The sequence below is a fragment of the Magnolia sinica genome, chromosome 5 (genome assembly GCF_029962835.1).
Source record: "Magnolia sinica isolate HGM2019 chromosome 5, MsV1, whole genome shotgun sequence".
NCBI classification, from domain to species: Eukaryota; Viridiplantae; Streptophyta; class Magnoliopsida; order Magnoliales; family Magnoliaceae; genus Magnolia; species Magnolia sinica.
Window position 1 is genome coordinate 63,672,900 of NC_080577.1, and position 72,089 is coordinate 63,744,988.

The 72,089-nt window shown below is 40.7% G+C and overlaps 1 protein-coding gene, 1 long non-coding RNA gene, 1 other non-coding gene and 1 pseudogene across 3 annotated transcripts; 2 read left to right on the plus strand and 2 right to left on the minus strand.

Moving 5' to 3' along the window:
* Positions 1-13,595: 13,595 nt before the first annotated feature.
* Positions 13,596-21,466, plus strand: LOC131246092 (uncharacterized). Its single transcript, XR_009171156.1, has 3 exons — positions 13,596-14,758; positions 17,425-17,592; positions 21,333-21,466. It is a non-coding gene; the product is annotated as an uncharacterized LOC131246092 (long non-coding RNA).
* LOC131246090 (probable serine/threonine-protein kinase WNK3) lies at positions 18,017-28,751 on the minus strand. The gene is made up of 8 exons (XM_058245958.1): positions 28,401-28,751; positions 22,876-22,913; positions 22,509-22,736; positions 21,539-21,762; positions 21,307-21,464; positions 20,223-20,412; positions 19,980-20,123; positions 18,017-19,869 (listed from the first exon to the last, which is right to left on the minus strand). Exons 1-8 carry the CDS (start codon positions 28,500-28,502, stop codon positions 18,650-18,652), a joined length of 2,304 nt encoding a protein of 767 aa, XP_058101941.1. The 5' UTR covers positions 28,503-28,751; the 3' UTR covers positions 18,017-18,649.
* Positions 28,752-40,299: 11,548 nt separating this feature from the next.
* LOC131247058 (uncharacterized) lies at positions 40,300-58,516 on the plus strand (annotated as a pseudogene).
* LOC131247632 (small nucleolar RNA R71) lies at positions 47,338-47,443 on the minus strand. Its single transcript, XR_009171908.1, has one exon. It is a non-coding gene; the product is annotated as a small nucleolar RNA R71 (small nucleolar RNA).
* Positions 58,517-72,089: the final 13,573 nt, after the last annotated feature.

Genomic DNA, 72,089 nt, shown 5'->3' on the forward strand with positions numbered 1-72,089 from the left:
AAATCTAAACTATTACAACATTCCCCACTGAGCTTTGAAATAAAATGATTACAACCATTCACATTCACATATGCATCCCACAAATGAATAATTAAAGATATGAAATATAAATCACACAACCACAAAACACAAGGGATTATAGTGGTTCACCTGTGTGTACACCAACTGTTAATAAACAGCCACATAGCTACTCCACTCCTAATATCCTCACACAGGGGATATCAGCGTTCACTATCAAAGAAAGGTTTTCCAGGTTCACCCAAAACCTTCACAATTGTGTCTTTCTCTGTGGGCTTACACAATTAAAAAAAACCCCTCTTCTGAGTTTTCCTGGCTCTTCTCAGATAACCAATACAATGAGATTTTTCTGGCAAATCTCAAAAGAAAACCAAATGAAAGTAAATTACATAAATGTAAAATACCTGACTTTCTCCTTTGTTGTAGCAGCCCAGAAGAACCAAGTCGGAGTAGAGATTTGAATGTCAAAGTTCAATGTCCAATACTCACTTTATAATGGTTCTAGGTTCTAATAGATTTTAAATTAAACCAAATGGGGCGTAGCTCTATTTGATTTTGATTCCAAGAAGACGAAATACGGCAATTCCTTTTTTCAAATAAGATTGGAATATAGGAACAAAATTAAATAAGAAAAGCTAAAGAAAGAGAATATTAAATATGCACACTTAGCTTTAAATGGAGCACAGACTTATTTCTCAGAAGGCCGAATTAAAGTAGCTTCAATTTTCTATTTTATTATGAGATTCGTGCTCTATTTATAGGTGAGTAAATCACATCTTCGACTGGTCTAAAGAACTCTATGACTGGTCGTAGAACCAACAGATATTTGAAAATTTGGGTGCGATAAGATCTGGCGGTTTCACGACTGGTCGTAGGTAGTCTACGACTTGTCGTAGGTCTCCTTCGACTGGTTGTAGGTTGCTCATGACTAGTTGAAGCTAGCCGAATTTCAATATTGTACTTTGAGTCGTAAGTCTACGACTGGTTGAAGAACCAGTTAACACTGTTCATACAACTAGTCGAACAGACCCTAAGACTAGTCAAAGCCTAACAAAAAATTTCTGAATTTTGCAACAAACTTACAACTGATTTAGGAAATTCTTAGAAAGGTCGAAGCAGTGCTAAGATTAGTCGAATAAGTTCCAGGACTAGTCTTAGAATAGCCTAAACTCACTTATATAAAACATATGAATTATGTATCCAGAATGACCTACTCTAAAGATCAACCTAAAGTCAGTCATACCTCAACAGTGAAGTAAGGACATTGAAAATAGGAGACGAGTGACCTTCGAAAGTAATAAAGCTTGAAGTCTTGATGCAGCTCGAACTTAAAAGCTTCTTGAGATCTTGAGGTTGAACTTGAAAGCTTCTTGAGATCTTGACTTGTGAACCGTGCTTGTCAATCAAATCTGATCTTGAGTACACTTTGGTCTTCACATATGCAAGCTTCATAATAGTGTCTTTGGCACCACAAATTTGACAACAAAAAGGGGCTATCAACTATAGCACTTACAATATGCCAATATGTTCTAGAGGGGGGTGAATAGGACTTTTAAAGAATTTTATAATAATTAAAAATTCTATCACTCTAATCCTAACAACAAGCATATATTAGGATTACTCAAGAGTAACTCTACTGGCTTCAAAGCCCGATAGAGGATCCAATCACAAACTATTTGAGAGATAAACAATATGCAGACTAGTTTATGATGGATATGACTGTGAATGTGTATGAGGTGTGATCTCAGATGATCAGATATGAAAGTATTTAAGGAAATCACATAAACAAATGAAAGATAAAAACAAGCTCAAACACAGTCATTTTTATAGTGGTTCGACTACTTGTCTACTCCACTCTCGGTAACCGCACTCAACCCTTGAGTGTACTGGATTTCACTAAGGAGGTTTCCCACAGTTCACACCGAACCCAAGGTTTTAAATTAGGTTCACCTTTAACCTTTACAATCTACACCTAGGCTGACTGTTTATGCTCTCGCGAGCAAGGGTCAACACATAGCACCCACTTTTAGGCACACTAGATAAGGATCTTCCAAAAGACCCTAGCTGTTTATGCTCTCCACAGAGCAAGGGTCAACACAATGCACCCACCACGTACTCTCCCGCTGGAGGCCTCCTACAAGATTTGCAAGGGGTGAGAAACACCTTAGACTCAATCTTACAAAGGAATGATCACAAGGGTCCTCTGAACTCTAATAACTTACAGATAAGCAGATGAGTCCCTTTCAGCACATTGCTGAAGATCTCCTCCTTTGATGAAGAGCTTCAGCTTCCTTGATCCGCAACTCGGAAGATGTACCAATACATGGCGATGGGTTGGGTCAAGGCTATGATGGAATCTTACTCTTCTAAATGTTTTCATATAAGGAAGATAGAGCGATTCCAATCTTCTATGCATTCAAGGTATCCCAGCTCAATGATTTGCCATTAAGATGGTAGTTGGAGGTTCCTTGAATGTGAAAGTTCATTCCCCAATCCATCCTATTGAATGTCAATGATGAGGGTGGATTGGAGGATGAACTTCCATGAGAGAAAGGGCTTTGGGTATATGATCTAAGGTTAAACACACAAAAGCACTCTCTTCTTTCTCTTACAGCAACTAAAGACAAGTTCTCTATATATAGGCAAAAAGTTTCAATGGATATAACATGGTCACATTTATGACAGAGTTCGATATCATTGAGAAGGGTTAATGTCATCAAGCGTATACTCTCGATTGCATCGACTGGCTGCTCGATGACACAAACTCAATGTCATATGCTTTTTAAACCTTTTCCTAGCTAGTTGAGGAAATCGAGACAGGTGTTGATATCATCGGATTTTGAACTCCGATAGTATCGATACGAAATTTGATTCGACATTTGAAAATGAGAGAGACTTGCTTTGAAATATTTCAGGTCAACAGATATGATCGAGGTACACTCAATATCATCGGAATTTAAATACCGATGATATCGAAGACATTGTCGATGCATCGATAAATACAAATGTTTTTCCAGTAAGCTTGCTGGACAGGTTATGTCCATTCTCGATGCCATCGATACAGCCTCGATATCATCGATATTTGAATATCGATTCTATCGAGTGACCCTCGATACAAGATAAAAACTACCTGAAAATATCTACTGGAAAACTGTGTCCAAGACCGATACCATCGAAGGCCTTTCGATATCATCGATATTTAAATTCTGAGGATATCGAGGGGTACTTTGATATATCAAAGGTCTTCATGATTTTCCTATAAAAAATAGGACATATAAACTCTGCTGATGATCTTATCGAGTCGACTTTGATAGAATCGAGATTCAAATATCGATGATATCGATACAGCTATCGATACATCGATAATTTCGTCCAGAAGTATATGTGGTTGTTGGACACTTTATGTCCTCATTCGATTTTATCGATTGAGCTTTCGAGGAAATCGATAACATTTATCGATAATATCGATCAATGTATCGATAAATTGACGGAGGTGGAAAATTTAGAGATTTTCTGAATTAAAAAAGTTTTCTAACCCAAAAACCCTATGATATTCTAATCAGTTTTAAGGGTTTTATTTACCTGGTGTTTTGAGACATAGGATGTGAGGCTTAGATTTACCTGTGGCGAGTTCGGGCGCACATTCGGTTGAAGCAGACAGTTGATTGATCTTCCTATAGAGCTTCTCTATCTAGTTGACTCAACACTCACACTAATTGACAAACCAGGGCACTTTCACAGAGCTGCTGTAGTGACATCACAAGCTCTGTGGGTCCCATCCGCCATCTGCACCATTCATTTTTATGGACGTTAGCTGGTGGGGCCAACCGTGATGCATGGGCTCCATCTGCACCATCAAGTGGGCCACGCCATGACATATGTGTTTTATCTATGTTACCCATTTAGCAGCAACATAGCTGTTATCATGCCATCATTAGCATATTCTGGGGGCTTGTGGTATGTATTACATCCACAGCCCATTTGTGTGGGACCCTCCTTGATGTATGTGTCGCATCCAAACCGTCCAACCCTTTAGCAAGCTCGTCTAACAACTTAAGACTAAAAATAAGATAGATCTAGGATCAGGTGGACCACATTATAAAAAATAGTGGGTTTGAACATCCACCATTAAAACCCTTGGGCTACCAAGTTTGGACCAATATGATATTTGTTTTTCCTCTAAATCCAGGTCTTTGTGACCTTATGAATAGGCTGGATGGGAAATAAAACCTATGGTGGGGCCCACTGGAATTTAATCGTGGAAATCATTATCACCACGGTTAAATATGGTATGGTCCAGTTGATCTTTTGATATGGTTCATTTTTTATATAATACTCTATATTGATCTCTAAAAATAGATGAATTGTGTTCGGCTGCATTTGAATTGGCCCATTCAACTCGGCCCATTCAACTTGACCCATTTGATTCCGTCCATTGATTCGGCCCATTTAATTAGGCTCGATGTGATGTACTTAGGGCCCATTTTATTAGGCCCGATGTGGTATATGAGGCTCATTATTGAGGCCCACCTTGATATATATGAGGCCCATGTGATGTGACCCATGTGATGTATTTGAGGCCCATGGGTCGAGGCCCAATGGGATGTATATAAGATCCATTGCATTATGTGATTCCACCATGGTTTATGTAATGATATTTATGACAGGCCATGCCTTGGGAGCAATGATGGTTTGACGTCCACATTGTAAGAATAATGTTGGTTAAATGTTCGCATTCTGACTCTCCCTAGGGCCCATTAATAGGCCCATACTTGTTGTGTGCAAGCCGTCTAAGCCCATCCTCGTTGTAAGGATAGTCCATCACCATATAGCATACTTAGTATAACTCCATGACTCATGCCCATACGCATCATATGTATGCTTGATATGAGTAGTGACTAATCATAGCATATGCCATTGGGCGGACTATTTATGTGACTCACTGATAGGAGTTACCCACATAAGCATGCGGTACACGCAAGATTGCTGCAGACTGGAGGGTGTGACTCATGCATCTTGGGTATGTGTGACATGATTATTGTACGCCCTAGCAACATCAGGGCCATGGCCTCCACAGGCACATCGTGAATGGCCAGATTGGACACCGAAAATGTTTGGTTCAAGCATCTGGGCACTTTGGATGCCCCTGGGTGAAAGTCCTTAAACCTCCGAGGCCAGGAGACGCCCCAACTTCTAAACCAAGTGGATATATGAGCGCCCGAGTGCCAAATACTAGTAGGCCGCGTCTCCCACTGTGTCGTGGTCGGTTGGAAGAGCGTGTGGCCTTATCCGCCCAAGTGAGGGGGCTATAAGCTAGGCTGAGTTTGACTAACTCGTAAATGAGTCCACTATTAACAAGCCGGGTAGGTATTGGCAGACTACTGGTCAGGCGGATATGTGGTCTCTTCCACTCGCTGGCTGTGCGACTAGGGAGGTGGCAGTCAGTGTGGAGTGTACTAGACCCCGGTGATGATCCCAGAGAGGAACCGTACTGATACGTGGACTTATTGAGCAGGAGTTGCATACTCATTCATTCATCCATTCACTATCCACTCGGGCTGGTGGTGCGCAACTATTTATTACGTGTACCTTCACAATGGCTAGATTTTGGTTGGGGCACGCGACTAACCTGAGATCAAGAGTTTACCACATTGTGTTTGACTATCTAAATTTAGCTATGGGACTGGTTTGGATAGAATTCCCTTGTGATGGAGCTCATAGCCTGCGATACTACGTACTATCATCCCGACTTCACTCTAGCTTGGTCATTTCATTCGCATCGCATATTGCATTTCATCCGCGACATGTGGCATTTTGCATTGCTATATTTCTGCACTTATATGGCTTAAACGAACTTGACAGGATCTGTATATTGCATTGCATCCAGTATATGATATTTGACTCATTATGATCTGCATTGTGTACTCTGATATTATATGACTTATGGACTTACTAATATATTTTCACTTACTCTGATATCGTATGATTCATGATCTTGTCAGTATTTCCGCTTATTCCGATGATGTATGATTTATGGGCTTTATTTTATACTTGGCACTTACCTTACACACACTTTCACCACCCTCTAAGCTTTCTATAAGCTTATGCATGATAGATGCGTGCAGGTGGCATTAGGTTGCAGCAGCGTTGAGCTTGGAGCATGCAGCGGTCTTCTGGAGCTTTGGATTTCGATATATGTATTTCCCTTTCAGCATTGTATTCAAAGTTTACATTAGTGGATATGTGATGATGATGTTGCCTTTGTGACTTGGTTAAACTTGTGGTTATGCTTATTATGAGACAAATGTACATTGGAAAATCCTCTTTGTAGGATCCCAGGATCGGAATTTGGCGTATGCGCGCTGGGAGCCGAGAATAGGGTAATACGGAGGTTGTCGGCACTGGATTCGGCGATTGAAAATTTTGTGAGCCCGATTTCTGGGTTTGGGGCGTGACAGGGTGGGGCCCAACACATGGACGACCTAGATCAGGTAGGCCACATACATCATTATCACATTAAAGAGAGAGAGAGAGAGAAAAGGTGAGAGAGAACAACATGAAAGGGGAGGGACCCCGCCACTAATGGGCCCTCCCTTATACAATGAATACATAATGTGGGCCCCACAACAAGTGGGCCCTTAGAAATCGAAATCAATAGTGGATCACCCACCTATCGACCTCCTTCTTTAGCTCCTTGGACTCCTATGCTCCTTGCCTTTAATTTTGATGGAGGTAGATGATGAATGAATAGTTAAGATGGGAGATGAGAGAGTGGGAAAGTGGGCCACACTTGGATTTGGGAGAGAGAGCTTGGATGTTGGAATTTGTTGCTCTTGGGGTTGGAGAGTATAGATAGAAATGAGAGAGAGAGAGAGAGAGAAATGTTGGATGAAAGGGATGGATGGAGTGGTTGTTGTAAGGGATGGTAATGGGAAGGTGTGGGTTGGGTTGAAATTTGGGTGAAAAAGGTATGGGTGGAGAGAGAGAGAGTTGACTTTGTGAATGGATAAGGGATGGGTTGCTTGTACTTGAGATATGATGTGTACTTGACTTGATTGATTGATGGGACATGTTGTAGAGATTCTCTTGAAATTCGCAATGCGCGGCGTTTCTTCGGAATGAACGCGGGCCCACATCTCCTGGCATGGATATCAAATCGGTGTGCGAGTCACGGCGTTGGAACTGCGGCAACGGCGCGGTCGCTAGGGTACAAGTTTCAAGTCGAGTTGACTCCGATATGCAGGACTCGGCTTAAGATCGTGTGCAAGAGTCAGATACGGGTCGAGGGTTGCTAGAATTCGACCGGAAGGACCGTGGAAGCCTACGGAATGGTACAGACTATGATACAGGCCTTACAACCAATGTCACAAATGTTAACCATTTAATTAATGGACTTTAGTATGGATGGTCAATATTGTTTACATAGAAATATGTCTAATGAATAATTTAATCCATTCATTTATTAGTGCCATCATAGATTGCTTATTAATTTAAAGAATCACTTATGTTAGGCAATCATAGCCATCAAATCCATGGATTGAAAACAAATGGCTATAAAATACAATGCCAAATCAAGGATAGATTGGATCATCATCCTTATTATTTTTACATGGTAGTCTAGCATGACGTGTAGTAAGTCATCGAAAGTATGTTCCACGATTAGGTTGGTTTTGGTTTGAGTTAATGTATGACATGTACATAATTTATGAGTGCTTACCTAGCTAGCTTCACAGCCTACTAGATTATCAAATAACTCCTTAATGGATATATAACAACTCTAACCATTTGATCTATGAGCACTTCATGTTCAACTAAACAAATCAATTGTCGTGATAATTTGTTATGCGTGAACTCATGTAGACAATGAACATGGTGTTCTCACAACACTCATAAGACTACGTCACTCAAACATTTAAAGGCCGATTTGGTTACCATCAAAGTTTTATTTGTATATAACTTTTTAGGCACACCAAAGTTCTAATTGTATATAATTTTTTTTAAAAGACACTTATCCACTTAATTGTTTACTAGTGATATTAGGTTCTAGACTGACAATATTTCATCCTTGTATTTTTGAGTTATACTTACATATGTATAGCATTGCAAAGAATGTTATTTTTCTGATAAAGGTTTAAAATTTGGATTTTAAAAATTGCTTTTTCACATATTTTGCTTGAGACTAGCAAAATGCTGGTTGGAAGTATGTTGAGTGTGAAATATTGTATATTTTTCCCTTATTATGCATTAGTTTCATAAGCATAAATGCGTTTAATTGATCAATTATATATGATTTCCTATGCGATGTGATATAAAGAACTAAAATGAAAAGAACGATTAAAAAGAAAATTTAATGGTCAAAGAATGACAAAGTAAAGATTTAAAGATTTGGAAGTGATTAATGAAGATTTCAAATGCCAAAGATCCAAGAAAATCAAGTACAAAAGAGAGAGAAAAGGTTAGAAAATTCACAAAGCACATCAATAGAAATAACAGACTGTTCAGTCCCACTCGAGGTTGGTTCAGTCTAACTGAATGTACACAGAGCAATCAAGCAAGAAACCATGATTTTCAAAGTTAATTCAGCTCGACATTTAGGTGCGACCGAATCCATGTTCGGTAGCACCAAAGAAGAGTTCAGTGTGACCTTAGGGAGACAGAGACTTCAGATGTATTTTTAAAAAATTCGATTGCAACCGAGATACTAATTCTGTGCGATCGAAGTGGTATTTAGTGCGATCGAAGTGGTATTTAGTGCAACCGAAGTGTAACAAAAGTGCATAAATTTGAAGTTAGTTTTAAGTCGATGCGATTTTTTTCCATTTAAAGAGGTGAATCTAGTCTTTCTAAAAATGAATTAGAGTAGAAGAGATAGAGCAAGAAGTTGTGGAGCTTCTACGGATACTTCCTTCTCTAATCATTCAATTCTTCTTTGATTTTTATATTTTTCTTTTGAGTTTTAGCTCAATCATATCTTTGATTGGCTAAATCTCTTAGCTAGGGCTAAGAGGTGAAGCTTATAGGTATTTTTAATGTCTTAGTTTACTTTCATTCGAGTTAATTGGTTATTGTTGAATGATTCATTGACATTTGGTTAGAATAAAGGTTTATTTCTATTTTACTTTGATCCATTGTTGACTACGGCCACATTTGATAGTTAGGAAAGCTAAGAGTAATTGCTTATCTATTTTGTAAGGGTTTAATCTGTAAAATCCATTGATATATCGTAGACTAAGAGCATGATAGATGTTTTGAATTATCTGTAATCAATACTTTGGTGTTTTAGTGGGAACCAATTCAATTGAAGTTCAAATCTATTTTAAGTTTATGAATGATGATTTAACCGCCCTATTATCAAGCTGGATAGAAATGAATTTCGATTCCAATTGGGTATATGATTGAATCAAGTGAATTAAATATTAAGGATGGCTATAAGTGGATCCTTAGTACTCTAGTACTTTATCTTTATTAATTTCCTTTTTAATTACATCATTACTTTTAAAATCAAATTTCACAAGTTAGTTTTAGCTCTAATTCTAAAGTGTTCCAAAAATTGCACAATTATAAGTCCTTGTGGGTACAATCTCGGTTTCTGAGTTATTACGACATCACAGCCCTGCACTTGGGATTGTTAAACCTTAGGTTCAATCATGGGGTAAGGTTTCCTGTAGATCAATCGAGTGATTCATTGACCATACGGCTGGACCCACTTGTGGATGAGTCCTATGACATCATCTCGGCTGAGCAGCCATTGCGGTCCTATCATGCTGTCTTGATTGAGGCATCGTTACAATTGTGCAGGGTATGGTCTTTACACCGCTTGATTAATGGTTGTTAGAGGAGTTAAGACTGAAGGCTGCCCCCGGGTATCTTAGCTCTCTAGTAGCTCTACTGAATGGCTAGGGCGACTAAAGGTTACCCCCCTTAGTATTTGACTCTCTGGAATCCTTATTAAATGGGTGGGCCGACTAGAGGTTATCCCCCTTGATTCTCAGCAAATACTAGTTAAATGACATTGGCTGGGCAGTTGGTTGTCCTCTAAGGTTGTCGACACCGACTGAAAATTACCCCCAGGGTACATAAGGGTTCTGGGAGTTGATGTGTTTCGACCGGTCATATGGTCAGCCGTTTCGACCAGTTCTCCTTACCACCAATGGTGGTGGTATAGGATGATCTTGGAATTCCATTCGGTTGGCTATTGTGGGGGTTATGTCGATCATTTTGCTTCTAGTTCCAATGGAGGAATGGGGAAAAATTGGTAATTCATATTCACTAAAAGTCTCTTAAAGAAACTATTGATTGACCTATCGAAGATCTCTACTTGTGTCCTAGTGCCCTCGACAATTTGTTGTAGGTATCCTTCCATCCAAAGGAAGTGCGTAGCAAACTCACAAGTGTTTAGGCATCCATGTCTACAAGCTTAAACCGACGAGGCTCGTCTTGTAGCTCTTCTGCAGTGTCAAGAATAGAACTAGCCATTTTTATTTAGACAACATCCTATTCTATTGAAAAATACTAAAGGTAGCTCACTGGGTCCTACCATGCATGCTAAAAAATATGTTTGTGCAATTCAATCAAATACACATGTTAACAAGAGCATGTATTTAGTTAATGTGTGTGATTAGGATAATGCAGGCATGCTAGAGTCATACTCAAAGTTTGATTAAACACCGATGGCCCCCATAATAAGATAAACCAATTAAGATAGAACTCATGGGATCGGCCGCCCTCTCAACCACCGATGGTTATAGTGATCAAGCGATTTTAGAAGGGTAGGGATTAGTTCTTCGGAATGATTTTTTTCTTTGCGTTCAGGACTTCTTTTTTCACTAATGGTTGCAAACCTTATATTTCTTAATAGAATCAAGATTGACAGATTTAAAACTAAAGGGGTTAAAAAACCAATTTTATTTATGTATATTTGATGCTCAGTACAATCGATGGACAAAGAAAATAAAGTAGAGAAATAGATGATATATAAACACCTACGATTGCCTATTGAAACAATAATTGAGGTGGATTGGTCAGTAGGATGTGACCATGGTGTGATCTTCCAAGTAAGGATTTAGTTGATTGGGATCCAACGATGGAAGGTCATAGATTTTATATTATTACATGTACTGCAGTGATGGCGTTGGACAATAGAGATCTAGGCTAACCTAAACCTCAGACGTTCTATAACATGGTTGGACAGAAGTGGAGGAACTAAAATCTAAGATAAAAGTAGCGTTGTATTGTGCAATAGATTGTGTTAAGCATGGGCCCGAAGCTCTTTGTCACATGCTCCTTTTTTAGCTTTGGGAGGCAGAAAAATCCTCACCAAGTTTTGTTGCTAATCCAGGATTCTTGATAATCATGGTGCACAATTGTTCTCTGATCATCCTGACTTGGCCTAAAAGATCTTTGGGGGTCAGAAACCATTTTCAGATCTCTTACTAGCATGATAATGGAGATTGTAGATCTTATAGGATCAGTCTCATTGGACCCATATTGATCACAGATCTATTGCTTCCCATTCGCTCTGATAATGATCGTTTCTTAAATCTTCGTAATCACTGCGAAAACACCGATCGTTTCTAGGAAGATCTCCCATTTTAGAAGGGTTGTAAGAGATAATATTGTTGAGCATATTTGAATTTGTAATAAGATCCTTGTCTTGGAAGGTCTTTTATAGTCTTTTTGTGCACACAGCCTTGGTCATACGTGCCACATGTATTAGGGTTATATGTCTTTTGTCGTTGCGTCTTATCTATAAACGTGTGTATGGTTCTGTAACACATGTACTTTTTAGTACTCGGGTGTTACCATTGTAGTTCAATTTAGCAAATTTGTGTGAAGGTATACACCTAACCTACGTTATTCGCCATCAATTGATAATTCAAAATCCGCCCATTCCAACTATTGATTCTTAGTATGTATAATCACGTTCTCTTAAAACTGAACCTTAAGTATCAATTTTGAGTCATAAATCACCAAATCCACCATTCATCGGGTCCAACCTGAAGGTCTACCACCTGATCATCACACTTAGACCATCGGACCACTAATTCAAACATAGATCTTCATCTGGACAAACCCTAAGAACCTTAAGATCGTTGGTAGAAATCTCCATTCTTAAATCAAGCGATCCAACTGTTGAATTATTTGAACCATCTGGATATCGAGAATTGGGAATTAGACATTCACTAGGAGTGGCCCACTTTTATGCTAAGTAATCCTAATCTTAAATTATGTAGCATGAAGAGGAGGTCCCACATCTTTAATATATGTATTTTTTTTTATTTTTTTTTACACATGCTCACGCTAGTGGAATTTCACCGCCTATGGATGCTCGAACCCTTGACCGGGTGTTGAAACTCCTGGGAGTCTACCACCCGAGCAAGAGTAAGGATCCATCTTAAATATATGTATGTGTAATAATAATACAATAAAATGATAAATGAATAATAATATACAGGTAACAATAATAATAATATTATTATTAAAATATTTAAATAGTATAAAATCAAAGGATGGACAACCCTAATTACTTTCAGAGAGGGACCCACAACATGATTAAAAATATATACATATGTAAAATAAAAATAAAATAATTTATCATAGAGTAACTTAAATTTACATTATTAAGATAGTAATATTTTATGTTGAGAAATTTGTAGTAGAAATGATCTTGAACATACATATGATCCCTTAGGGTCTTTTGACCGTCGATGTTCAGATTAGAATTAATCTAACCGTCGGATCGACAAAAATCAACACTTAAAGACCAAAATTCATTTGATGTGGGACCACCTAGGCTATTGGATCTGCCACATCATTGGTCTGGGGACCTAAATTGAGACAAGGAACTCATCGGTCAGTGTGGATTTTACAAAACATCACTGTGGGCCCCATACTCGTGGTGTGCCGGCACCAAGGGTGGCACACTCGTTGTGCACCGGACCAAAGTCCGGGTCTACAAGTCATTGACCCGTTTTTTTTTTTTTAAAAAAAAGGAGGAATTCCTTCCTCTTTCTCCCCTCTTTTTCTCGTCGTGCACAATTTTAAACGGACGGAGTCCGTTCTTTATCACGAGATGGCCCACCATCCGGGACTCCTCCAATGATCTGAACCGTCCATCGAGTCCGATTGGGGATTCTGAACAAAATCCTGAAACTTCTACATGTGGATGTATCCAAACATGTGAACAATCCTATCCACAAGCATTGTTGCGTGCGACGATGTGCCAAGAAGAGAAACTCCGTTTCGGACTGCCCTGCTGGCGATCCACTAGAAGCTGAATCCATGCATCTCAGCCCACCAATTCGAGTAATCTTAACCGTCCATTCTACGGGTTCCAACTTGGCGAGGAAAGTGTCACATTTGATCAAATCTGAGCTTTTCGTTGGCTCTCCTGATCGATCCTATATGTTGTAAATAACCCTACCAATGAATCTAGAAGCTCCATTCCTAACGGATTAGGGTTTCATGAGAACTCACCATGCGGCGCGAGAAAAAGTGCCCGACTCATCAGTTTTGGAAACCCACCGAGTGAAGCATCACGGCTGTCCAAAAGGTGGTCCCCACAAGGTTTTTATGACCCATCCAAACCATCTAAAGGCATTAAATCCAAATGTCGGCCACCCGATTCTTTTTTATCTTCTTCATTTGACCAAGCAACTCACTAGCTAATGTAGCAGCCCATTCGCTGATCAGAGCCACTCGTTTGGTGGGCCAGTAACCCAAAAAGCTATCCCTTGTTGCTGATCAGAGCCATGTAAACAGGGTTCTGGTAGCCGTTAATGATCAACCCATTTAGTTCGTTGTCGAATGTAACTAATCCCGCAATTAGTTGCATTTGAAAACTCTAGAATGATTTTAGGAGGGGCTATATAAGCTACATTTTAGGGAAGCTCATTCTTGAAATAGAAAGGAAAATCAGAAGGAGAGGGAGTGAGTTTTACGCCGCTGCTAGTGTCGCACTGGGTCAGGTCGACTCAGTTCGAGTCGAGCGCTGGGGATAAGTCCAGACTTCTTCTGGTCTGGAAGTGTGTGGAAAAGAGAAGAAAGAAGAAGATGAGTCAAGAAAGAAAGATCAGAAGTAAGAGAGGGCTCAAGATCGGGTTCGAGTTAGTGCCTCACCGAGTTGGGCCGGATCTTGGGTTGAGTTGATCATGGCTGGATTGAGTTCCGACTCAGTCTGGGTCTTCCCTGAGTAAAAGGAGAGAGTATTATGTGGGCTGTGATAAAGCTATTGGAAGCGATCAAGGTCGGGGAGTGACTCGCTGGTTCGAGTTGTTGCTAAGTCAAGAAGATTCTACTTAAGATTGAATCAGGTCAAGTTTTGGTCCAGAAACCTTGCTGGACAGAAGAGAAGAAGATGAAAGAATGGAAGAGGAATGGAGAAAGATAGAAGAGGGGAAGAGGATCATGTGGCCTTACCAAGTTGACTCAGAGACTCAGCAACTCACCACATCCATATTTGAGTTGGACTCCACTTTGGGGCGGTGTTGTTGGTCGAGTTAGTCCAGTAACATCTTGGGTTTGCTTGGGGACAGATTCTGGCAGATGCTCGAGTCAACACGGGTTGAGTTTAGTGGAGCTTAAATTGAGTCAACTCGGTAATAACTGAATCTGCCGTATGATGTGTTGTCCTGTCCAGCAAATCGGAGTCGGTCATGTTTAGTATCAGGGAAATATTGTTTTCCACTCACTATTTGAGCCTGGTTTCAAAGTTGAGTCGCCCAGTCAACAATCGAGTTTGGTGAGTTCTAATCTCAAGAATTTTAGAGTTGAATCTTTTTTTGGGTTGAGAAAAGCTGATACAAATCCTTATTTGAAGTATAGGAAATGTTGGTTTCCAAATATCTTCGTAATTGTGAAATATGTACTGAGTTGTATTGGAAACCAACTCAATAAAGGGAATCTATTTTCTCCCATTTCCCACACTCAAATCCACGCTTCATTAAGGAGCATGAGTGTCATTGCAATCCAAGCCGAGCTCTTGCAATTCTAATTTGAGAGGACTTGATCCTAAAGTGTGCATGCATATTCCAACAAACGTTGAAAAGCGGACCCGACTTGAGAAGTGAGGATTACCCTTTAAACTTTTCTATATCATGATATTTAGCTCAGTTCATTTTTTTAAAGATGAATACTTTGCACGTGTGACTACTTTCGATATTGTACGTTGTTTGTTTTATCACTTGTTGATCACTGGATGGCTTTTTCTTTTTTCTTTTTTTTTTTCTTTTTTTTTTTTTAAATTTATATTTTAAGGTTCTCGAACTAATGGTCATTTGTATAATGGATTAAATGAAATTATGTTGTGGGCTTACCATTTTGTGGATTATTTGTGCCTATGTGGCTTTTGGGATAATAATTTTTTATTGCATCCTTATATGCACTATTTACCCTAGCGGCTTTGATAGACCATTTTCATATAATCTTGCGATGATAAATTCTACTTGCTAAACTATAATTGGCCACTAGTTGAAGACATTATCATTAAACATCTTAGTTGTTGGAGTCTCATGAGCAGAAGATGGTGGTATGAGATATTATGCCCGACTTATTGGCCTATGGTAGGTGATGAGCTCCCATAGTGACATTTGAGGTTTCTTAAAATGGCTGTTTGCAATTGGAATAATAATGGTTAGGCTAATCGTGCATTTCATGGTATGCGTTGGTGGATATAACACACAAAATTTTCTCAAGGCATTATGGGTTGTACCGTAGAGTATTTTACCGAGTGGTCCTAAGTTATTATCGTGTGCATTCAACTACTATAGGTTATCCTTTTCGCATGGACTTTTCCGGGTGCCTAGTTCTCCTTGAGCGTATCGTAGAGCACTTTTCCAGGAGATTAGATTGCCTTGGGTGTCCTCATTGCATGGTCTTTTTCAGGTGGCTAATTCTCATTGGGCGTACCTTTGAGTACTCTTCCAGGTGGGTAGTTCTCCTTGTGCAACTTTTTGCCGGCTGGATGAGCATCCCCAGGTTTATGAGCATATGCATGCATTCATGCACTTAAAAAATATATATATCATTGTGAAATTCATTTAATGTATGCGATGAACTCTGTCTTATTACTATGATAGTCATTGTGAAATATTCATTATAGATTCTTTCTATCAACTATGCTTAATTATCGTAGTGTTTTGATCAATCTTAGGAGGTTATACCTCATTACGATAGCCATTGACACTATCAAAACATATTTAATGGGTGCTGAGATAGGTGGATGATGTATAGGTTTACTCTGGTGTGTGTTTTTGTGTGTGTGTGTGTGTGTGTGTGTGTGTGTGTGTGTGAAATTGGATTATATTTAAAGGATAACACTTGGGTTTTTGGAAAACGAGTAATATACTCGAGTTTTTAAGAACGTGGGTGTTATAGGTTCTGCACCACTTTTCTTTTGGCATATGACATATCTCTAAATGAAGTGGTGTAAAAGATATCCTTAAGCGCAAGTAACATTTCATCATTATTAAATGCGTAGTGCCAACACAGTGGCATCTCATTGATCCATATGGGTGTGCTAAAAATGGCAGTAAACAATAATATAGAAAATTTGAATAATAATCCCGATCATCTATCATGAAGGTCCCTCACTTGGTCGCGCATCACTCCCCTAAATTTTCTTTGACTGCGTGTCCCATGTTAAAGGCTTACCATATGCCCAATAGTCACACCATGCATAGTGGCTTATGAATAAGATATCTCAACTTATGCAATATTTATGATAATATTTTAAATTTATGAAGATCCGGACAAGATAGACCTTACAATGTAATTCTCATCATCAGTAACTAACAATAAAAGGACCTCGAAAGTCTTTCAACCAAATTCACTCAAATCATATTCATTCCATGTACATGCAAAAAATAAAAAAGAATCCTTTAGACTCAAAATGGCATACTTTCTTGATCAACTCCAAGAATAGTAGTAGTAATGCATGAATTGTTGATCACTTCAAGTGGCTGTTTGATTGGGAAAGGAAGAATGACGATGCCTATGGCAACCAATTGGTAAGCGCCGGGGACAATGCTTTAATAATCTGGATGCTAACCCATATGGAAGTCCTCAGCATAGTTAGGTAGATAAGAGGCCCAAAAAGCCTCAGACCAGACGGCTGTTTAGTTATTTTCTTCCAAAAGTACTGAGATGGTTGTGGGAAAAGATCCCTGACATTGGTCTACAACTTTTTAAAAAATTGAAAAATAAAAATTCTTGAGATTTCTTTCTATAAGTAATTAACCACACACACTGTGCTACGGAAACTGACTCGAAACATTTGCAAAGCCCATCGAAATGGGTAAAATGTTGTTTCCCTAGCCTTGGCTGGACAAAGTTGAACTTGGATGAATCTTCAATAGATTGTTTGCTAGTTATGCAGAAGAATTTCATGCTTTGTTTTTTGATTTACAGGTAGCCCAAGGAAGGCATCTGTACTCAATGGCTTGAAATCGAAAGTGAAATCACTCAAGGGAGACTGGTCCCAAGGCGAGAGGTGGTCCATCTTGTGTAGAGACGTCCTTGATGGGCCGAATGCATGATAATCTCTCATTCTAATGCAGTTGCTTGACTGCTTGGCAGGTATTAGACCTCCATCTCAACAGATTTGGATTCATTCCCTTCCACCTTTTTATTTTGAAAGATTTGTATAATGATGATTATGTGGAACAATATAATACAAGGTGAGACACACTAAGTTGGTCACCTGGTGTGAAAATGAGGGAAATCCACTCATCAAAATCAATAGACAGCCAACCGTATGACTCAACATAGTACAGGTGTGGTGCACCAATTATGTGGATTGATCCTATCTTCCTGCCAAGTCATCTTCATGGTTGTGTCCACATTTTGCAAGGATTGTATTTCCTACATATGTGACACAATGGCAGGAATGAGGCGAGTGAATGTGAAAGTTCACATATAGGTATTGTATGGGTTCATTTCTCTTTAAACTATTCAAAGACCATGGCCATATAATCCAGTGTAAAAAACTACCCAAAGTTAATAAAGGCAAAAATATTTCTATAGAAAATATTCCCAATATGACTCTCTTTAAGATACAAATTGCACAAAACAATAAAAATTACCTTAAAATCACTAGTGTTGTTAAATGATTCGCAATGAACATATATGTACAATATACATATGGATGGGACCACATCAAAACAAAAGATGCAAGGTTGCCAAAGCTCATTGAAAAATGGCTAGGCATTTGTTCGGGCCTGGACAAACTTATATAAAGCAAACTGCTGGTAGGGCTATAGTTGCAAGAAGCATGGAGAAAAGCGGCAAAAGATTCTGGTGTGGGAGTTGGGAAATGTTTGTTCAAAAATGCTAGCAGAATATGAACAACCAAGAAGCATGATTCAAAATGGAACCAGCACCTAGTTAGATGGATCATACCCACTGTGAGCTTAACTTAATTAGAAAGATTATTGAACTTAAAGAGTAGGACACTTCTGACCAGAGTCTGTTCTCTTCTGGCAGCATCACATGATCAATAATAAATCTATTACATGACACTGCAGAACCTCGAAAGTTACTGGGAGAGTCCAAGATGAATTCCTGCCATAGGATATCCATTCATGTTGCCGTGTTCGCCTGCATCTCTTAGGCTTCAGCACATGATATCCCAAAATCAAAGCATCACTTCTCCCAAAATTATAGCAATACCCTTATCGGAAGACTTAATATCCCCTTCAAAAAACTTTGATCCATGTACAGACGCCTGCTTCCAAACTTCACCAACAATGCGAAGAAATTTAGAGCTTCCTGCTGAGTTGTTGCTCTTATTTGGCCCAGCAGGTGCAATTAGAGTATCCTCCAGAGTTCTATCCACATGACTATCGCAGAAGTGAGATGGACAATCTTCTGGTGGTAAGACTAAGAGGGAACGGGGATCTGTAGAATATCCTGATTGCCAGTGCACCTTGTTGTGTGTCTTACAATCAATTACCTTCAAGTGACACATATTTAAAGTGTGACACTGAAGTTCTGGAGTCAGTCCCTCCATAACATCTGTCATGGCCATATCATGCTTTCCCTTCAACTCATCAACTTCTTTATGTTGCTCCAGCAACAGATCCTCCAATTTCCTAGCAATCATTTTGATATCCTCTATCTCATGCTCAGTAACTGCTTCATGGTTTTCGTGAAATGAAGATGCACCATGTCCAGTGTGCAGGTCCACAATGCCACCATTTTCACCACCATTCAACTGAAAATAAACATGAGAAGCAGCTTTGTTCTTTACTTGACGAACCTCTTCAGTGCATGTTGCATTTTCCTGTTCCAAACATGTTGAGGCATCATTATCCTCTGTGCTACTATGAGTCAACAAGCTAGGATCATTCTTCTGACTCTGGGAATCTATAATAGTTGGATTATCTCCTCTGTTCTCGTGATTGTCAGGAGAGTTTGTCCTTTCAAAAACTCCACTCAAGCAGCCATCGCTGATATATAGATCTACTTCAGATGACATATTTGATCTGCAGTGCATCAGTGGAGAGCCTTCATTGCCTTCGTTGGGGGAATCAAACTGATACATTCGACATGATGGAAGCTGTTCTAAGATGAAACCACCTGAAGGATGCTTCGAATCACTCATTAATGTGGAACATTCGTCTTTATCTTCAGATTCGCATTTGTCTGAAACTGACACCAAATCACCAGAACTATCTTCGAGAGCTTCTCCTGGTATCCATTCTGGAACATGAGCTTGTATTTCTGAGTCAATCCTTGTGGCAATGGTTGTTACATCATGATCTGTAAGGTCCAACTCTGCCACCATTTCACTAGCAACACTTATTGCTGTGTCCGCTTCAATATCAAATGGAAAATGGATATTGTGAATATGACCTATAAACCCACAAAAGCAATGGTGTCATAAAAGAAATGCAACTGAACATGACATGGGTTAGAAATGAAACTTAAATAAATTAGAATGACAAAAAGTAAAATGTGTGTACCAGTGGAATCTAGTATTCGGAGTTTTAAAAATACAGTGTTGACATCTTTTCTTTCACCTTCCACCATGAAGTCTCGACTTACGCAAGGCAGGGTATCATTAACCCTTAAGGTAGTTTTTGCATTGGAGCTATGACAACTATCATCTGCATATTTCGTGCTAGATTGTGAGGAACCAATTGAAAGCTTCTACTTTTCCAAATTATAAATAGGCATCTATGTTCTTAGGCTCTTTTAAAATTTACCTGAGTAATTCAGATCAGATTGACATTGCAGAGAACTGCCTAAATTCTCATTGACTCCATCCGATTGAAGAAAAGGATCCATTAGTAATTCTTTCGCAGTTAATCTCTCAGAGGCATTGACAATACATTTCTCTATGAATTCTCTTACTCCAGGATCCCTCACCTTCTGCAATGATGCAGGCTTGACACCCTGTTCAAAAGCAAGAAATGACATGGCAAGTAGAAACTCTACTATGTGATATTTGGCACCACTAGGTCTTAAGAAGGCGACTCATACTACCTCAATTTCATTATGAAATCTAGATTGGGGTAATTGTGTATTGATTATTTTTCCATTACCAAAGATATTTTGTAAAAAAAAAAAAAAGTATAAGATGCATTTACAGAGTGATCACGGTCCCAAACAAGAAGTTCTGCATTGGTAACAGTAGCTGTAACAGTCACCACCGTTACTAATATGGAGTAACGGCCGATACGCCCCCATATCAGTTGATTTTATTTTATTTTATTTATTTTTTTGCTTGAAAAATTCTTTTAAAAAAAATCCAGAAAATCCAGAAAAATGCAAGCATTCCAAATATGCATTCTTTTCTTCTTCTTCTTCCGTTTTTTTTTTTGAACATGTTTATGATAATATAATGGTCCACTCTTTGATGAGAATGCTATTCTAAAAATCCCCATGCTGTCCAGTTTACCCTAGGACCAGTCCAACAGATAACTAGTCCACTGTGAATCCACCAATCAACGTATATCTCAGTCCCGATCTGTCCATTAGACTGTCCCTACTCCAGCCTTAATCTGTCATTTTTTCACATGTAAAAAATAAAAATAAAAAAAAACAAAAAATCCATAAAAACTCTGCAATCAACTCAAACTGTCCCCAAAGTATAAACAATAAACACATAAATGGGACTTTGGGATTTTTTATGTTCACTTTGCACGAGGTTTGTACAGATTAGATGTGCAAAAAGATAAGATAGCATAAACAGAGACATAAAAAGGCATGGACACATAAATTTATAGCTAGAACTTGCAACAACAGGGAAACAGAAACAGGTCAGAAATTGAGATTAAGGAACCTTACTGATGTTACTTTCTTGTATATTTGAGCTGCATTGGCACATTCAACATATGGGTACTCCAAGGTCACAAGCTCCAACAAGCACATGCCAAAAGCATATATATCTACCAACTCATTGTATTCTTCCTCATAAAGCTCTGGTGCCATGAACTCCGGAGTCCCTACAATCACAATTATGAAGACATGAATTCCCAAAATCCTTTGACAGTTCAACAAAAAGATGGGAAATACTTGCCAATGACACTGTGAGCTGAATGAGCCTGGCGAAGAATGGCTGCTAATCCAAGGTCACCGATTTTCACTTCTCCATTGTTTCCATTAACAAATATGTTGTCACATTTCAAATCCCGATGCATAACCGGAGGGTCATGACTATGGAGATAAAGAAGGCCCTCCAAGATCTGCTTCGACCAATTCTTCAAAGCTCTCAAATGTACATGCATGTGTTTCTTTCGATACCTAGAAAGAATAATCACCAATCAAAAACATAAAGGTGCATTTGGATGCACTATCTAGTTGAATTGTAACTGTTTGTATGATTAAGTGATATAACTAAATTCTGAATTCGTTGGCGGGCATTCATGTCAAGGGTCCGGACTCGAAATTGAAATCATGTTAGAAGTTGAAGGGTGTGCAAATTCAATTTGAGCAATAGTGGGATACTTCCTTATTATGAATACTAGGAAACACCAGTAACTATTTTTTGTCATTTCCTCTTGATACAATGAGTGTTTTCAATTCAATTTTCTTATGAAACCAAACACGGCAAAGATATTTGAACAATAGCCAGACTTCAACTTGTGCTTGCCAAATGCTAATATTGTGGCAACTAATTATATTACATGCAGCATACATGCTCACCAATTTTGACCTTGAAAATCACGGCCCTTCCTTCATGATAGAACAATCACAAATGGCCATTGAATTTAGACTACCGAAGATTCCACTGTTAATCTTCGAATTGATCTACAAATTGAACATTAGGATTGTCTCATCAATAAGATTCTCAAGGTACGCTCCAGCCATAGTAGGGCCTACAATTTTGACAGTTTGCATCGATGTCCGTACATGCCGCATGTAACGTGGATGCACTGCTGCTTCAATACTCCATGAAAAGCATATATTGGCATCTAGTTCCTCCAAAAAAATGGACAAGAAAATAAATAAATAAATAAAAAACGTATAAGATGAAGAAGAGAACTCACTGACGCAATGTTCCCGATGTGAAAATCTCGGTGATGAAATTGATATTGCCATGCTTGGTGTCGACCCATGAGGCGTAAAACTTGATTATGTTCTTGTGTTTTAGAGTCTTGAGCAAATGGACTTCAGAATACAGACGGTCCAAGTCATCTGTACTCCTTATGACATCGGCTACTTTAATCTGATTCCATGCAACTTCTATGCCTTCCAATTCATCAAAAGCTCTATAGCTAAAAAATTGTTACCAGTGAAGGACACAGATTCCCAGTAATAACCACATGCATTCATAATTCTATATGGGCATATCTTCAATTTGAATCAAAAGAACAACATAATTAAGTAAGAATTACAAAAAGGTAGGAAGGATACACTGTTTTGAATGCGCCCTTTCCCAACACATCTAGATACTAAAGTAAAACAAGCAAAGCAAAAAGCATGCCATGAGACAGATATCTATACAGGTAATTAAGGAAAAGCTATTTAGATCAAGCATGTTGAGAGCTAATTAAAATCCATGCCAAGAGTGTGTACAGGAAGTTCAGGTTTTCAATTCGTACAATTGGGGACTAGTGTTAGTGGTCCAAACCATTTATGTTATGGGACTCATCATAGACATATGAGTTGGAACCGTTGTTCCAGATACCAGCAATATTATTAAGAATATTGCCGACAGTATCAATATCGCCACAGTAGCAATATATATACTTCACGAAAACTGAAAATTTCCTCGTATCACTGATACTATTGTGTGTATTGCCGATTTATCTGCGATATACTGACAACAAGATATTATATCGCCACGAGCCCAGTATATACAGTCCATGGTGTCAGCGATACTGATGATATTATTGCCGGTGAAGGGATATCTTCCAAAAAGACATTTTGGGATTTAAGGTAGATTTGTACTAGTTCTCTTCAATATTTGTGATTCAAAATGGGCCAAAAGTTTCAAGGTGAGAATTTTCAGAAAAGTCCTTTTTTTTTTCCCTCAAGATCGTAGTGCGGATTTGAACTTAAATCAATGTCTATGAATGATTTCCATGCATTTGCATGGATTTAGGTTGAAAATTTCAAGATTTGGGGGTGGAAATCGGGGAAAATTGGTAAATCCTATTTTCCTCCATTTTCTCCCCTAAAATTGGTAATTGAGAAGTAAATTTTCAATAATGGTTGAGTTGGCCAATCTATCCATTCACCCAAACTTTTCCATTTTTTGGCGAAGTTTTTAAATATATAAGATTACAAAAACACAATAAAAAATCTATTTTAATTGAAAAATAAATATGTTGTTTTCTAAAATATTTATCAGTTATTTATTTATTTATTTATTTAAATCTATGGATGGATCATGGATGTTGACAAGTGATGTGTTAAACTTTTAAAAAAAAATTACTTTTTCCATAATTTAAAATTTATGAAAAATAAAATAATCTTTAGACTGTCCACAAATCAAAAGTTATGATTGCTCAAACAGTTTGATCTTTAGATAGTGTTTAAGTGACAATTTGTTGTACAATATGGTCTGTTACATTTGAGTTAATACATGCCATGTGTACAATTTCTAAGTGCCATAAGCAGACAAAGTACCATATAAATGATGATAAAAAAATTTTTATTCTAATACGCGTCATGGATGCTACACAACCATTTGGAAATTACTTCAAACTTGTAAATGTGGCATACAAGTAGCTCAAATCCAACTGTCCAGATTATCTTTTGTAGCTTAAATGCATCGTAACCTTAAATAAAAAAATTTAAAAAAAAAAAAACGAAAAAAAGAAAAGAAAAAAAAAGGCTTATCTCATCATTTGACAATCAAATTGGTGGACATTTATTGGATGGTGAAGAATGAAATATCCAATAGTTCTATATCAACAAACAAGTGTCCACAAAAATCAAAGGTTAGGATTGTTCAAACAAACCGATTTTGCGATTGAGGCTTAGTAACAGTGGGTTCCACAAGTTAATTGGTATAGTTTTAGTTAATATATATGCCGCATGTATAATTTCTAAGTGCCGGTGTATTAAGCATCATACACAGCTTGAGTTGATATAACTCCCCTCTTTAATGGCAACACATGGGCAGAGCGTTTAAAGCTCTTTTATGTGAAATGTCAGAGAGAGAGAGAGAGAGAGAGAGGGAGAGCAGAGCAGAGCCGAGCCTCTTCAGGATCTTTCATTTGCAATATATCATTGATATTGCGATATATCATGCAGCACAAGGGCATTTTATAATTCCTCATGTTTATCATATCGGAGACGTGTTACGATAATATTAACCAATATTACCAACACCTCAACATTGGTTGTCACTAGAGTAGTATAGATCCAAGGGTCATTCTGTTGTCACGTCACCGCATATACCCATTCGACATATCACTGTCCATACCATGAGAATGGACTTAGGGCACACTCATCAGTCATCCCTACATTCCATCATCATCGTCATCATCATGGCCCATGAGTGTATCAACACTTGGCATAGGGATGATCGGAAAGGGGTTGTGTCCAAGATAGATACGGAAAAAGCATTTGATCATGTTGAGTAGGAATTCTTGGACTACATGTTGCATAGGTTGGCTTCAGAAAGAAATAGAGGGGATGGATTCAAGAATGTGTTCATGCAACGGATTTTTCCGTTTTGGTTTACAGGTCCCCTAAAGGTTATTTCAAGGCGACAAGGGCCTTAAATAGGGTGATCCTCTCTCTCCATTCCTATTGGTAGTTGTAGAAGCTCTCGGTCAAATGCTAGATAAAGGGCAAGAGGTTGGTCTTATCCACGGGTTTGATATGGAAAATGTGAGTATTCAAATGTCCCATCTTCAATTCACCAACGACACCATCCTATTTTGTGATGCAGATGAAGTGGTGGTGGAAAATACAGATAAGATTATTATATGCTTTAAAGTTGTTTCAAGGCTTAAAGTTAACTCAGTAAAAATGAGATTTTGGGAATTCAAATGACGAAATATGAGGTTGTTAGGTTTGTAAATGTTTTTGGTTGCGGAGCAGCTTCCTTTTCGTTAACATATCTCAACCTTAATGTCTGCATCGACAAGCCAGTTAAACACCTTTGGGAAAGGTTTTGCAAAGGGTTGAGAGGAAATTATCGAGATGGAAAAGTCGCCATCTATCTTTGGGTGAAAGTCTTACACTCGCGAAGGCTGCCCATTCAAATTTACTCATTTACTTCATGTCTCTTTTCTGTTGCCCAAAGTCGGCTTTGGATAGACTGATGACACTATGATGTGATTTTTTTTTTTGGAACGAAGTCGAGGACAACTACAATTTTCATTGTCTAAGGTCGGAAGAGGTTTGTAAACCTATGGCCTTAAGGGGGTGCAGGGTACAAAGATTTGGACGGGATGAATTTGGTCCTTCTTGGGAAATGGTTGTGGAGATTCTCTATAGAAGAAGGAAGCTTCAGAGAGAGTTTATTTCTATTAAATACGGGGCTCGGGAAGGGGGGATGGTGGATTAAGGATTCCTCCCACTACAGGATGTCCGCTTTATGGAGGGTGGTGTCTTTGGTGACGGTTGAGTTTAAAGAGGAGGTATCCTTCTTGTTGGGGAATGGTAATCGCATTCGGTTCTAGGAGGGTAGATGGAGTGTCAATTTGCCACTTCAACTCTTATTCCCGAGCCTAGTTCATCTTTCTCCAAATAGGAATATTACAGTAGCTTGTTGTTTTTCCATGACTGGAAACATTGCGGTTTGGGCCTCAACGTGCTAGAGGGATATCTCGAAGGATGAAGCGAACAACGTTGTCAAGCTATTAACCCATTCGAGGCTTCATCACCCTGTCCTAGGGAGAGGGACTCCATCTGTTGACAAATTGGGATGTTTCTTGGTTAGATCCTTTCACATAGCCCCTTGGCTTGTGGGATGAAAGAAGGTGCTTACTATTAATAACCTCCAAAAAGATCCATGGTGATCCCCAATGTTTGTGTATTGAAGATGTTGAATTGATTGACCACCTCTTCATTCATTGCACTTTTGCTAGGGAGGCGTGGGTCATCTTCCTAGGCCTCTTCAACACCGCTTGGGTGATGTCGGGATCTATAGAAGGCTTTCTATGGGCTTGGCACGGTGGTGTAGGAAAGGAAGACTAGGTGGTGTGGTGGCTAGTTCTAATGGTCGTGCTTTGGGTCATTTGAGGGGAAAGGAACAACTGCTCTTTTTTAATGATAAACAGGGCTCGGTTGATGAGGTAGCGAGGAGGGTCAAGATAGATGTGAAGGGTTGGGTGTCCGGATTGATTTCTATGGGCATTTGTAATCTAGATGCTTTGTTATGGTTGTAATTTTCTTTGTGCCAGATCTTGCACTAGCGGTTTTTAATAAAGTGATGTTATCTTTCACACACACAAAAAAAAAAAAAAAAAAGGGAACTCTTTAGGAAACCCATCAATGAAAATTTTGAAGGCCACTAGCAATCCATCAAAAATAAAAATAAAATAAAGAAAAAAATACCCAATGCCCATCATCAACTATTGATCCCACCTTCATTTCCAACCTTTTACCCAATCACCACCTTCATCATCAATTGCTGATAAGTCTTTCATCACCAGTTGACCATCAACCCAAAGCCATCACTAATATCACACATCTTACGTCAGCTTGCAAATCACCAAGTTTAGAAAACAATCTGCACATAGCTGCTCAGCAAATCCCCCCAACACCATCATCTGCATCTTACAGGCCAGCCACTACCCTCTCTTAAGTCTATAAATAATAAAAGCAATCTGAGTATTTTTCAAGCAATGAATAGATAATTTGCTTTTTAGCTTTGAGATTATCTCAGATAGTATGACAGCATATGCATTGAAGGCTAATATCTAGACCTTGCTGAGCCGCTTGTAGATTTTCAATTGATAGGACATTTGTTGATTTGTCAACGAGATGCTCTAAATCACGTAGCTTGATTATCCTCTCATTCAATGTTTTCATCTTCATAGTTGTAACGAATGTGCCCCTTCATCAAACTTGTTCAATGTTACCAATTTCGTCATTGCAACTTGTGTGTGTGTGTGTGTGTGTGTGTCATGGTTTTGACTCAAATAGGCTGCATCATAGGTGAAGTAGTAGTGTTATGCTCGGCAAGGTAGGGATAGGGACAACAACGAGTTTGAGAAACCTCATAACTCCATGTGGATCTAAATGCAGTGTATTTTTGGTTCTTTTTAGTGTTATATTGTTTGTGTTTGTCACGTGTATTGTATTAAATTTAAATAACACGAAATCCTTTATAATTTATTTTAACAGCACACAGTTTTGTCCTCGAAATGATGGAAAACCAGGCGTAGTTATTATTATTATTTTTTAAGTTCTAAGTGTGTAATATTGTGTCTTTTAACATCTATTGAAGTTACATAGTAAAATTCCACAAGATTATGTTTACCTCATGAAACATGATTGTGATGCATTACATAAAGATACATGCAACATTTCCCGATGATGCCTGCAATGCTTCCATATCGCAAGGGTTGTGATACATGGTGTGGTACCGACATATTAAACATTTTGGGTGGGTGGCAAATCAACCAGAAGTCTCTCAGATTGGAAGATCCTAGCAACAGGATATCTGCGTTGTTGCAGTTTGAATGTGAAACATTGCTGAATTATCTTTCTTGACTGTACATTTGATGGGTCATTTATATTCGGGAGATGGCCAATCCACGTTGTGGGCAGGCCCACAATATCAATGAATTTGATGGCCAATACCATGGCCCCACTTGTACAAAGCAAAAACAGGAATCAGCTGTAAAAAGTTTTGGGCATAGAATAAAACGTTTGGATCCAAAAATCTAAAAAGAATGAGAGATTGAAATTTAAATAATAATAATAATAATAATAATAAAAGAAATTGAAGAATAAGTAGAATGTATACTGACACGACCGTATCGATGAGAAGGATCAATCTCAGCAAATTCACGAAGGAAACCATCCGACTCGTCCAACTCATCCCATTCGGAAAAGGAATCTACAGGCGGCATTGCCTTTTCAGTATGAAGGAGGTGATTTACAATGCTGGGAAATTATAATAATCATTTATGGAGATTAGATTGAAGGATATGTTAATGAGAATTGATTTGAATATCTGATGATGATTCTCTGCGACAAATGAATATAATAGCATTTAGAGGGAGAAAGGTTTTCGAAATATGGTAATCAGGAATCTATTTATTTTTTCTTCTATTTTTAAAAGGAGGGTTGTTTTCTAAGAGGAGGAGAAAGGGAGAAGAACAGAGGGCAGATGAGAAGAACAAAAATAAAAATAAAAATAAAAATAGGAGGGGATCTAAAGTTCGACGTGAATTGCCTGCGCCTCGGACGCGGATTTCCTGCCAAAGTCGCTGGGATGCTAGGTGGGACCCACCGTGATGTTTGTGAGAAATCCACACCGTCCATCCGTTTTGAGAGTTCATTTTAAGACATGCGACCAAAACCTGAGTTGGATCCAAAACTCAACTGGACCGCACGAGAGGAAAAACCGTGGAATGAAGTGAAACCTTCCTGGGATCTACCTTAACATTTATATGCCATCCAAACCGTTTATGAGGTCATTCCCATTGGAATGAAGTGAAAAAACCAAGAACTTAGCCTGACATGAAACTTTGTGGACATACCAATGTTTCAAACGGTGGTCAGTGAATCCCTACTGTTTCGTCTCGTGCGGCCCACTTGAGTTTTGTATATACCTCTCTCTCTCTCTCTCTTTTTTTTTCTTTTTCGTTTTTTTTTTTTAAATTTTTTTATTTATTTATACCTGTAAAACATCATGATAGGCCTCCAGCCAACACAACCTTACCCGCAGGCGGAAGTCATGTGGGGCCAATGTCCTCGAGAAATCTAACTCAGTTTCACCATCTCATGTTATGACTTGAGCCCGAAAACGATGGATATCGAGAACTCAGTGGGCCACACAATAGGAGGCAGGGTGGAACCTGTTCATCCCCATTGTGGCAATCCTTGCTAAAGCTAATAAGGGCGAGTTTCGTGTGATATAGATAGATTTGCAAATTAAGGGTGAGTTTCGTGTGACATAGATAGATTTGCATGATGTATTATTTTTTTATTTTTTTATTTTTATACACACGCACACACACTTACCCTGGTGGAATTTCACCACCTTTGGATACTCGAACCCTTGACCGGGTGTCGAAACTCCCGAGAGTCTACCACCCGAGGAAGAGTAAGGATCCTTGCTTGGTGTATTTGGAGATAATTGGGATATAAGAAGAGAATTCTACTGTAATATAGTTGGATCTCATTGAGCAATGCCGTATCATTCAATAAGCGGTCGAGTGAATGGTAATTGTATAGTAAAGATTAGGGACAGATGGTTGGTGTAGAAGCAAAAAAGGGAACTGTCACAACATGGGAAGCATCCGAATAGCTAGCTTGAGACTATAAATAGAAAAAGAATTCAGTAGGAAGATAAGTCTTGTTCCAACCCAATTAAACCAAATTTATCTTTCAATTATCATTCCAATCATCCGTCATTTACATTCTATAGTATAATTGTAATGCCCTAGATTATGTAATCCGAGTTTAGTACTCATTTTCTGAAATTTTGAATGTTAACCCTTAAGGATATCCTTCATCTCACATTAAAATTTATTTTTTCCTAAGAATAAACATATTTGAATATAAATACCAAATGTATAAATGGTTGTCCAAAGGGCTTATACAAACCAATGACTTAAGACAAACAAATTTAAAAGAATATAGAATAACAAATATGAAAGACAATTAAAAATAAATAAATTTAAACTGTAAGATCAAATAGCTCATCATGCTCCACATCAATGTCAACTTGTGCATCATTTACGAATCCTGCACCAACTAAATATGATTTGATAGTGTCAATGGCTATCCCAGTGAGGGATACCCTTCAAGATTACCAATGCATCACAATAGTTAAGAGTAATATTCAAACAAACTCAGGAATATACACTATTCAATCTACACCTAATACGTGGAATACAAGAATATACAATTTACACTTCATAAGTAGAATATAAGGGGACATCACTTGAATTTTTATTTATTTTTTATTTTTTAAAAGAGAGAGATTAGCCTCATTTTACAAGTACAATTTAAGAAACTATAATATCAAAATTATAATTCACAACTCATGAATACAACACCAACTACACATCCAAAGCACGATTCAAAGTATAATATAAGAAAATACAATCCACTCCTAACAAATATAACACAATGCAAATGTAATATTGATTAGTATATGAATGTATGAATGCAATCAGCATGGGGATGCACATACAGTTAAACAAATGAATGAACCTTTTAAATAGTTGGCACAAACAATTAAAAAAAAATGAATGGACCTTTCAAATAGTTGACACATTCATGTAAGAGAATGGGTCTTTCAGACAGTCGACCCATTCAAAATATAAAGAGGGTCATCTGAACAGTAAACTGGTCTTTCAAACAGTCAACCAGGCACTCAATAATGCTCATGTGCCATGTATGCATGATTAATCCAACTGTTATTAGTCCAATTTACAAACATCACATCATAGAAGCTCAAAGGTCACTATGGGGGTTGTCACCCAGCATATGCCGACAACTCAGGTATAGTGTCTCATACCACCATCCTCGGCTTATGAGAATTTAACAAGTAAGATTTTAACACACTCAAATGATTATAAATAGTGTTGGTAAAATAAAGAATTCAAGGCATTACATTCATAAGAAACTCTACAACTAGTGGTCACTCATGATTCAACACGTAGACATTACCATCACAAGTCCAGATATAGTTCCTGTTGTTGCTCTGTTTTTGACTAGTTGTATGGGTGCAAGAGTGCCAGAATCGGATTTGTGGCTCAATTCAAACTGAACAACTATAACTCTAAGTGCCAAGATAGGCAGACACGTAGTGTATGACCGATACCTGATGAGATTGGTTACCTATTTAGCCACTCGCTCAATGTGTAAATAAGATCGGGCGATATTCAGAGGGTAGAGTTCATCCTCTGATGATAGGTTACACCTTTGCCTTCCATACGAAAAGACTTTTCAGTATAGATAAAAGAAAATGAGGAAGGGATTTTGATAGTCGGTCGTGAAGAACGGTTCTCGAATGGCCTATTGCAAAAGTGTAACCCTTCATCACTAATGATGGCCCAAGGCGTTCCGAACCAGGAAATGATATTTTCTTTTAAGAATTTAATGACCGTTCGATGATCATTGTTCCAGCACGGGATTGCTTCGACCCACTTAGTGACATAGTTTACTGCCAACACTATATAAATATTTCTAAAGAATTGGGGAAATGGTCCCATAAAATCAATGCCCTAGCAATCGAATGCTTCAATAATTAGAATGGGGTTCAAGACATCATATTTTGATGGGACAATCCTCCTAATTTCTGACAAAGCTCACAAGCTTTACAAAACTCATGAGTATCTTTGAACATTGTGGGCTAATAAAAGCCGCATTGCAGAATTTTGGCCGTGGTCTTTTTAGAAGAAAAGTGACCATCATGGGCCTGAGAGTGACAAAAGGAGATAACACTCTAATGTTCATTATCTGGCACACATCTCCTTAGAATTTAGTCTGGGCAATATTTAAACAGATAAGGATCATCCTAAAAGAACTTACGTTCCTCAACGAAGAATTTTTTTCTTATCTTACATAGTCCAATATGTCGGTGTGAAACCTGTGGCAAGATAATTCGCAATGTCAGCAAACCAAGGTAATTGTTAGAGTTTAAATAATTGTTCGTCAGGGAACATATCATTTATCGATGTCGGCTCGAGAGAATCGGGGAGATCGAGTCTCGAAAGATGGTCGGCCACTACGTTCTTTACTCCATTTTTGCCTCATATTTCCAAATCGAATTCTTGGAGTAGGAGGATTCATCTTATCAAACAGGGCTTGACATCCTTCTTGGAAAGAAGGTACTTCAGGGCCGCATGATCAATGTAAATGATGATCTTAGATCCAATCAAGTAGGACTTAAATTTGTCCAAAGCGAACACTACAACTAAGAGTTCCTTCTCCGTAGTAGAATAGTTCACTTGGGCAGCATTTAGAGTTCTACTTGCATAGTAAATTACATAAGGTTTCTTCTCTTTTCTTTGGCCTAACATCGCCCCAATAACATAGTCAGACGTATCACACATAATCTCAAAAGGGATGCTCCAATCGGGTGGCTGCATTATAAGCGCGGTTGTCAACATAGCCTTAAACTTAGTAAAAACTTCTTGGCATTGTTGAGTCCACTCGTATGGTGCATCCTTTTGAAGTAGATTACATAAAGGACGACAAAGATGGATAAAGTCCTTTATGAATCGTCTATAGAATCCGGCATGTCCTAAGAAGGATCGGACGTCATGTATTCTCTTGGGTGGAGGTAGGTTAGAGATAAGGTCAATTTTAGCCTTGTCTACCTTAATTCCCATGGACGAAATTATATGTCTATGCACTATTCCCTTAGGAACCATGAAATGACATTTCTCCTAATTTAGAACTAAGTTCTTCTCCTCACATTGCTTTAACACACGTCTAAGATTTTTCAAATACTCATTGAAGGATGGATCAAAAATAGAGAATTCGTCCATGAAGACCTCAAAATACTGCCCCACCATGTCAGAAAATATGCTCAACATGCATCACTGAAATGTGGCGGGGGCATTACATAGTCCGAATGGCATCCTTCGGTAAGCGAAGATGCTAAAGGGACATGTGAATGTTGTCTTCTCTTGATCTTCAAGGGATATCTCTATCTGATTGTAGTTTGAATATCCGTCAAGGAGGCAATAGTAAGAATGACCAGCTAGCCTTTCCAAAATTTGATTAATGAAGGGCAAAGGAAAGTGATCCTTCCCAGTAATGGTATTCAACTTCCTGTAGTCAATGAACATTCTCCAACCAGTAGTGACTCTAATTGGCACGAGTTTATTGTTGACATTGGTTATGATGGTGATTCCGGACTTCTTAGGAACCACCTGAGTTGGACTCACTCATTGACTATTGGATATAGGGTATATGATACCCACATCCAACAACTTAAGTACCTTAGCCTTAACTCTTCTTTCATATTTGTATTGAGTCCATGTTGTGGTTGTTGGGAGTTTTTCGCATTATCTTTAAGATGAATACGGTGAGTACAAATTAAATGGTTAATTCCCTTGAGGTCCGCAATCGACCATCCAAGGGCTTATTTATTCTCAATGAGAGTAGAAATAAGCATACTCTGTCACGCCCCAAACCCGGAAATCGGATTCATAGAAATCCCGATTGCCGAATCTGGTGCTGACAGCCTCCGTAGTACCCCATTCTCGGATCCTAGCGTTCACACGCCAGATTCCGATCCTGGGATCCTACAAGGAGGATTTTTTTTTTTTTTTTTTGCCAATATACATTTATCTCGTAATAAGCATAACCACAAGCATACCCAAATCATAAAGGCAACATCATCATCACATATCCACTAATATAATCATTTGAATACAATGCTGAAAGGGAAATACATATATCGAAATCAAAGCTCCAGAATACAACTGCACGCTCCAAGCTCAACGCTGCTGCAACCTAAAAACACCTGCACGCATCTATCGTGCATAAGCTTATAGAAAGCTTAGAGGGTGGTGTAAGTGTGTGCACAAGGTAAGTGCCAAGTATTCGGTACAATGCCATTATCATACAAACTGGAAGTACTGGTAATCCATAAACCGTACAATATCGGAATAAGCAAAGATACTAGCAAGATCATGAATTATCTGAGTAAACAGAAATACTCACAAGATCATAGATCATACGATAACAGAGTAAGCGGAAATATGAACAAGTCCATGAGCCAATCGATATATACGCAATATATAACAGCTACGCAAATGAGGAGTCATAAAGAGCCAAATATCAAATGTAGAGGATGCAATACAATATACATTTCTGATGAGTAACACAAATAGCATCAGTCGTACCTAGACCATATAACCATATAAATGCAATTGGGTATATAATTCCTTATGTGTTCACAAACACGTCAGCCATATCTAAACCATATAAATGTAGAAACACAGTAACCCAAGATGTCGTATGCCGCGGATGTAATGCAATATGCGGTGCGGATGGAATGACCATACTGGAGTGTGAAGTCGGGATGGTAGTACATAGTATCGCAGGCTATGGGGTCCATCACAAGAGACTTCTATCCAAACCAGTCCCATACCTAAATTTGGATAGTCGGACTCAATGTGGTAGACTCCAGAACTCAGGTTAGTCGCGCGCCCCAACCGAAATCTTGGCCATTGCGAAGGCACACGTATCAACTAGTTGCTTACCACCAACCCGAGTAGATAGTGAATGAATGAATGCATGAATGAGTATGCAACTCCCGCTCACTAAATCCACATATCGACGGTTCATCTCTGGGATCATCACCGGGTTTAGTACACTCCAAATGGCACCGCCGCTCTCCCACCCGCAACCCAAGTGAGCATAAGAAACCTCACTATCCGCCTTGCCAATAGTCGCCAATACCTATCCGCACGTCGATAGCGGACCCATTCACGAGCTGGTCAAACTCGGCCTAGTATTGCCCCCTACCCTCGGGCGGGTAAGGCCACACCCTCCCAACCGACCACGACACGGTGGGAGACGCGGCCTCCCGGTATTTGGCACTTGGGCGCTCATGTATCCACTCGGTCTCGACGTTGGGGCGTCTCCCGGCCACGGAGGTTTAGGGATTTTCACCCGGGACATCTATGGGCGCCGTATGCTAGAACCAAACATTTCCGGTGTCCTATTTGGCCATCCACGATATGCTGTGGAGGCTACGACCCGATGTCGCTAGGGCGTATAGTAATCATAATGCGAGATGCATGAGTCATACAATCCATCATGCATCGATCCGCACATACCGTGTGCTCATGTGAGATAACCTCCACCTATCGGGAGTCTCATAACAACATGGCTAATGATATATGCAATGATCAACCACCTCTCATAACAAACATGCGAGATGATGCGTATGGGCATCGTATCATGATGCTACATGTCACATACTCATAATGCGGTATCTACAACCAAACGATCGATAATCGACCTCGACCATGTGGACACTTAACCAACATTGCCCCCAAGGAATGGCCTACATAAGTCAAACATATAATGGGCACACGGCCTCACACAAAGGGCCTAATATACAATACAATGGGTCTTACTCAAAGGCCACATATACACAACAGTGGACCCCGCTCATGGGTCTAATACATATCACCAATGGGCCTTGCCCATAGGCCATGAATACATCACAATGGGCCTTGCCCATGGCCTCAAACAAGGACATGTGGGCCCTACACATGGGTCTTAAATGCAATTCATTAAATGGACCATGCGTCATAGGCTTAATACATATCACAATGGCCCTCAACTATGGGTCTCATGAATACATCACTGGGTCTCTGACAATGGCCATGGCAATCAATCGATACTGGAACGGCCTCGACAATCTGAATGCAATACAATCGACCTCAGCAATCATGGCTCGATACATATCAATGCCTCACATGGGTGATCGATAATCGTAGTCGGTCAAATCGGTCAGCAATCGGATCGATCGATAATCGAAATCGGCAAATCGGTCACGAAAATCGTAATCGGTTTCGACAATCGGGGTCGATCGATAATCATAATCGAAATCGGTCACGACAATCGAATCGATCGATAATCGAATCGGCAAATCAAACGCAATCGATCGATAATCAGAGTCGGCTAATCGGGATCGATCGATAATCGTAGTCGGCAAATCGGTCACGACAATTGAATCGATCGATAATCGAATCGGCAAATAGGGGAATCGGAGTCGGTAATCGGTTTCGACAATCGATCGATCGATAATCGTAGTCGGCAAATCGGTCACGACAATCGAATCGATCGATAATCGAATCGGCAAATCGGTGAAACGATCGATAATCATAATCGGTCTCGACAATCGAGGTCGATCGATAATCAGAGTCGGCAAATCAGTCAGGCAATCGGAGTCGGTAATCGGTTTCGACAATCGGGGTCGATCGATAATCAGAGTCGGCAAATCGGTCACGACAATCGGATCGATCGATAATCAGAATCAACAAATCGGTCACAGCAATCGGAGTCGGTAATCGGTTTCGACAATCGGGATCGATCGATAATCAGAGTCGGCAAATCGGTCACGACAATCGGATCGATCGATAATCAGAATCGGCAAATCGGTCACGGCAATCGGAGTCGGTAATCGGTTTCGACAATCGGGGTCGATCGATAATCAGAGTCGGCAAATCGGTCACGACAATCGGATCGATCGATAATCAGAATTGGCAAGAATAGGCCTAATAAGGCCAAAGGGAAGGTCACAATGAGGACATCTAACCATCATTGCCCATCAATGTGGACATTCAACCAACATTGCTCTCAAGGAGTGACCCACATAAGAGATTCATACACAACGTAACGGCCACACATACATCACATCGAGTCCTATTCATGGGCCTCTCATATGTCGCGTTAGGCTTCATACAAGGGCCTCAAACGAATCACAATGGCCATGCCCATGGGCTTTGAATACATCACAGCGGGCCTTGCCCATGAGCCTCGAATACATCGTAATGGGCCTCATTACGTGGGCCGCACCAATATGCCTCGTGGATATCAAATCGGGCCGCATCAATGGTCGGCATAGATGTACAATACATTCATCACGGCGAGCCGCACAAATGGACGGTGTAGATATACAGTACACGCATCAACGGTGGGCCTTTGGACGGTGCGAATATAGAGTACGTACACCAAGGTGGGCCCCATCACATGGGCCTAATATATAACAGGTGGACCCCACATATGCAGCGAATGGCCCCCACCAGATGGGCAGGGTGGGTACATACATTGCAGTAGAGCCCACGGTACCGTCCAAACATTTTCCACGTAAATCAGCACTGGCCAGACATTGCCCATGTAAAAATAGCACCTTCCATACATTGTCCAGCACCGTTCAAACACTCTGGATGGTGTGGATATGAAACATACATTGAGGTGGGGTCAACAGTACCGCCCAAACACTGTCCAGCACCGTCCAAGCATTCTGGACGGTGTGAATGAAACATATACAACACAGCGGGGGCTCCTTAGCACATCCAAGCATGTCCAGCATCGCCCAGATCGCCTGGACGGCGTGGATGATACAAATACATCACGGCTGGCCCCATATCATCAATGGATGGTACAGATGCAAATACCAACAAGGTGGGCCCTACCGTCAGCAAAATGGACGGACAGTTTAGATATGATAAACGCATCACTGTGGTACCCACTGTACAGATGAATGGTGGGGATAAAATACATAAATCACGGTGGGGTCCACACATCTAGTGGATGGACGGCGTGGCTGCACCGCACCCATATCATGGTGCGCCCCTTCCATAGAAAAACAGATGGACGGTGTGTGTATAACACATGTGTACTGAGGCATGGTCCACGTCCCACGTGTGGACATCACACACCAGGTGTGGTCCCACGTCCGTAATTGGATAGCACGGATGAGACACGTGCATCACGGTGGATTTCCACTGTCCGGATATCTGGACGGTGTGAATACAACCTATACATTGAGGTGGGGTCCACCTTCCTGGCCAATGGAGGGTGTGGAATATAGCACACGTACATCAAGTGGGTCACACCCCAGACGTGTCACACGTGTGGGATAGCCCCACGTGTCCAGAAATGAACGGGCGGGTACATACATAACACATACATCGTACTGGCCCCACAGCACTTGCTGTGATAATACGCCAACTGTATAGGTGGATTCCACCGTCGTCAAATGGACAGTGGATGAAACACATATCAGGGTGGAGTCTACCGTCCTGGTCAATGACGGCTGGATGAAGCCATACACCTTTGGCTACTGAAAGCTCTGCCCGTCCAGTTAAATGAATGGACGGTGTAGGAATAACATAGGCATCGTGGTGGGGTCCACACACATGGCCCACCAAATATATAACATATTATATTATAATATATGGATATATATAAACAAAAAGGGGGTCTCCAGAAAACTTGCTGACGTCTCAGCATCAGCAGCTGCAGCTGCGTGTGGTGCTCTAGCTAATCCACTCCCAGGCTGGTGGGTCCTACGTGCAGATGCAGCACGCCAAGATGGTGGGCCCCACATTGGATCAAGCTGCTATTTGTGTTTTCCTTTGTTCAGGGCTGCTGGACCATCCAACTGACCACTGGATGGTCTGGATCAAATATTAGGTGGGCCATGGGTCATCACAAGGGAGAGGGATAGAGAGAGAGAGAGAGACGTGATGGAAGGGAGGGACCCCGCCACTATGGGCCCTCCTTATATAATACATACATCAAGATGGGTCCCACATATGTGGGCCCTCAAATCATAAAATCAATAAATAAAAGCACCCACCTCGAGATCTCTTCTTCCTTCTTCCGCCAATGCATGATAGAGTCCCAAAGAAACAATTTCAATGGTGGAGATGATCATTGGATGGTGGAGATGGGAGATAGGGAGGTGGGCCACACTAGCTCTCTCATGGGAGCCATGGACGTGGGTTGCTCCATGGAGGGATTGCTTGGAATGGAGAGAAGTGAAAGAGAGAAATGATGTAAGGGAGTGATGGGAGAGAGGGATGGTGAGGTAATGGGAATTAATGAGTTTGACTTATGGGGAAAAGGGAAGGTAAGGTGGTATGGTAGGGTGATGTCACCCCTAGGGTGACATCATAGTAATTAATGTTTCTAGGGAAGTACAACAATAGGAATAGGTGGGTCCCACAATCAAGCGATCAACGGCCTAGATAATGCACGGGCCGGATCTTATAATCTGAGCATCGTATTGACGCACAAGACGCATCGTCGGAACCGCGGCGACGGCACGGTCAAAATGACATAGGTCTCATTTTGAGTCGGCTCAGGTTTACAAGATGTGACTCAAGAGCATGCGCCAATGTTATCTACTCGTCCCGGGTTGCCGAAACTCGACTAGAGGGAACCGTAGAAGTTTATGGAATGGTACAGGCTAGGTTACAGGTCTTACATACTCTCTTGTTCTTTCTCAAGGTGGGAAGAAATCACCACTGGTTATGTCTCATCTTAACCTAAGTAGACATATTTAAGATCAACGGGTAAAGGTTTTAAGTCAAGCTTCGGTGCTTTGAGCCTAGATGGTAGAGACACTACATCATCTTGGGGCGATTTCTCAAATTGTGGCCTTCACCAATTAACTTCAAGTACCGACCCAACATCAAGCATGACATCCATCTACCTAATCATGTCATCATCCAAATCAAGGGAGTGGGCCAAGCACGTCTCTAGAGGGTCAGAGTATAGAGTCAAAAGTGCTCTATCTTCCATGAGAGAATTAATATTGTTAATGTTTTGGGTATCGTCATCATCCTCTAGCTGTTTTCTCATGTTGAAAAAGATGTTGAGCTCCAATGTCATATTTTTGAAAGATAAATTTATAATTTCATTCCTACAATTAATGATGGCATTTGATGTAGTAAGGAATGGGCGACCAAGAATGGTGGGTATCTGAGTGCTCACATATATGATGGGTTGAGTATCCAGGACAATAAAATCTACTGGATAGTAGAATTTATCAACTTAAACCAACATATCCTCAATCATCCCTCTCAGTACACGAAACGATCGATTAGCAAGTTGTAACATGGTCCGGGTCGGTTTTAATTCACCTAAACCTAGTTGTTTATAAACCAAGAAAGGGATTAGATTTACACTCGCCCCCAAGTCAAGAAGTGCATGTTCAATCCTGTGATTCCCAATTACGCCGATAGTTGGGCTACCGGGATCCTTGTATTTTTGTGGCACATTTTGCTTGAGGATGACATTCACTTTTTCTGTCAAAAAGACTTTCTTTTGTATGTTTCACCGTCTTTTAGTAGTGAATAGATCTTTTAAAAATTTGACATATGAAGGGATTTGTTTAATGATATCTAGTAGAGGAATAATGACCTTCACTTTCTTAAGCACCTCTAGAATATCCTGAGAGTTAGTTAGAGGTTTTGGTGCAATCAACCGCTGAGGGAATGTCGCAATTGGCTTACACACTTATTCTAGTTCTTCCTCTTGTGGAGTAATGTTAGGTCTATCATTCTTATCTTCTTCCGGATCCTTAGACTTTTTAGCCCTCACCAGAATAGATTTATCAATTGTCTTTCCACTCCTAAGAGTGGTGATATATTTTGCTTGTTCCATTTGATTTGAAGAGCTTAAGACATTAATTTCACATTGCGATTTTAGATTGGGGAAGGGTTGAGCTGGAAGCGTTCCTTTCTTCCCACTCGTTAAGTGTGACTCAATCCTTTGAATGGACGATGCAAACATTTCTATTGTAGTTTTGAGATCCTAGATGCTTATACCATATTCTGGTTGAATAGCTCTTGGTTTTGCATGAATTTTTGAACTGTATCCTCTTAAGGTCTCTTTTGATTTAAGAATTACATAAGGGTCTCTTGTGGGTTAGCCGTTTGTCCATTCCTCCAACTGAAATTTGGATGGTTCCTCCCGCTGGAGTTGTATGTATTTGAGGTGGGTCCTCTGAAAGGTCTTTGGTAGTTGTTCATAGCATTTGATTTGTCATTCAATATTTCTTGAAAAGCAGAAATAGTAGTATAATTTTTGGTTGTTGATGAGTATCGAATATTGCATATCAGACCCAGTAATTTCCTGATTTTACATACATGATAATGTTTAATGCCAGATTTTACTCGTGTTTTTATTACAGGATAATGTTTAATACATGATAGGAGTGTGTATTGAAAGATGATGTTAAAAATATGGATTTAGCACTCCAAAATTACCAGAGCACGTGATAGATTCCAGAAAACCAATAGTGAAGATTTTACACGCCTGGGATTTGAGGGAAGCAAGCCAAAGGGGCCCGAAGGACGTCCAGAATGCAAGATCACATGGTTTCCACCATCCGATCAACTCGAAACTTCATACATGTGATGGGGGCCATAAATTAACCGTACATATTAAATTTCAGCCATTGAGGATCTCGGGAAGTGGTCCAACGGACAGATCAGCCCATTAATCTTCACTTTGGGGCCCACCTGATATTTGGAACTGCCTCAAACTTGGTTTTGGCGGTTGAAATTATATGAAGGAAAGGATGGACGGTGCAGATTTCCCACAAACATTACATTGGGCCCCACATGCTTGAGCACGTGCATAAAGTGCACGTGCGCTGGCGCTACACCGTACGGTTGAAGGGTCAGCGCAAGCGCTGACCCGAGGCGTCTTCGTCGAAAACGGCACAGCCGTTTCCAGCGTTAACGCTGCCGATGGCTGTCCTCAGTTGTGGGCCCCACACATTACCCAAATGCATGATCCGGGCCGTTCATCAGGTTTACATGAAGACCATTAGCATTGCCTAGGTGGCAAAAACTTCAAATGATAGCATAGATCAGTTTTTAAACCGTACAAACGCAGGATGGACGGCAAGACAGAAAGCCACGTGGGCTGTTCCGAATCCACCCCAAAACCAGTCAATTCCTACTGATTTTTCGAGCTGAAACCAATGGACGGCGTGGATTCCTGTGAAAAGTCCAATAATGGACCCAACCATCATCGTAGCGTCGGTTTGGCGTCCGCGAAACGCACGGATGCTGCCAGTTTTTGCGAAAATTAGTGGGCCCCACTCGTCAACCTTTCGGAAGATCTGATCCGTCCATCGTGTAGAGGGCTTCGAGAGCTTCAAAATCATGTTGATATTCCTCGCCCATGCGTACACACGTGTGCAGTACAGAGGCCAAAGTAGACTGCCCCGGGACGTTCAAAACTGAGTTTTTTGAGATTTCTTCTGTGGGCCGCGCTAATGGACCTTCAAAACCACCTATTCTTGACTGAAATTTCGTTCTGAATCCAATGGACGGGGTGGATTTTTTAGAAAATACCTTTGTGGGGCCCACCGATCACGGCTGCGAAAATTTGTACTCCAAGTCCTTCTACGACTCTGCCACCGACCCCAGCCATCCAGCAGCTATAAAAGGGGAGTTTTGGACGTGGGAAAGGCATTCAGAACCAGGGGATTCCAGATCTGGAGCAAGGGAGAGAAGAAAGAGAAGAAAGAGAAGAAAGAAGAGAGAGAGAGATTGTTTGGTTTGATGTTTTTTTATGAATTTTATTGTAACGACCTTGGAATTTCTGTGTTAATCTTTCCTTAAGTAGTTGTTTTGGAGTAATTAGTGCTTTACTCGATTGCTTGTGAAGTCCGCATCAATCACTTTAAATTGTATCTGCATAGCTCTAAACGTGTAGATTAGTGAGCGCTACGTTACTCTGAAATCTGGGATCCATCGCTAAATCCAGTTGTTCTGGGGAATTTTTGGAAGATCTGGATCGGATCTGGACCGCGCGTCGAAAGTCCGATAGCGATGATCTTAGGCTGTTGCGGTCACCGAGTTGGGCTTGATCTTCACCTCGAAAATCAAGTCGATCTGATGTTCTGGGTCGATTTGGTTGAGCTCGGAGTGAAGAGTGTGAGAACGGTTGGAATTTATTAAGCTTTTATTGAAATCAGTGGTGCTTGCGCGACGATTTTAAGCATTCTCAATCCGTTGGATTTCGACCCAATTTCACCCTCCGATCAGGATGTGGCCCATGCATATCCTAGTGCTTGTGGACATGATCGAGATTCGGTGACCGTTGAATTGAGTGTGGTCCGCCACGCTGATCTGAAGAGCCGGTCAGTATGAAAACTCAGCCTGACCTAGATCCATGGTCAAGGAGCTTAAGTCTGACCTTTCGTGGTTATAGGCCCACCAGAAGTGCTTCGTTGGATCGAGAAAGGTGTGCTTTGGTTATAACCTAAGTATACCTTGACCCTGGGTTTATTTCCATCATTTTAAGGCCTATATATAGTCCTTAAACCCTAGCTCTCATTTCCATACGAATTTTCTCTAACCCTAGCTTGGAAAGAGAGTGGAAAAGAGAGAGTTAGTGAGAGAGATTGGTTGGTGATTCATCTTGATTCTTCCTTGTTCTTCTTCACCTTTGAACCTTTACTTTGAATCGTTCCTCTGACGATTCTGAGTTCTTTTGGGGTAAGTTAACCTAACCCTAACCTGTGTTAGAGCTTAGATTAGACTTGGTGTTGTTGTATCTCATTTCTATCCTTATTTTAGGGTATTCTAGCGCCGTTGACGAAGACAACTCGTCTAAATCAGCTCGGCGGTTCTTTCTTCGCTTAAGGTGCGGACTTTAAGTGTATAGGTTATGGTTTTCAAGGCTTTCAATCCCAGTTAGTGGTTTATTCTTGTTATGGATGAGATTTCACATGTCAAATGTTATGTTTACATTGCTTTCCTGATATGCATGTGCTATATTGAGATTTGTGTATTCTAAGTGTATTTATAAAGTACCGTATACGTATAAAATACGCACTTGTGTTTGCCATGATTATTTGTCATGTATGTATGCTAGATGCATGTATGACAACTCCTTGGTAAAAGGAATTGTCTAAGTGCATGTATTCCAACATACGTCATGTATGTTGTTCCTTGTATGCTAAGTGTTTGTAGAAATGCATGAATGATCTAAGTGTAACTGATTACACTAATTGTGGGCGTTGAGAAGTGATTCTCAATACTCCTATTGATGCGCATGTTTTCCTTTATGCAGTTACCTTTCAAGTTATTTAAATTCAAGCATCTCCTATGCTTACATTTATGTTAAGTTGATATTCTTCAGATGCGTTTGTGCCATGATTTGAGTTATTGTTCCATTACTGTTTTACATTCCATATGAATATCTGTAGTAGTGTAGGATATTTGGGACTATGCCTTAGTCCAGGAGATCGGTAATTGACCCTATATTCGTGGTTGAGATTGCTTTCGCCACGTAGGACGTATTAGACGAACCCGAGCCGTATTAGAGTTGGCGGCAGTGGTTTGGCCACGCGGAGTGTTTGCGCACTCTATGTCGTTCAATTCAACGTGCGCTCGTGCTAGTCGAGTTCGTCAAGTAACCCGATTGTCCGATGTATGTTAACCATGTATGGACGCTACTGCTTGAATCTAGGGTACCGAACTTACCAGTGAAATCCTAATAACCATGGTACCTGATCCGCTAAGACTCATGAGCAGGACATGGTGGTATGGGACACCGTGGTCGAGCTGTCGGCCTACGCTGGGGTGAGGAGCCTCCCCATAGTGACCAGTAAGTAACTTAACTCGTGAGCCGATTATGGTGGTATGGGATACTATATTCGTGCTGTCGGCCTACATTGATTGGTGACGAGCCCTTTGTAGTGACCTCGAGCATACCTGGATACCGCAAGGAGGTGACGAGCCGATCTGTGGTAGTAAGGGCATGAAAGACGTGCATTGATTGGTGACGAGCCCTTTGCTACGACCTCAACTATATGATCGTATGAGATATCTAGGATTGACGACCCTAGTATGGATCACTGTTTGGATGGTGATATGAGGAAGGTATCTTAGCTTCCCAATCCTGTTGTGTGAAATGGACTAATAACAACTTGGTAATCATATCCATGCACCGCATTTGCATGTGCTTTGTAGATGTGGCGCACTTTGAGGCGATGTCATGCGTAACGTAAGATGAAGACGCTGAGGGTGTACGCGTGAGGGCACGCATCATACCGCATTCATACTTGCATTAATAAGAGTACTTAGGATTTATTTAATTGTCCCGCTTTATCATTACTGTTTGATTGAACTGATAACATGTTAACCAGTGCCTTATTGTTCCACTGAGTTGATCACTCACTCCCACGTTTCTGGGGCGGTGTTACACACCCACCAGACTCTGTCTTAGGCCCTGATGTTGCAGATGTGGATGCGACGTCTGAGGCAGAGCGGGAGCTGGATGACGACGAGGCTGCCTTCTCCTATATGCAGTTTTCAGACGGGTTCTAGCGAGCCTCGGTCTGATGCGTGGGATTTTCTGGGATATTTTTGGGGACTGAACTGATGTAATTTGATACTTATAATTTTGTTAAATAACACTTTTACACGATCTGGTTATATATGTAATTCAGGGATTACACTTGTACACATATTTTATTATAAGTCTTCCGCTTGCTTTATTCACTTATCCCTGAATCATATCTGTGTTTTGGCTTAATCTATTCCATGTTTTATGCACTAATACAGTCAACATACATTCATCATTAAATATGTTGCATAAGTGATGTTTTGGAACTCGGGAGCTGAGTTATGCTCGACCCCCGAATTTCAGGGCGTTACATTTATTTAATATTTTTTATGGATTTTATGGGTCACTAATCTCTCAGCTAGGGCTGAGATGAAGCCCCTAATTTGATTAGCTCTTGTATTGGTTGATTTACTTTGAATTTCAATTAATTTGTTTCTTTCTTTAAGTGGGCTTTATGGGTTTAAATTCTATACTTCTCCATCTATGAACTTGACCAAAGTATATATATGGATGTTGTTTGGATGCTTATTATAGGTGCTTGTGTCTGATCAAGAACAGGTTTCCTATAGAGGAAGAAACAGGATGCTTTAATGAATTGTACATCCCTTATGCCCGACCAAGGATATGGGATATGTCATTCATGGCATTGCTTAAAGGAATTAGACAGTCTGTATGCCCGATTAAGGACACAGATTGTGCTTTCTCTATTTAAGTGGTATCAATCTAGATCAAGGTGAATCAACAGACAAAACAAGGGTTAGGATAATTAGGGGTGGATTCGAAAGTCCTAGTGCTCTCTTTCTGATTGAATTTTCTTCCCTGTTCTTAGTTGTTTTGTTTCCTTAAAATTGTGCTTAGTAGTTCATTCCATTATCTGTTGGATTAGTTAAGGAGAGTCATAGATTTGAATTGTAACGACCAGTCCTCGTGGGAACGATCTCGTAATACGTACCGTATCTGCATCTGATTCGTATACTTGCGAGTTTAAATATCATTTAAATCGTGTTGATTTAAACAAAACATCAAGTTTTTGGCGCCGTTGCCTGGGACTGTTTCGTTCCAAATTGAATTTGGGATTCTCTCTTATCATAATTCATAGCTTAGGATTTTTTCTAACTTAGAGTTCTTTTCTTGATTTTAGAAACTAACCTATTTCCTGTTTTGTAGGATCCTGACATAAATTTCTAAGTTAGATTCTAACATAGATCTCCAAATTGGAAGTGAAGGAGGAGCTCCCTATTCTTCAGACATCAATCATCTCCTTTTCCGGGTTCTTTCTTCCCATTCTTATTTACATAGTTTTAACTTGTTTTAGAATCTCATAGTTCCTAGGTCTAGTTTTATTTCTCTTAGGTTGCTTCTTAGTTTAGTTTTCTTTCTTACATTGCAATAACATAGTTTATGCTAGGACGTAGATCTCTGAATATAGAACTAGCACCGTTTGATCTTGAGATTGAAAGAACAATTCGTGAAAGATTGAGAAATAATCCTGTTGAAATGGCGAATGAGACTGAAGTTAAAGCTCTCAAAGATTATTCAGCTCCTGTCCAATTTAATGCGCCTTCATGTATAGTGTTGCCAACCACTACGGCAGCACACTTTGAACTTAAACCTGGAGTCATACAATTGTTGCCATCCTTTTATGGATTGGACAAGAAGGACCCATATCATCATGTGAAAGAATTCTTAAACATTTGCTCCACCTTTAAGTTCTAAAACTTCTCAGACAATTCGATCCGCCTACGCCTGTTTCCTTTTTCTTTGAAGGATAAGGCGAAAGCATGGTTGAATTCTCTAGAAGTTGGATCTATCACTACATGGGACCAACTGTCTAAGAAGTTCTTAAACAAGTTCTTCCCCGTTCACAAAACCAATGCCCTCCGTAGAGAAATTACTAACTTCACACAAAAAGAGGGCGAGCACTTTCATGAATGTTGGGAAAGAGGAAGGACTTGCTTCTTAAATGTCCTCACCATGGTTTTGAGAAGTGGCAACAAGTTCAATACTTCTATGACGGTCTGACACCACAGAACCGTCGCATGGTTGATGCCACCAGTGGAGGGTCATTCATGACCAAAAGTGATGTCGAAGCGTGGAACTTCTTTGAAACCTTGTGCGAAAATTCACAGCAATGGGATTATTCAAATAGAGGTGACAGAAGTCCCCAACTACAAAAGAGAGGTGGTATATATGAGATAGGAGTCATGCCAGAGCTGAGCGCCAAGCTTGATAACCTGACAAAGAAAGTTGATGCTCTGGTATTAAATAATGGACCACCACAAACAGCTCAAGTCGAGGCATATGCCACATGTTCTAGTCCTGCCCATCCTATGCAGTCTTGTCCATCTGGTGCAGCACCCAGAACTTTTCTCTGAACAAGTTCATGCTATGAACACTTTTCAAAAATGGGAATGATCTTTACTCGAACACATACAACCCAGGGTGGGCTAGACATCCAAATTTCTCTTGGAAAAAAGGACCACAACAAGGAGGACCATCTGGAAATCCTCCCATGCAACCGCACCTCCAAGTTGGCAGTCAACAACCTCGACAGTTTCCACAATATCAACAACTGCCTACACAATCAAGGAAACCATCTCTTGAGGATACACTCCATCTTTTCATGCAGAGTTCTCTCCAATTCCAAAAAGACACCCAACAAACCTTACTGGCCAACCAGCAAAGCTTACATGCAAATGCACAATCCATTGCCAAGCTGGAAGTACAAATGGGTCAACTAGCTATCACATTGAGTGAGAGAGAGAAGGGCAAGTTCCCTAGCCAACCTGAGGCTAATCCAAAGGGACAGTATGAGATTGGCTCTAATTCCAACCAAGGGCAATATCATGAACAGGCCAAATCGATCACTACCCTTAGGTCAGGCAAGCAGATTGATAACAAAATAGAGATGCCTGGGGATGAATCAAATTCTAAAACAGAAGATCAAGATGAAGCAGAGAGCCATACCAATGCATCCAAAGTCCAAAAGCTCTCTGACTCTCCAAGAGCAACTAATGTGCCACCTTATGTGCCCAAAGCACCCTTTCCTCAACGTCTGGCACCAATAAAGAAAAGAAATAACTTTGATGAAATCTTGGATGTGTTTCAAAAAGTGCAAGTCAACATCCCGTTGCTTGACGCTATCAAGCAAGTCCCTGCTTACGCTAAGTTTCTTAAATATTTATGCACTCAAAAGCGTAAGCAGAATGTTCATAAGAAAGTCTTCCTTGCAGAGCAGCTCAGCTCCATGATTCAACATAACACCCCTCCTAAATTTAGGGATCCAGGAGCTCCCACCATTTCTTGCGGCATAGGAGATCATAAGATCGGGAAGGCATTACTTGATTTAGGGGCGAGTGTCAATTTGTTACCATATTCGGTTTATGAGCAGCTAGGACTTGGTGAGTTGAAACCGACTAAGGTAACATTACAACTAGCCGATAGATCTGTCAAGGTGCCCCGGGGTGTTATTGAAGATGTGTTAATCCAGGTTGATAAATTTTATTTTCCAGTGGATTTCATAGTTATAGATACTCAACCTGTCCAGAATCTTCATAGTCAGATCCCAGTCATTTTGGGTCGTCCATTTTTGGCCACATCTAATGCTATTATCAATTGCAGGAATGGAGTTATGAAATTGTCCTTTGGTAACATAAATATTAAACTCAATGTTTTTAATGCAGGACAATAATCCTCAGATTTGGATGACATATTTGAAGTGGACATGATCGAGAGCCTTGTGCAGGACTCCTTCTGTATATTTTTTGAAGATCCTCTTGAGACCTGCTTAGCACAATCGGGCATGGATTTTGACATTGATAGTCCCATCCATGAAGTCAATGCATTGCTCGACTCTACTCCTATATTGGAGACTGAAAAATGGAGAGCGAAAGTGGAACCTCTTCATCCCTCTGAGACTCTTCCTGACAGCACAGTTTGTAACTCTGAGAAGACAAAGGCGAGCAGGCTGCTTAATGTTCTTAGAGCATATAAGGCAGCAATTGAACGGAAGATAGAAAAAATCCAGGGAGTATGCCCCATTGTATGGATGGATCATGCTGTGGTAATATCGCATAACATGCAAATGAAGCGTGATCCTAACATAGAAGAAGTCGTTCGAGCAGAAGTCCTTAAATTATTTGACGACAGTGTCAGTTGTCTTATTTCAGATAGCACAGTTCATGGGAACTCACATCACTTGTCTGGGATCGGTTAATGAAAGTGTTGAGGTAATTTCTTTAGCGGACCCTGGTTATAAAGATTATTTCATTCATGGTCCGTTCTTGTCTGGCTGAAGACGTTAAACTTAGCGCTCATGGGAGGCAACCCAAATTTTCATTCCATTTCACTTTTCTCATTCATTAGTTCAATGTTTGTGGGTAACATTACTGCAAACCCTCACGAGACTACAACTCGTCCACTAGGGGTAACCTAGGGGTTTAAAGGCTTGTTGCATGCGCTAAATGCAATCGAGAGCACCTGCGAAAGTGGTATAGGTAGGATCTTCTTTTGTTTTTCTTTTTGTTATTTTTATTTATGTTGATTTCTCTCTTGTGCTAACTCGCTTTTACGTTGAAATTTTTCACAAATTTTGAGAAAGCTTCTTGATTCTCCATCCAGGTATTATCTTTTCATCACTCCTCTTTTATTCTCGTTGTCCCATGTGCATTGCTTGTTTATTTCTTTTACATTGAGGACAATGTAGATTTTAGGTTGGGGTGGGAGATTAGGGTACCTAATCAGTATTTTCTTAGTCTTGAGCAAAATTTGTGAAATTTTTAAAATTTTTTCTAAATTTCTATTGAATTCAAAGTGATTTTGAAGGATAGTTGTGATTTTAACATTATAAGATACATGATGTTGGTAACTAATGACTCTTGGATTCGGCCATCTGCTTGATTTCACAGTCAATTTTGAATTGTTAATCCATGATTAGACGTTGTAAACATTGATTGAGTCATGATTTCACATATCACATCTCGCTTGCACATTAAGTTTTGGTTCGATAACTGAATGATTAACTTGGTAAAAAGAAGAATTAAAAGGCTAAGTCACATAATCTTCACCATAGGTTTGCTCCCTATAGGTGTAGATTTGATTCTCCATAGTTGACTTATAAAAAAAATGAGGCGACGAGTTTTCACCATAGGTTTGCTCCCTGTAGGTGAGGATTTGATTCCCTTCCTTGGCGTACTGTTCATAAAGAAAATCAAAAAAAAAAATGAAGGCTGAAAGGTTGATCTAAAATGCTAGTGTTGGTTGTCAGGAATTCTGTTGTTAATTACCAATTTTAGCATGAAATTAATTATTGGAACTCTTAATGATTGTAAGCTGAGATTATACTATACACCTGTGGAACTCAATGTTTAGGAATGTTCTAATTAATGGATTAATATGTTGAACTTGATTATGAAGTTTACTGTGAGCTTGATTTCAGGAGAAAATTCTACTTACCATTCATGAATCTTAGAATTTTCACATCTCAGCTATCTGTTCACAAGTCACTTGAGTTTACAGGAATCGTCTTTTATTTCTAAAATTATTTTTCGCATGTTTTGCTCGGGACTAGCAAAATGCTGGTTGGGGGTTGTGATGAGTATCGAATATTGCATATCAGACCCCAATTATTACCTAATGATAATGTTTAATGCCAGATTTTACTCGTGTTTTTATTATAGGATGAAATCAGGAGTGTGTATTGAAAGATGTTGTTAAAAACATGGATTTAGCACTCCAAAATTACCAGAGCACGGGATAGATTCCAGAAAACCAATAGTGAAGATTTTACACGCCTGGGATTTGAGGAAAGCAAGCCAAAGGGGTCCGAAGGACGTCCAGAATGCAAGATCATATGGTTTCCACCATCAGATTAACTCGAAACTTCATACAAGTGATGGGGACCATAAATTAACCGTACATATTAAATTTCAGTCATTGAGGATCTCGGGAAGTGGTCCAACGGACAGATCAGCCCATTAATCTTCACTTTGGGGCCCACCTGATATTTGGAACTGCCTCAAACTTGGTTTTGGCGGTTGGAATTATATGAAGGAAAGGATGGACGGTGCAGATTTCCCACAAACATTACATTGGGCCCCACATGCGTGAGCACGTGCATAAAGTGCACGTGCGCTGGCGCTACACCGGACGGTTGAAGGGTCAGCGCAAGCGCTGACCCGAGGCGTCTTCGTTACCGACGGCTGTCCTCAATTGTGGGCCCCACACATTACCCAAATGCATGATCCAGGCCGTTCATCAGGGTTACATGAAGACCATTAGCATTGCCTAGGTGGCAAAAACTTCAAATGATAGCATAGATCGGTTTTTAACCGTACAAACGCAGGATGGACGGCAAGACAGAAAGCCACGTGGGCTGCACCGAATCCACCCCAAAACCAGTCAATTCCTACTGATTTTTCGGGCTGAAACCAATGGACGACGTGGATTCCTGTGAAAAGTTCAATAATGGACCCAACCATCATCGCAGCGTCGGTTTGGCGTCCGCGAAACGCAGGGACGCTGCCAGTTTTTGCGGAAATTAGTGGGCCCCACTCGTCAACCTTCCAGAAGATCTGATCCGTCCATCGTGTAGAGGGCTTCGAGAGCTTCAAAAGCATGTTGATATTCCTCGCCCATGCGTACACACATGTGCGGTACAGAGGCCAAAAGTAGACTGCCCTGGGACGTTCAAAACTGAGTTTTTTGAGATTTCTTCTGTGGGCCGCGCTAATGGACCTTCAAAACCACCCATTCTTGACTGAAATTTCGTTCTGAATCCAATGGACGGGGTGGATTTTCCAGAAAATACCTCTGTGGGGCCCACCGATCACGGCTGCGAGAATTTGTACTCCGAGTCCTTCTACGACTCTGCCACCGATCATCGGCTATAAAAGGGGAGTTTTGGACGTGGGAAAGACATTGAGAACCAGAGGAAATAACTTGGAGCAAGGAGAGAAGAAAGAGAAGAAAACAAGAAAGAAGAGAGAGAGAGATTGTTTGGTTTGACGTTTTTTATGAATTTTATTTAATATTTTTATGGATTTTATGGGTCACTAATCTCTCGGCTAGGGCTGAGATGAAGCCCTAATTTGATTAGCTCTTGTATTGGTTGATTTACTTTGAATTTCAATTAATTTGTTTCTTTCTTTAAGTGGGCTTTATGGGTTTAAATTCTATACTTCTCCATCTATGAACTTGACCAAAGTATATATATGGATGTTGTTTGGATGCTTATTATAGGTGCTTGTGTCTGATCAAGAACAAGTTTCCTATAGAGGAAGAAACAGGATGCTTTAATGAATTGTACATCCCTTATGCCCGACCAAGGATATGGGATATGTCATTCATGGCATTGCTTAAAGGAATTAGACAGTCTGTATGCCCGATTAAGGACACAGATTGTGCTTTCTCTATTTAAGTGGTATCAATCTAGATCAAGGTGAATCAACAGACAAAACAAGGGTTAGGATAATTAGGGGTGGATTCGAAAGTCCTAGTGCTCTCTTTCTAATTGAATTTTCTTCCCTGTTCTTAATTGTTTTGTTTCCCTAAAATTGTGCTTAGTAGTTCATTCCATTATCTGTTGGATTAGTTAAGGAGAGTCATAGATTTGAATTGTGACGACCAGTCCTCGTGGGAACGATTTCGTAATACGTACCGTATCTGCATCTGATTCGTATACTTGCGAGTTTAAATATCATTTAAATCGTGTTGGTTTAAACAAAACATCAGTTGTATGTATGTTACAAGCACAAATACCACAAACAACTTTTGCAGCTCTATCAGGTTTGATAGGTTCTTCCTTCTTAAGTTCCATGGCCTCGACTTTTCTTATGAGATCTGCCATATTGTCTTCCTCTTTTAAAATATAAATTCCTCCCCTTTCTTTTGATTGAGTAGGCTTAGAAGTGGTGGGTCTTGGGGAGGTGTCCCATGATTGCGCATTTTCTGCTAATTGATCAAGGTAATCTCATGCATCATCGGCCACCTTGTTCATGAATTCACCATTACACATTATCTCTATGAACTGACTCATTGGTAAAGATAATCTGTTATAGAAAAAGTTTATTGTGCACCATATTTCGTAGCCACAATGTGGACAGGAGTTCGTAAGATCCTTGAACCTTTCCCAGTATTAGAAGAATGTCTTTTCCTCTTTTCGGGCGAAGTTCATGATTGCCTTCCTTAAAATGTTAGTTTTATGAAGTGGGAAAAACTTTTTAAGAAATTCCCGGGTCATCTCGGCCCATATGCCGATGGATCTTGGCTTTAAGGAGTGCATCCACGTCTTAGCCTTCTCCTTCAGTGAGAAGGAAACAATTCGAGTCGCATTGTGTCTTCAGACACGTTTGGGAAGTGTAATGTGGCGACTATCTCATTAAACTCTTTGATGTGCAAGTATGAAATTTTAGATTCTAGTCCATGAAACTTAGGAAGGAGTTGAATTACCCCTGGTTTAACATCCATGTTTCCTGCATTCAATGGGAATATCATGCAAGAAGGTGTACTCACCCCCGTCGGTTGTAAATAATCTCATAGAGTACGAGGCGGGGGTGCATGATGCACCTCATTCCAATCTTCAACTTCTTCAACTCGATGTTGAGGTGCATTTACAGTCATAACTTTGATTAATTCAAAGGATCTCAAGTGGTGTCTAATCTGGTGATGGATAGGTAACCCTTCGACTAATCCTCCTTCACTTAAGAGACGAAAAGTGCTGTCACGAACCCACTTGGGCATGAAACATTTACAGCCTTCAAATTCTAAATAACTAAAACCTAAGAAAAAGAAAACTAAAATCTACAGCAAATAAGAAATCTAAAAATATAAGAGAGAGTTGGAGAGAAGTTACCCAATTAGAGTTACTATGTTAAGATCCTACAAAACAAAAATAATGTTAGTTTCTAAAAATTTTTTTAGAAAAATCCTAACCTAAAAGCATATCAGAAAAATTAACCATAATCTTAACCTAATTTTAATACTAATTAATCCCAGAAAAATGCAGCCGTAGTCCCTGGCAACGGCGCCAAAAACTTGTTCACTACCCCAAGTGCAAGGTCATGATGTAGTAATAACTCGGTGAGATCGAGGTCGAATGCACAAGGACTAAACTTGTACGTACTCTGAAAATAACTAGAAGTAGAACTAGAACAAAATTTAAACCTAAATCTGGAATAAAAGGAGAGTAATTGTCAATAATGTTGACTTAAACTATCAATTAAAAGGTGGGAACTAGAGTGCCAAGTATCCACTCGTAGCTATCAAGATACTACCTTACTTGATTCAAGAAACACAACTGGAATTGGACTCTTATCCTATCTAGAGGAAGATAAATTATTCAAGCACAATCTGAACTTTCATTGAGATAGTTCACTGTTCACAACCCCAATTGTAGGGTCGCGATGTAGTAATAACTCGGTGAGACCAAGGTCAAATCCACAGGGACTAAACTTGTGCATATTTTGAAAATAATTAGAAGTAAAACTAGAAGAAGATCTAAACCTAAATCTGAAATAAAAGAGAGTAATTGTGAATTATGTTGATTAAAAAACTATCAATTGAAAGGTGGGAACTAGGGTGCCAAGAATCCACTTGTAGCTATCAAGATACTACCTTACTTGATTCAAGGAATATAATTGGAATTGGAGTCCTATCCTATCCGATTGGAAGATAAAGCAATTTAAATCAAATCTGAACTTTTCATTGACCTATTTCTCAATGGAAGAGTATTGTAATGATTGGAAGGGATTCCATCACCCTACCATGCCCAGGAGACGATGGTGAATAACAGGATTTACCAATCTCACAACCACAAAACAGGAAAAGAAGATATCCAAAACTATCACAAAATCTATTGTAATTTGAGTCATAATAAATCATAGAAAACTGAAAATATTCCTTTAATATCAAACTAGAATTCAATGAAGTTCAACACAAACAAGAATCGAAGCAAAATAAACATCCCAACATGCTACAAGCTTCACCTCCTAGCCCTATCTAAGAGGTTTAGTTAACAATAGACATGATTGAACTAAAAACTCTTAAACAAAACATGAAAATAAACTAAGGAAGAGGAAGAAAAACTCTTAGTAGGCTGCTCCACCCTTTGGCTCTACTCCTTGAACCCTAATTCGTGCCTATAAATAATTAAAAGACCCATATTTATAGTATTTGCTTGAACTGACTTTGTAACCACCTCAAATTTATGCAAAAAGTTACACTTCAGTTGGACCAAATTAAAGCTGAAAATCTCACTATCTCATTGGACAATTCTACGCGATTTTGGTCTGATCGAAGATGACTTCGGTCGGATCGAGTTAAAGCTGAAAATCTCACTCTCTCATTTGACAATTATGAGTGATTTCGGTCGAACCAAATTAAGGCTGAAAATTCTTCTTCTCACTAGACTGTTTTGCCCGATTTCGGTCCGACCAAAATTGCACTCCAGTCGGACCGAAAGTCTATTTCAGGACAAGCTTTAGACTCAGAATTTCAGATTATGTTTTTTTAGGACAATTTTAGGAATATGTTCTTTTTTCAGGCCAATTTCAGGATTCATTTTCTTCACTTCAAATCTTTGAATTCTTCATTAATTACTTCCAAATCTTCATTTAGTAATTTTTAAAGCATAAATCTTCATTTTGGCATCAATTTCACCTTAAGCTCTCGAAATCACCTTGCACATGAAAACATGCATAATTAGATCGATTAAGCACTATCATGTTTATAAAACCATGAAATGCTAGGGGGAAATATGCAATATTTGACACCCAACACACCCCCAACCAGCATTTTGCTAGTCCCGAGTAAAACATGTGTGAAGAAATCCTCAATTCTCAATGTTTAAACCACATTAAAAAAATAATCTTTTGTGTAATCAAGTATGAATGAGTATAATCCAAAGAAGTGAGAGTGAAATTTTAAAAACTTAGAGCCCAATCACACGAGCAATCAATTAAATAAGTTCTTTATGAAAGTGCCCTAGTTTATCAATTAGCGTGAGTGTTGAGTCAATGAGTCAAGTGGGCCCTATATGAAGATCGTTCAAGACATTGCCTCAACCGGATGTGTGTTCAGAGCTCATCATAGGTAAACTAGCCTCACATCCCATGTCCCAAAACACCCAAATATATAAATCCTTAAAAAGCTTAGAACAATATAGGAGTATAAGTATGAAAACTGATTTTACAAATAGGAAAATTCTCTAAGTTTTCAACTTTCTTCGATGTATTGGGATTACATTGATGATATCGAACACATGTTTTCGATAACATTGATATATCCTCGATAACATTGAATTGAGGTTTTTCATGTCCAACAACCAAAATGATATTTGGATAATATTCCCGATGAATTGACCGAGCTTCGATGACATCAGAATTCAAATTCCGATGACATCGAGCAAGGGTTGATATCATCGAATTTAGGCTAGTCTGTGTCCAGCAAGCTTCAAAGATAAATTGAGACTTTCTTCGATAACTTGAAAAGAGCCTCGATAACATCGGAATTCAAATCCCGATGACATCGAGGGAGATTCAATATCTTCGAATTCGAACAAGTCATGACCAGCAAGTTTGATAGGAAAATCATCTGGATATGATCGAAGAATCGAGCTACCTTTGATAACATCGAAATTCAAATATCGATCATATCGAAACTATGTCGATGACATTGATTTTAGACAAAGGAATGTCCAACAATCTCTCAAGGAAAATCTTCTGAAAAGATCGATGTATCGAACTAGGGTTCGATATCATCAACATTTGAAATCCGATAATATCGAAGTAGGCTCGATGACATTGAATCCAGCCTGTACATGTCTAACAAGCTTTCTTAAAATATTCATTGAAAAGATCGATGTATCAAAACCACTATCGATTATATCGAAATTCAAAATTTAATAACATCGACGAATGTTCGATGACGTCAATCCTCCGTCATAAAGGTCCAGGTATATACATCAGTTGAGTTCGTATTATTAAACCTTAATTAGATGGAATCGAAAGTATAGGTTCGATGACATCAAAGTAGGTCCAATGATATCAAACTCAGTCAGAAATTGACGTCTTTATTACTGTTGGATCTTTTTTCCTATATAAGGGAAGCTTGCCTTTGGTTGCTGTATTAAGAAAAAGAGAAAGTGCTTTGAGAGAGTAACTGCATATCACCTACCCTAAGCCCTTTTTCTCATAGGGAGTTCATCCTTCAATCCACCCTCAATAATGATATTAAATAGAGTGGATTGGTGAATCAACTTTCTTATTTAAGGATCTTCCAACTATCACCTTAATGGAAAATCATTGAGCTGGGATCCCTTGAATGCTTAACCAACTTGGAATCTCTCCATCGCTTTAATAGGTAATATTTATTAGAATAGATTCCAAGATAACCTTGACCGAACCCGTTGCCTTTATTGGAACATCATCGAGTATCGCGGATCAAGGGAGCTGAAGAATCTTCATCATCAAGGAGGAGATCTTCATCAACGTGCTTAACGGGGCTCACCTACTTATCTGTAAGTCATTAGAGTTCATAGACCCTGTTGATCATTCCTTGTGTAGGTTTGGATCACAGGTGCTTCTCACCCCTTTCAAGTGCTCATAAGAGGCATCCGACGGGAGGGTACGTGTGGGTGCTGTGTGTTGACCTTTGCACTTGTGTAGGGTATAAACTCTAGGTTCCTTGTGTGGATCCTTGGCCTATGTGGCCTAAAACTTAAGTTCCTTGCGTAGATCCTTGGCCTGTGTGGCCTAAAATCCTAGGTTCCTTGTGTGGATCTTTTGCTCTTGTGTAGGGCATAAAAGTGTGCCTTTGTGTAGGCACGTTTAGGTACCTTATGTAGGTCTTAGAGTCAATCTTGTATAGGTTGTAAAGGTTAGAGGTGAACCTGATTTAAAACCTCTGTTAGTGAAATCTGGTACACTCGAGGGTTGAGTGCGTCCGCCGGGAGTGGAGTAGGCACGTAGCCGAACCACTATAAATGTCTTTGTTTGGGATTGTTATTTGCATATTACTTCATTATGTTTACTTTGAATGTTCTCATGAAGCATGTTAATGTGATTATTTAGAACTGATAAGAATCACATCCCACACACAGTCACATAGTTAATCCATCATAGATTAAGTTTATATATTTATTAAATATTGAATAGTCTTGTGATTGGATCCTCTATTTGGCTTGGAAGCCAATAGAGTTAAATTGAAAATATCTTGATAGTTCCATATTAGATCAAGATTAGGTTAATGGGATTTTAAATTATCATAAAATTTTATAAAGTCCTATTCAACCCCCCTCTAGGACACTTTGACCTATTCCTACTTCTATTAAAGCGGTCATTACTACAATTTCACTTTATCAATTAATCAGGAGCATAAGTTCATATATCAAGTTTCTCAATGTTCTCAGTGAATTCCAACTTTCTTTCCATTAAAACACTATCGTTTCATAATGTTAGTAATGCTTATCACCTCAAGATTAATTGAATAGTCAAGTGTTGATTCCTAACTTATCCCATTTTTCTTCTTTTTCTAGTTTTTAATTTTTTTATCGACGGTCACATTTATTCATTCTTTCTTTTCTTCTTTATTCTTTTCAAAATTTTATTCTTTTTCAAACTTTTCTAGTCTGATTAATAATACTCATACTAACACTCAGAAATTCTAGCATATTCCAAGAAAGCAAATTGAACGTGTCTTGTGATTTAGATTAATATGATAATCAAACTTCCTCCTAATCAATTAAATGAAAGAACTTAAGTGATAGTCTACTTAGTTGATCAAACTCCAACAATTCAAAATTCAATTTCCATCTTATCATCATACTAAAAACATTCTTAAGTGCACAAACTATCGCTTTCCAAATAGGTTTTTGATTTGAAAAATTGAAAATTTTCAAAATTTTTGCTCGAAGACTAAGCAAATGTTAATTAGTTTACCTAATTCACACCCCTTAACCCAAAATCTACATTGTCCTCAATGTAAAAGATATGAGCATACAATGCACATGAGACAATGAAAAGAAATGGGAAGTGATGGGAAGATAATACCTGAAGAAGGAGATTTGAAGCTTGTCTAAAGTTCTTAACATGTAAATGGGTTAGTAAGAAGACTAAATACAAATTAAAACAACTATCCTAATCCTAGGAAAGCAAGAAATCTAATCCCAATCTAACAATTATCTAAAGGTAATGGTTCTTCCTCAAGTGTCTTAATAGATTTCTCAACAAAGTTTTCAAAAAGATCATCCAGAAACCTACTTTGGAGTTAGTTTGGATGTTTTGGACCATCATCGGCTAGAGAAATCTAAGCACCTCATCAAAGAATTTATTCTTTACATCTTGGGATGTCCAAAGAGTGTATGTTTTACCTGTGGTAGAAAAATATTCAATGTTAGTGGGTTGCGGTGAATAAGAGACCATAAACAATTGAATAACAGAAAATTTGTTCACCGTGGTCTCTTTAAAATTCAAAGTCTTAGACTTCTTTAGAAAGCATCTCCTCCACCTGTAATGGTAAGAATTCAGTGTTAGTGGAAGGAGTGTTATCAACTTTCTGGCCAATATTAGGCACCGGGACACAATCCCGCAAGGCATCCACTTTGTCTTGTATCATGGGATCGTTTGAATCCACAAAGTGTGCCAAGTAGACTTCCAGTGATTTAGGAGTTTCAATTGAAAGAGGCTCTTCTTCTTCAAATGTTTCAATCAAGTTCACCTCATAAATCATGTCCTCATCCTCTTGTGGTTTGTGCAAGTTAAACACATTCAATTCTACAGTCATATTCCCAAAAGATATCTTCATAATTCCATTCTGAAAATTAATAATAGCATTAGCAGTGGCTAGGAATGGTTGGCCTAATATGACAGGAATTTGAGTGCCCACATTTGTAACCGGGTATGCATCTAACACGATGAAATCTACCGAGTAGTAGAATCTATCAACTTGGATCAATACATCTTCTACCATACCTCTTGGTATTCTAATCGAGCGGTCAGCTAATTGTAATGTTGTTTTAGTGGGTTTCAAATCACCAAGGCCTAATTGCTCGTATATCGAGTATAGTATCGGATTAACACTAGCCCCAAGGTCTAAAAGTGATTTATCAACCAGGAAGTTTCCTACTACACATGAGATCATAGGGCTTCTAGGATTGTCACGCCCTAAACTCGGAAACCGGGCTCACAAAATTCCCGATCGCCGAATCTGGTGCCGACAGCCTCCGTAGTATCCCATTCTCGGCTCTAGTGCCTATACGCTAGATTCCGATCCTGGGATCCTACAAGGAGGATTTTTTTTGTCCATTTAACTCGTAATAAGCATAACCAAAAGTATACCCAAATCATAAAGGTAACATCATCATCACATATCCACTAATATAAACATTCGAATACAATGCTGAAAGGGAAATACAAATATCGAAAATCAAAGCTCCAGAGGACCGCTACACACTCCAGGCTTAATGTTGCTGCAACCTAACATCACCTGCACGCATTTATCGTGCATAAGCTTATAGAAAGCTTAGTGGGTGGTGAAAGTGTGTGCACAAGGTAAGTGCCCAGTAACCAATATTAGAGTAATCAGAGTAAGCGAAAATACTAACAAGTCCATAAATCATACAATATCCGAAAATACTGGTAATTCATAAATCGTACAATGACGAAATAAGCATGAATACTGACAAGATCATGAATTATCAGAGTAAAAGAAATATTGACAAGATCACAAATCATAAGATAACAGAATAAGCGGAGACATGCTAATAGGTCCATAAATACTATCAGCCTTATCCAGGCTATGTGATGCAAAAATATAATAAACCAATATCATATATTGATGAAGGAATGTAGATCAGATATGCAATGCGGAGGCAGTAAACTAAATACTATGTGTTGGGGATGCAATGCAATATACGATGCGAATGAAATGACTAAGCTGAACTGTGAAGTCGGGATGGTAATACGTAGTATCGCAAGCTACGGGGTCTATCACAAAGGGCTTCTATCCAAACCAGTCCCATACCTAAATTTAGATAGTTAGACCTAATGTGGTAGACTCCTGATCTCAGGTTAGTCGCGCGCCCAACCGAAATCCTGGCCATACGAAGGTACACAATAATTAGTTGCGCACCACCAGCCCGAGTGAATAGTGAATGAAATGAATGTATGAGTATGCAACTCCTACTCAATAAGTCCACATATCAGTACAGTTCCTCTTTGAGAAATCACCGGGGTCTATTACACTCCAAACCAGATTGCCGCCCCATCGCGCGCAACAAGGTGAGTGGAAGAGACCTCACTATCCGCCTGCCAATATCGGGCCCGGCTCGTTGATAGCGGACCCATTCCTCGAGCTGGTCAGACTCAGCCTAGCATTGCCCCCTCCTCTCGGGCAGGTAAGGCCATACCCCCTTCCAACCGACCACGACACAGTGGGAGACGCGGCCTAACGGTATACGACCCTCATGCGCCCATGTATCCACTCGGTCCAGACGTTGGAGCAACCTTTGGAACCAAGAGGATTTAGAGACTTTCACCCAGGGATATCTATAGCACCCCATGTAGAACAAATTTTCGGTGTCCCATCTGGCCATCCACAGGATACCTGTGGAGGCTACAGCCCTGATGTCGCTAGGGCGTACGGTGGTCATGTCACATAAATGCAAGATGCATGAGTCACACAGTCCAATCATGCATCAATCCTGCGCATACCGTGCGCTCAGGTGAGACAATCTCTGCCTATCAGGGAGTCTCATAACAATCTGCCCAATAATATATGCAATGGTCAATCACATCTCATAATAAACATGCAGATGATGCGTATGGGCATGTGTCATGATGCTATGGGGTCACATACTCATAATCGGTATCAATATCGATATTGACAATTGACCTCGACAATGTGGACATTTAACCAACATTATCCCCAAGGAATGGCCCACATAGAGTCTAACGTATAGTGGACTCACAGCCTCATACAAGGGCTAAATATACCACATCATAGGCCCACTCAAGAGCTTAATACTCATCATAATGGGTCTTTCACATGGGCCTAACATACATCACGATGGGCCTCATATAGGTCTCGACAATCGGCCTCGGCCATCGAAATCGGCCTCAACAATCGGAATCGACCTATACAATCGGCCTTGATAATCGGAATCGGATTATACAATCGGCCTCGACAATTCGGAGTCGATACTCGACCTCGTCAATCAGAATCAATCGATAATCAGAATCGGTAAATCGGTCACGATAATCGAGATCGATTAAAATCAAAGTCGCCAAATCGGTCACGTCAATCGAAATCGGCAATCGGCTACGACAATTGGGATCGATCGATAATCAGAATCGGTAAATCGGTCACGACAAGCGGGATCGATCGATAATCAGAGTCGGTAAATCGGTCACGACAATAGGGCTCAATCGATAATCAGAATCGGTAAATCGGTCACGACAAGCGGGATCGATCGATAATCAGAGTCGGCACATCGGTCACGACAATCGGGATCAATCGATAATCAGAATCGGTAGATCGGTCACGACAAGCGGGATCGATCGATAATCAGAGTCGGCAAATCAGTCACGTTAATCGGGATCGATCGAAAATCAGAGTCGTTAAATCGGTCACGACAATCGGATTAATCGATAATCAGAATCGGCAAATCGGTCACGATAATCGAGATCGATCGATAATCAGAGTCGACAAATCGGTCACGACAATCGGGATCGATCGATAATCAGAGTCGGCACATCGGTCACGACAATCGGGATCAATCGATAATCAGAATCGGTAAATCGGTCATGACAAGCGGGATCGATCGATAATCAGAGTCGGCAAATCGGTCACGATAATCGGGATCGATCGAAAATCAGAATCGGTAAATCGGTCACGACAAGCGGGATCGATCGATAATCAGAGTGGGCAAATCGGTCACGATAATCGGGATCGATCGAAAATCAGAATCGGTAAATCGGTCACGACAAGCGGGATCGATCGATAATCAGAGTCGGCAAATCGGAATGGGCCTAACAAGGCCTAAGAGAAGGTCACAATGTGGACATCCAACCACCATTGCCCATCAATGTGGACATTTAACCAACATTGCTCCCGAGGAGTGGCCCACATAGGGTTAAACATATAATGGGCCCATGACCTCACATAAAGGCCTAATACACATTAGAATGAGCCTCATACAAGGGCCATATAAGCTTCGCATTGGGCCATGCTCATGGACTTCATGTACATCACAATGGGCCGCAATACATGGGCCAGAATATACATCTCATTAGGCCTTACCAAATGGGCTGGAAATACATCACAATGGGCTACGACCCATGGGCCTCAGATACAAGAAGTGGGTAGCATCAATGGGCCACACCAATGGTCCTCATATACATCAAGCGGATCGCATCAATGGGCCTCATACACACAACAAGTGGGCCCTACTCATGGCCCTCAAATACACAATAGGTGGGCCTTACACACGGGCCTAATATGCATCAAGTGTGGGGTCCACGTCCTTAGATGGACGGCGAGGGTTAAATCCCACGTGGACGGTGAGGATCAAACTCATACCTCATGATGAGGCCCCCATAACTTGCTGATGTGGTACAACAGCTAAGCTACATAGCTCAAGTGAGGCACACTAGTAAATCTGCTCACAACAGGCGGATCCCACGTCCCTGGATAGATGGACGGAATGGATACAGAATAAATACATCAAGGTGGGCCACATTGGACGGCTTGAATGAAACATAAATACTAAGTGGGCCCACACATATGGGACCCACCAATAATGAATGGACGGGGAAATATAACGTATACCTCATGGTGGGATCCACCATCCACGTGGCTGGACGGTGTGGCTCTCACATGCCACATGCTGGGCCACAAATCTTATCGACGTCCTGCAGTGGGACCCACTGCTGGACGGTGCAGATAAAACCCGTACAGCATGGTGGGCTCCACGACCACGTGACTGGGCCGGAAGGCGTGGTTAAAACACATACATCATGGTGTCCTTCACAGCACACACAGGTGGGCCTCATCCCAAAAAATGGGTGGACAGCGTGGATAAAAGCATATGTGAGGTGGGCTCCCACTGTCCAACAAACTGGACGGTGGATATGTAATACATATATTGTGGTGGGGTCCACCGTGATATGAACAGTGTGGATGTAAACCATACATCATGGTCAGGGCCCACTTGGCCTGCTGACGTCTCTGGACAGCAGCAGCTGTCCGCTGCACGTGACCCACCGTCCAGATGGACGGTGAGGATCTAACACATGTCTCACGTGTGGGTCCCACGTACTGGCATCATACAGCAACTATATTGCTGATTTTGAGACATCCAACCAGTCCGCTGCCCACATCAGGTGGGTCCCACGTGGGGCCCGTCACACAATATATTATTATATATATTATAATATGTATTATTATCATTATTATTATGCCCAGCAAGGATCCAGCGTCCAGGGATATCCAGCGTCCAGACCCTGGACGCTGGACGGTGTGGATTTAATACATGCATCATGGTGGGTCCCACATACGTGGCCAACCAAAACTTAGATCTGCCTCACGTCTAGATGGACGGTGAGGGGAATACATATATCAAGGTGGCTGCCACACACGTGGCCCACCACAGATTTGGATCTGCTTCAATGCCATCTCAAGCCATATGACGTGCTCACCAAAAGAATGGACGGTGTGGATATAACACATCCCATCCCTCACTCAGTAGCAAGTGGGGTCCACGGCTGGATAGAGTGGATGTAGAACAAATGCTTCAAGGTGGAGCTCCACCATCCAAGCAGTGGACGGTGTGAATATACACAACTCAAGGTGGGGCCACTTGCAGACGTTGGAAGGTCTGGATATAACACATACATGGGCCCCACGTCCATGCAATGGATGACATGAATATACATCACCGTGGGTCCAGCATCGTCCATAAGCTGCTAGACGGTGTGGATACACCGCACATGTGTATACATAGTCCTGGACGGACGGTCTGATATAACATGTACCTCATAATCAGCACACATAGCTGATGTTAAGGAAGCTACAGTAGCTGTTGGCGATGCAACAGATGGACGGCCCAGATAAAATAAAATAAAATAAAGACCCATCAGCTATGAATCTAGCTGATATATGTACTTCCACTCCATCCAAACGTCCTGAACGTCCAGAGGACGAGCGGTCTGGATGGAAGGCGTCATCAAGGTGGGTCCACATCTGGCCAGGGACGGGTGGCATGTATACAACGCACTCATCAAGTGGGTCACGCGTGATGGCCCACCGTGAGTTGGATCAAGCCAATATTTATATTTTCCTTCACCCAAGATCTGTCCAACAACGGGCAGCAGCAAGGTGGGCCTCACGATCGGACGGCATAGATAAAACGTACATCATAGTGGGTCCACGATCGGTGTGGATCTAGTGGGCCACATGCATCACAAGAGAGGGATAGAGAAAAGTGAGAGAGATCGGATGAGGTAGGAGGAGCTCCGCCATTATGAGCTCCTCCATGATACAATGCTTAGATCAAGATGGGTCCCACCATATGTGGGCCCTCAAATCACAAAAAAATCAAATCATATATATAAAAAAACACCCACCTTTGATCTCTTCCTCCTTCTTTCGCCGATGTGCTCTAGAGTTCGAAATGAATGATTTCAACGGTCGAGATGATCATTGGATGGGGGGATTGGGTGGTAGGAAGGTGGGCCACACCAAGCTCTCTCATGGAGATTGGAGGAGCTTGGACGTTGGGTTACTTGGGAGGTAAGTTTGAGAAATGAGAGAGAGAGAGAGATGTATGAATGATGGGTGAAAGGTGATGGAATGATAGGGGTACTTGACATGTAAGGTTGCTTTGACTTTGGGGTTACTTGGAAATGAGTGTTGTACTTGACATGTGAGGTGATTGATGGGATGAGATGTGATTGATTTGAAAGATTGTCTTGGGTTTGCAAATGTGCGGCGTTTTTCTCAAACTGAACGCGGGCCCACATCTCCTGGCCTGGGTATCACCTCGGCGCGTAATCCGCGACGTTAGAACCGCGGCGATGGCGCGGTCGCAATGATACAAGTCTCGGGTCGAGCCGACTCTGGAATACGGGATACGACTCAGGATCCCGCGCAAACGCTAGTTATAGATCGCAGGTCGCCGAAATTCGACCGTGAGGACCGCGAAAGCCTATGGAACAGTACTGTCAAGGATACGGGACTTACAGCTCTCCCCACCTAATAAAAATTTCGTCCTCGAAATTTAAATCACAACCCGACCAATATAGAGCTCACCAAGGGAAAGAAATCCTATTAGAACACGACATGCAAATATAATCAAACACCTAAGAGATGGGGACAATGCCCATGAATCTCAGCCTCTTGTTCCCAAAACGCCTCATTAGCACTACGATGACCCCACTGATCTTCGGATCTTGGATCAGAAACAGTCGAAACTAGAATACTATGCAGCCTCACAATCTCAACGGTAGGGAGCTAAATTAGAAAATCGGCCTCGGCCATCGAAATCGGCCTCAACAATCGGAATCGACCTATACAATCGGCCTTGACAATCGGAATCGGATTATACAATCGGCCTCGACAATTCAGAGTCGATACTCAACCTCGTCAATCAGAATCAATCGATAATCAGAATCGGTAAATCGGTCACGACAATCGAGATCGATTAAAATCAAAGTCGCCAAATCGGCCACGTCAATCGGAATCGGCAATCGGCTACGACAATCGGGATCGATCAATAATCAAAATCGGTAAATCGGTCACGACAAGCGGGATCGATCGATAATCAGAGTCGACAAATCGGTCACGATAATCGGGATCGATCGAAAATCAGAGTCGGTAAATCGATCACGACAATCGGGATCAATCGATAATCAGAATCGGTAAATCGGTCACGACAAGCGGGATCGATCGATAATCAGAGTCAGCACATCGGTCACGACAAGCGGGATCAATCGATAATCAGAATCGGTAAATCGGTCAGGACAAGCGGGATCGATCGATAATCAGAGTCGGCAAATCGGTCACGTTAATCGGGATCGATCGAAAATCAGAGTCGGTAAATCGGTCACGGCAATCGGGATCGATCGATAATCAGAATCGGCAAATCGGTCACGATAATCGAGATCGATCGACAATCAGAGTCGACAAATCGGTCACGACAATCGGGATTGATCGTTAATCAGAGTCGGCACATCGGTCACGACAATCGGGATCAATCGATAATCAGAATCGGTAAATCGGTCATGACAAGCGGGATCGATCGATAATCAGAGTCGGCAAATCGGTCACGATAATCGGGATTGATCGAAAATCAGAATCGGTAAATCGGTCACGACAAGCGGGATCGATCGATAATCAGAGTCGGCAAATCGGTCACGATAATCGGGATCGATCGAAAATCAGAATCGGTAAATCGGTCACGACAAGCGGGATCGATCGATAATCAGAGTCGGCAAATCGGAATGGGCTAACAAGGCCTAAGAGAAGGTCACAATGTGGACATCCAACCACCATTGCCCATCAATGTGGACATTCAACCAACATTGTTCCCGAGGAGTGGCCCACATAGGGTTAAACATATAATGGGCCCATGACCTCACATAAAGGCCTAATACACATTAGAATGAGCCTTATACAAGGGCCATATAAGCTTCGCATTGGGCCATGCTTATGGACTTCATGTACATCACAATGGGCCGCAATACATGGGCCAGAATATACATCTCATTAGGCCTTACCAAATGGGCTGGAAATACATCACAATGGGCTACGACCCATGGGCCTCAGATACAAGAAGTGGGTAGCATCAATGGGCCACACCAATGGTCCTCATATACATCAAGCGAACCGCATCAATGGGCCTCATACACACAACAAGTGGGCCCTACTCATGGCCCTCAAATACACAATAGGTGGGCCTTACACATGGGCCTAATATGCATCAAGTGTGGGGTCCACGTCCTTAGATGGACGGCGAGGGTTAGATCCCACGTGGACGATGAGGATCAAACTCATACCTCATGATGAGGCCCCCATAACTTGCTGATGTGGTACAACAGCTACATAGCTCAAGTGAGGTACACTAGTAAATCTGCTCACAACAGGCGGATCCCACGTCCCTGGATAGATGGACGAACTGGATACAGAATAAATACATCAAGGTGGGCCACATTGGACGGCTTGAATGAAACATAAATACCAGGTGGACCCACACATATGGGACCCACCAATAATGAATGGACGGGGAAATATAACGTATACCTCATGGTGGGATCCACCATCCACGTGGCTGGATGGTGTGGCTCTCACATGCCACATGCTGGGCCACAAATCTTATCGACGTCCTGCAGTGGGACCCACTGCTGGACGGTGGAGATAAAACCCGTACAGCATGGTGGGCTCCACGACCACGTGACTGGGCCGGAAGGCGTGGTTAAAACACATACATCATGGTGTCCTTCACAGCACACACAGGTGGGCCTCATCCCAAAAAATGGGTGGACAGCGTGGATAAAAGCATATGTGAGGTGGGCTCCCACTGTCCAACAAACTGGACGGTGGATATGTAATACATATATTGTGGTGGGGTCCACCGTGATATGAACAGTGTGGATGTAAACCATACATCATGGTCAGGGCCCACTTGGCCTGCTGACGTCTCTGGGCAGCAGCAGCCGTCCGCTGCACGTGACCCACCGTCCAGATGGACGGTGAGGATCTAACACATGTCTCACGTGTGGGTCCCACGTACTGGCATCATACAGTAACTATATTGCTGATTTTGAGACATCCAACCAGTCCGCTGCCCACATCAGGTGGGTCCCACGTGGGGCCCATCACACAATATAATATTATATATATTATAATATGTATTATTATCATTATTATTATGCCCAGCAAGGATCCAGCGTCCAGGGATATCCAGCGTCCAGACCCTGGACGCTAGACGGTGTGGATTTAATACATGCATCATGGTGGGTCCCACATACGTGGCCAACCAAAACTTAGATCTGCCTCACGTCCAGATGGACGGTGAGGGGAATACATATATCAAGGTGGCTGCCACACACGTGGCCCACCACAGATTTGGATATGCTTCAATGCCATCTCAAGCCATATGACGTGCTCACCAAAAGAATGGACGGTGTGGATATAACACATCCCATCCCTCACTCAATAGTAAGTGGGGTCCACGGCTGGATAGAGTGGATGTAGAACAAATGCTTCAAGGTGGAGCTCCACCGTCCAAGTAGTGGACGGTGTGGATACACCGCACATGTGTATACATAGTCCTGGACGGACGGTCTGATATAACATGTACCTCATAATCAGCACACATAGCTGATGTTAAGGAAGCTACAGTAGTCGTTGGCGGTGCAACAGATGGACGGCCCAGATAAAATAAAATAAAATAAAGACCCATCAGCTATGAATCTAGCTGATATATGTACTTCCACTCCATCCAAAAGTCCTGAGGATGAGCGGTCTGGATGGAAGGTGTCATCAAGGTGGGTCCACATCTGGCCAGGGACGAGTGGCATGCATACAACGCACTCATCAAGTGGGTCACGCGTGATAGCCCACCGTGGGTTGGATCAAGCTAATATTTGTATTTTCCTTCACCCAAGATCTGTCCAACAACGGGCAGCAACAAGGTGGGCTTCACGATCGGACGACATAGATAAAACGTACATCATAGTGGGTCCACGATCGGTGTGGATCTAGTGGGCCACATGCATCACAAGAGAGGGATAGAGAAAAGTGAGAGAGATCGGATGAGGTAGGAGGAGCTCCGCCATTATGAGCTCCTCCATGATACAATGCTTAGATCAAGATGGGTCCCACCATATGTGGGCCCTCAAATCACAAAAAAATCAAATCATATATAAAAAAAACACCCACCTTTGATCTCTTCCTCCTTCTTTCGCCGATGCGCTCTAGAATTCCAAATGAATGATTTCAACGGTCGAGATGATCATTGGATGGGGGGATTGGGTGGTAGGAAGGTGGGCCACACCAAGCTCTCTCATGGAGATTGGAGGAGCTTGGACGTTGGGTTGCTTGGGAGGTAAGTTTGAGAAATGAGAGAGAGAGAGAGAGATGTATGAATGATGGGTGAAAGGTGATGGAATGATAGGTGTACTTGACATGTAAGGTTGCTTTGACTTTGGGGTTACTTGGAAATGAGTGTTGTACTTGACATGTAAGGTGATTGATGGGATGAGATGTGATTGATTTGAAAGATTGTCTTGGGTTTGCAAATGTGCGGCGTTTTTCTCAAACTGAACGCGGGCCCACATCTCCTAGCCTGGGTATCACCTCGGCGCGTAATCCGCGACGTTAGAACCGCGGCGATGGCGCGGTCGCAATGATACAAGTCTTGGGTCGAGCCGACTCTGGAATACGGGATACGACTCAGGATCGCACGCAAACGCTAGTTATAGATCGCGGGTCACCGAAATTCGACCGTGAGGACCGCGAAAGCCTATGGAACAGTACGGTCAAGGATACGAGACTTACAAGGATCCTTGTATTTTGGGGGAGTGTTTTGATTTATGATGGCACTCACTTGTTCAGTAAAAAAGCCTTTCTTATGTACGTTCAACTTCCGCTTTACCGCATAGATATTTTAGGAATTTTACATAAGATGGGAACTGTTTAATTGCATCCAACAAGGGGATGTTGATCTTGACTTGTTGGAAAACCTCTAAAATGTCCTGATTCTCACTTGGCCTTTTTGATGTGATGAGACATTAGGGAAATGGGGCCACGGGTTTGTATCCTTGTGATGGTTCTTTGTCATATGGACCATTACTAGATTCACCACCATCCTTTGAATTTTTGGACTCCTTAGGTTTCTCAACCTTCCTTGAAATCTCCTTCTCTATTTTGTTTTTACTTTTCAGGGTGGTGATGACTTTAACATGTTCCACATGTTCAGTTAAAGAGTTGAGATCACTTATTTCAAATTGTCCTCTTAGGTTAGGTTGAGGCTGGGCTAGAGAGGTCCCAGTCTCCCTAACATTCAGTTGTGTCTCAAGTCTTGCAACTAAAGTTCTATTGTAACAACCCCAGTTTTGATATCCAGTCATATACATTTGTACAGATGAACAACCTTTATGGGAAAGTAGTAAGAATTTAGAAACACCACGAATTAGATTGTACTCATTCCCATTCATGGCGGAAGTGTTGAATTTCAGGGACGAAATTCTCTTTAAGGGGGCTAGATTGTAACACCTCGTACTCTTAGTACTCGGGTGTTAACATGAATTCTTACCTTATTGAACTGTTCACCTATACTCTAGTCAAAATCTAACCATCAGGAGTAATCTTCATCTACAGATTAAGCTATCCGACCGTTGATTTTTAAGATCGACCATCACAACATCACAATACCTCCACTTCTAAGGTCACAATTGCGATGAAACATTGAACAATGCTTAACTAGACCAATGGAGAAGTACATTACCAGTTTTGAAATCTAAACCATCAGATGCACCATTCATCCTATTCACACTACGCAATTTAGAAATCAATCACTTGACCACTGCAATTAAGCATATGATCACTCATTCTACTAATAATTCTCATCTAGA

Coding starts and splice junctions, on each gene's coding strand:
- LOC131246090 (XM_058245958.1), bottom strand. CDS start 28,502: ATGCCGCCTGTAGATTCCTTTTCCGAATGGGATGAGTTGGACGAGTCG. Junction 22,914..28,400: donor CTTCTCATCGATACGGTCGT/GTCAGTATACAT, acceptor GTTTTACTTTAG/TATCTAGATGTGTTGGGAAA. Junction 20,124..20,222: donor ATCTGATCTGAATTACTCAG/GTAAATTTTAAA, acceptor CGAAATATGCAG/ATGATAGTTGTCATAGCTCC.